The sequence below is a fragment of the Pinus tabuliformis genome, chromosome 2_1 (assembly GCF_031772625.1).
Source record: "Pinus tabuliformis cultivar Carrire ecotype Pingquan chromosome 2_1, CPIR1, whole genome shotgun sequence".
Lineage (NCBI taxonomy): Eukaryota > Viridiplantae > Streptophyta > Pinopsida > Pinales > Pinaceae > Pinus > Pinus tabuliformis.
In genome coordinates, this window is record NC_142299.1 from 204,745,405 (window position 1) to 204,817,493 (window position 72,089).

Here is a 72,089-nt window from a genome sequence, read left to right on the forward strand (position 1 = left end):
TCTTCTGGTGTTTCCTTGGCGACTCACGCACCGGCTGTGTTTCTTTCTGCTTATCCTTCTTCATGTTGGGACCTTCTTTGGGCGGCATAGGCCTCGGCCTGGGTGACCTCGACGATTTGGGTACTTCTGTAGGTACCTCTACACTCGCTGCCTCAGGGGCAGCTCCCTCAGTTGCCATCGCTTCTCTAGCACTTGTAGTCTCCACAGGTGTTGACATAATGCCAGTTAAAAGCTCCCGAGTTTCCTTCGGCAACTTCTCAAACACTGAACTTGCTACCAAAGCCTTGAAGCAATCAAGGTTCATGCACTCCTGATATCTCAACACCTCAATTCTTAAAATGTCAAGTGTCTTTCGTTGGTCGGCCATCTGTAATTTATAGGCAATTTCGAATTTAAATCCGACCATTCCCCCCAAATTTTGTTCATAAATGCTAGAGTGGCGACAGATTTTCAAAGATCTTGCTCTTAAATTCTGACTTAATTCGCACCCCTCCGCTCCATTTAGCCGTTTTCCCACTGTCAAGTCATGAAAAGTGAACATGACGGTCACTTTCAAGCTTCCCTGCGGGGTCTCTCCTTTGATAACGCAGCTCCCCTCGCGCTTCTGCTGACATTGTGACAATCCTCCTTTGCGCACAGTACCCGAACTGTGCAGCTTTACATCCTGTGTAGTGTAGTTTATAGTCTCGTGCCTCCTTTCAACTACCTGGAGTGCTAAGACTGTGCTTCTACCATATAGTCATCTGGCCGGATCCCCGGTGTATGGCTTCAATTTGTTACCATTCACCCTCCCTCGGAATGGATCTCCATTCAACTTTACCAACTGAACTGCTCCACCATCGATAAACTCCTTGATGACATAGGGCCCCAGCCAATGCATCTGAAATTTTCCTTGAAATTTATCAAAATTGTTGTCATATAATAACACTAAATCATTCACCTTGAAGGTGCACAGTTTGTTGTGTTGATCATGCCATGCCTTTTCGTGTTCCTTTTGAACTTACTGATGGAATCCAGCCAGAAACCTCTCTTATTCCAGTTTTATTAGTTGTGCGAGCCTTTCTTCCATGGCTATGTGATCTGCCATTCCTGTGAATGCCGCTATGTGCAGACTAGGTACAATGTATTCCATTGGCATCACAACTTCAATGCCATAAACCAACCTGAAAGGCATTTGTCTAGTCAACTTCTTACAAGTTGTTCTGCAAGCCCATAACACCGCGGGTATGCGCACATCCCAGTCATTTCTTTGTGTATTGCAAACTTTCGTCTGTGCGTTCTCCAATATCTTATTAAATTCTTCTACTGTGCCATTAGCCTGCGGGTGATATGGCGTGCTCTTCTGATGGTAACCCTGAAATTCCTCCATCAATGCGCTGATCATTTCATTAAGAAAACATGTACCACGATCGCTCATTAAAATTTTTGGAAAACCAAACCTTGTCAGAATGTACTCAAAGATGAATTTTTCTATTGTCATGCTTGTACAATCCTTCACAAGTTGCGCCTCCGCCCATCTGGTTAAATACTCAGTCACGGTGACAATGTACCACGCACCTGTCTTCTTTCTTGGAGGCTGAATTGGTCCCAAAAATTCAATCGCCCACTTCTCGAAGGGCTGTAATGATATCTGTGGATTCAACGGCAGCTCATCCCTCCACGATGGTCTACTAGTCCTTTGGCATGCATCACATACCCTACAATATGCTTTTGAATCCTTATGCAGTGTTGGCCACCACAACTGAGTGCGTAGAATCTTCTGCGCTGTTGCTTTTCCCGCATAATTTCCTCCTGCAACTACTCCATGAGCCTCAACGAGGATGCTGTTTCGTTCAAATTCTGGCACATAATGTCACAATATTTCCTCTGATCCCATTTTATACAAATTTCCCACAATGACAGGAAAGTCTATTGTGTGGACCACAAATTCCTTCTTTTGTTGGCCAGTATATCATTCTGGAGCCGTTCCCGTCATCAGGAAGTGTATAATATCTTCAAAGTGACTTTCCGCAACATGCACCACAAAGAGTTGCGCGCCAGGTAGTCCTTCCTCCAAATTAGTAGGATCCTCTCCTGTTTCAATGCGCGACAAATGATCTGGTCCAACATTCAATCGTCTTGGTTTCACAATAACTTCAAAATCATATTCTTGAAACAACAACAACCATCTACATATCCCCCCCCCAACACAGGCTTGTTCACCAAGTACTTTAATGTAGAATGGTTTGTATACATCTTAAAGTGTCCACCTAGCAAGTAGTGTCTAAACTTCTGGAGCGCATATACCATAGCTAGACCTTTACGCTCTGTCGTTGAATAGTTCTTCTCAGATTTATATATCTTTCTACATGTGAATGCTATGGGATGATCCAATTCTCCCTCACCATCCCATGTCAGTACTGCTTTGTGTGTAATACATGACGCGTCCACATGCACATGAAATTCCTTCTTCGAATCTTGGAACACTAGGATCAACGCGGTGACCATTTTCTCTTTGAGCACATCCAAGCTCTTCTGACATTCCTCATTCCAATAGAATGTAGCATCCTTTTTTAACAGTTTCTCCATCAGCGTGGTGATCTGGGCATAGATTTTGATGAACTTTCTATAGTACCCTGTATGCCCCAACATTGCACGCAGTTGTTTCACACTTCTTGGTGCCTCCAAATTGATTATAATTGCGATCTTTGCAGGGTCTACCATCAAGCCTTGTCTGCATACCACGTGACCCAACAAGATCCAAAAAGGGACGCAGAACAAATATTTCTTCAGATTGAGTGTGATCCGGTACCTCCGGCATGTATCTAGCATCAAGCACAGACTTTCTATGTGGCACTTTACCAGTCCAAACACTATCCAATCGTTAAAGTATACCTCCAAGAATTTGTGAATGAAATATTTGAACACTGTGATGACTATGCGTGAGAAGATCACCAACACGTTCTTCAGCCCAAAAGGCATCATCGTATACTGGAAGAATCCCCATTCAGTTCGAAGGTCGTCTTACTCCTATCTTACTGCGCAATCTTGATATGATGGTATCCTGAGAACCCATCAGTAAACGAATATTCTTCTTGGCTGCCAACATTATCCAGCACCTCATCGGTGAATGGAGTTGGGAAGGGATCATGCACACAGGCGTCATTCAACTTCCTGAGATCTACACATATTCGTATCTCATCCTTCTGTTTTTTGTCTTGAACTACCATTGGGCTTACCCAATCAGACTCTTCTATTGGTTCAATGATGCCTGCTGCAAGCATTTTATCCAACTCCAAATGGACCCTTTCTTTATACTTCGGATTGAGGTGGTAAGGTCTTTGCTTAACTGGCTTCGCGTCCAGTTTTAGAGTGATCTTCATGACACCCAAGTCTCCTATTATCCCTTTCAGATCTGAAAAATTTGTGGGGAAAAAATCCTGATATTCGCGGAGTAATTCGACAGCCTCATCTACTGTCGCGTCGTCCGAGTAGTCCCCAATCTTTGCAAACTTCGGCTCTGCTTATGTGCCAATGTTCACCTGTCTAGTTTTGAGCGGTCTGGTGATGTATGGATTCTCTAGTCGTGGTCCTTCAACTTCGCGGTGCCCTTCAGTCTCTGGAATATTAATCTTTCCCGGGTCTGTTTCTTCTTGTTCTGCTGTTACATTGTAGAACTCCAACGCGTGGTTCAGCTGGGTAGTCTAATTAGGTTGAATCAAATCTATAGGATCCTGCGGTATCTTGAAGATTGCTGCCTTAACCTCCTGCAATGCTTCGTTGATACATTCAAACCCATCCTCAAAGCTAAACTTCATAAAAAATTCTTGGCGTAGAACATCCCATTCTTCAGTGTCATGGCGGAGTTCTGTCTCCAAGTACCAATTCATCGATATAACATCCAAGGTATGAAAAAACAGATGTATCCACTCTGGATGAGGCTTCACTCCATACACTTTGGTCCATTTGGCCAAATGGTCATGTAGATCATTCCTCCCATCATACTTTTCTATTAACCACACTTGTGGGTGCCCAAATCGCACTTTCATCATTTTTCTGTATACGCACCAATCATCAAAACTATCCTTGTGTGTGCCCCACCACCTCGCAGCCATAGTGCACAACACCTAGTCCAGGGCCTGGAAGCGATGTGTCTTTGGCACTTCTCTCTCAAATGCATCCAAAAATTAAGCAACACCAGTTAAACCATCATAGTAATGTAGATTTCTTACCTTTGATGATACATAACACAATGACGTGGTCATCATATTACAACGCAATGTAGATACTTTATGCATTCGATTCCTCCAGTGCTCTAGTTCTTCATCTAAATCTTATGTGCAGGTGTTATAGACATATTTGGGCTCATCAACCCCAGGCTTATATGTCGATGAATTAGGGCTTATCAACCCCTAAAAGAGTTGTTTCATACCCTAAAGAAACCAAGTCATCCAAATACATCATTCCTCAAAAGTTCCACCTTAGAAATCATCCAAAAAGAGCCTAAACTGGACCATACTGACTGCTCCGCTGATAAATTGCGATGCATACTGACTGGTACACTGTCAAAGTTCGATTCATACTATTTAGGCCTTCTATAGGGTGTGATGGGCGAGGTTGGACAAGTTTTCGAGACAGTTTGTGAGTTGGTTACTCATAGAATCTTCTAGAAAGTTCTCCTGTGACACTTGCCTCTCTGAGTTCACCCAAGGATGACCAAGGGAATTAGGAAACCATCTCCAATTCCCTTCTCTCGTGGAACTAATTTAACAAGTGGAATGACACTCATAAAATCCCATGGATGACTCACACCCTTGCAAACATCTATAAAAGGATCTCCCATCCAAGAGATCTAGAGGCTAAATTGTTGTGAATTGTAAGGAAGTGTTGTTGCTATTTGTATTGAGGAGAGAGCATTGTATGATTGTTGGGGTGTTCTTTCTAATTCATGAGGTGAAAGAGGATAGAAGCTAGAAGGATGACACTGAATTAGGTGATTGTTGTTGGATTGTAATCTTTCCTTCTACTTAATAAAGTTATTTGAGATTTTTCCCAATTGGTTGTATTGATCATATATGCTTTCAGTTGTGCATTGTATACCTGATTCTATAATGTTTATGTTGTAATAGATCACGATGCTTTGACTGTTTTCTGTTTCTGTCATTGTGCAGTTACTCTTCAAGCGTGTTAAGTACGGGGAGGAGCTACAAGATCAACCAAAGGAGAAGGAGATAACACCAGGGATCAAGCGAAAGACAGAGGTTGGTCTACTATCATCTCATTCTTATCTATTACTCATAGGAGATCTCTCGAATTTCTTTAACTGTTGTTTCTAGGTTAGCTGCCAATCCTAGAGGGCTAGTTGTTCGAAAAGACACTAGTTTTTCCATAAACAAACTGGCGACTCCACTAGGGAGACCAGATGTTTATTTGTTGTTTGTTGTTCTGTTATATAAACTATAGACAGGGTCTGAAGCTAGCCAGGAAGCCTTCGAACCGCTCTTTCCATGCAATTGCATAGTGGATGTTATGCTAAAAAATGTCACCCTGACATTCTGCTAACTGTATGAGCTCATTGACACTCATACTTACCTCCTCTGCAAGTCTTACAACCTTTTTTCCTCATTCCAAGCCTTGAAAATCAGAGAAAAGTTCCTAAAAATATCCTAAACTTTGGTGTCACAGTTTATCTATATCTTGCCTGCGGTCCCGCACCTAATGTTCAACTATCCTGCGTACCTAAAACGAACTTTCTCTGTGTTATAAGTGCGGACTCCTGTAAAACTCAAAAAGTAGAGAAATTAAAGTGAAAAAGTTGAATTTTGGTCAATTCTAGAAGGTTCTAGATGAGATTTTTTGGGGATGAGTACGCTTTAGTAAGGTGCATGTATCCCACACCTTAAGGAAGTAATCCCTTGATGTGAGGAGTCTATCCCTTTGAAGGAGGATTCTATCCCTTCAAAGGTGGAACCCTAACCTCCTCATCTAATCTATAAAAGGAGGTATTGGGTAGCCTCAAAGGGTTAGATGAGATTTTGGTGAAGATTTTGGAGATTGCGAATTAGAGTTCAAGCTTTATGTGTGATTGAGTTGAAGTGTTGTTGAGATTTAGACTTCTTTTTGCTAAGCTTTTGAGAGGAAAGATCAGATACCTCTTTATTCTCCTGGAGGAAGAGTGCAAGACTTATCAAAGTAGAGGAGATTCCTGCTTCGGACCCCCGGGAAGGCCTTTCAAACAGCAAGGCTAAGGTTGTAAGGTTCTTCTATTATTTTTAAGATTAATACAATCAAGTTTTGTTTTTCTCAATAAATTGTCGTTCGATTGTTTATTTCAATAAGCCGTCGTTTGATCATTTATTTCATAGATTCCTTGATCACTATGATAGGTATGTTTTATAATTATTTGTTATACAGGTGCTTTTTAATATTTGCTTGTTTGTGATTGCAGGTCGACCAAAGATGACACTTTGTTGCGACGGAAGGATTATTGATGCGACGGAAGCACTACGACCGCAAATAAGCATTTGGATCTAAGGTAGGATCGACACCTTCATAGTATTTATTTGTAAAACGAATATATTTACAGAAAGACAAACTTAGTTGTTCGTTTGTTGCTAGATTGTCTTTTGACACTAGGGAGTTCGGTCTTGTCCGCAAGAACGATTTATCCGACCAACGAATTGGCGACTCCACTGGGGAAAGAACTTGTTGTTTTTGGTTCTCTTTTATTTTGATTTGAGGAAAGTTTTTCCTGGTTTTTGATTGATTGATATCTGCCTGGGTAGCTTAGGTTTTCTCTTTTTTTGAAAGTTTTGAAGTCTTTTATGTTTTTCTTGAAGTTTTTAGGGGACCGCACTTTGTCTTCACACACAGTGCGGGCATCTCCACACTTGCCTGCAGACCCTGTTTAATTTCTTGAAAAACTTAGATTTCTTCTTTCAGTTTAGTTCAGATTTAATTTAGGATTCTTAGCATCTACCCAGATCTGTATTTTTCTGTCAAAAAGCCTTGTTTATGAGTTTCTTTCAGCAAATTCTTCATCTCATCAATCTCCATTAAGTTAATTGGGTGTTTTGAGTCTCTTTTTTGAGAAATTCTTAATTTGATTTCCTTTGGTCATTACTTGGAGGTTTGTCTCAGTCTTTTCACAATTTTGCATCTTTTTGCTTTTGTATGAGTGTTAATCGCCTTTGAGTGTTTTTATTTTTTGATCTTTGGAACTCTCACCCAATTTTATTGACTTGCACTTGATTGGTTCTTAGATTACATTAGAATCATCTTGTGTTTGAGAATTCTCTTGCATAGATCACATTTGCATAATTAGAATTCTCATTTTCAAAATATGAATGAAAAATATGCATAGATTACATTTGCATACTTTTCAAGTGAATTGTGCATAGATTACAATTTCATAGTTTACATTATGAAAAATCAATCGTAGATTTAGATCAGTTTTCTTTGATTTGAATTTACATATTTTTATGCTTGTTTTTAACACGCAAAAATAAAAATAAAAACTGTTTTGGAATTGATTTGCATTATTTTTTCTTGATGAAATTAGTGCATTAGAGAATTTGTTATATTTTCTCTTAGTGATCAATTTTTTGCATTGTTGGAAGTGAATGGAAACTCTCTCCTTACTTTAGTTAGGATTCATCGAATTGAAAAGATTACATTATCATATTCAATTGCATTCAGTTTTGGGTCGGGTCATAACACCATTGGTTTCATATCCATTTACCCTTTTGAGTAATAACAACCTAAATAACACAGCGCTTAATTAAAATTCATCTAGTAATTTTTACGTTTTTAGGGCTATTTCCACCAATTTAGCTTAGGCTAGTGTCTTGGAATAGGTTTTAGTTAACTCTCCAAGACAATAAAACAAACAAGTAGTCGATCTTGTGGTAGGAAAAATTCCAATTGTTGCATGTATGCTCTGGGAAGCTCCTCCTAAAGGAGTCAAGCACGAGATCATATCTGAACCAGTGAGGTAATCAATCCTTCCTCATTGGGAACGATAGCAGATATACACGTATTAAAAACGGTAAACCTCGGATTGACCATTGTCGAGGAGCCTGGGGTCACTTGTTGGTAAACCTTGGATTATGTCAAGGAGCCTTCAAGGGGATTGAGCTTTGTTACTCTGCCCTTGCATGTGTATCAGATCGTAGACTGTTCCCCCAGGTATATTTGTTTCTGTTGGTAACCTTAGTGGCCATAATCTATAGGATTCTTTCCTAAGGTGACGGTGGAAGGAAGATCCAACTGTACCTAGAGTAGACGTCGACTAGACTCACTTGGACTCTCTAGGGGGTTATCTTCACTCGAGATGGTTTTGTGAAGAAACTTGTGGCAGTCTATTTCATTAAGCAGGTTGTCGGGGTAACTGTTCCAACCGCCCTTTCTATATTAAATTTCTACTAAGTTGGATTTCATCACCAACTAGTGTTTTTAGTACGGGAAGTTACTGTTTGTGTGTGGTTTGACTCCTAGATTTGATAGCGCGTGTTAATTTGTTTGTTTTTACTTTTAGAGACCATAGGTGTGAATTGTGAATTGTTAATTTTAGTTTTAAATTGTTAATAAAATTCACTGAAGTTGAATATAATGGCAACTGTTCCGGAATTTACCAACCAAGGAACCCCTCTTAACGAGAATCCTAGTACTTTTCCTTGCTTTGGAAATGTTGGTCCTCCTTATATGGCTACTTTGTCATTACCTGGATTTACAATAGGTTTACCGATATGGTTATTTTCAACTTCGTTGGCCCCAAATACTCCAATTGTTCCACCTCAACCGAATGCTTCACCTCAACAAAGTTCACCATCTCAACATCACCAACCTTCTATTGACCCTTTACCTTCTTCGCCTAATATTTCTTCCTCCATTTCTTCCTCTTCGCTTGGTAAAAGCCTTGATGCTAGTAACCAGGCAGCTAAGAAGAAGAAGAAAGGGAAGAAGAAGAAGAAGAAGAAGCAAGATAAGAAAGAAGTCAACCAACCAACCATGGATGTAAGTGTTAGTTGTGTTGAGGAAACCTCCAACATGCATCGTAAACCCAAATACCCTTGCAGGCTTTGTAAGGGTGACCACTTCCTTATCAATTGTCCTGGTATTCCAAAGGTCTTGGAAGTATGGTTAGAAAAATCTCAACAACTTTCCATTGATCCATGAACCAGTGATAGTCAGGTTCCTGGGAAAAAGGGTAAAGTTAGGTTTCCTTGTAAGTTATGCAAAGGGAGTCATCAAACTCACATTTTCCCTCACATGGATGAAGCCTCAAAATTGTTGGAAAACCTTATTGTTCCACAACAATAATTTCCAACTGGTTACCGTAAACTTTCTCCCAACCTACCGTCAACTGACGGAGTGATTGATCTAATTTCAAGTACAGTCGATCCAACTCTTCCATTGGAGAGTGAAACTCATATCACTCAGGTTGATGATCCATTAGTTGATCAAGTGGTCGATTCAATTTCACATTCGGTCGATCTCACTCTCCCTTTAGAGAGTGAACTTCAGACCGCTCAGGTTCTTCTTGTTACATTAGATTCTTCTATGCCGGGGGGCATTTCACCTGTTTCTACAGAACCCCCTCCAAGTACTCAGGTCTTTTGCTTTGATTGGAATAGACTGACAAAACCTCATCTTCCTTCCTCCATCCCTTTCCAAATCATTGTCAAGGCTAGTGGTAGGGACATACACCGCACACAGGTAGATGAAGGTGCTTATGTTAGTATTTTATCCTCAACTGCTTGGAAAGCTTTGGGTTCCCCTCAGCTTGTGCCTATTATGTAGAATCTGAAAGCTTTTAACATAACCATTAATGAACCTTTAGGGATCCTTCCTAAGTTTTCTATTACCTTGGAAGGTAAAACTGTCTGTATTGATCTTATGGTAGTTCGAGGTCCCTTGGATTTCAATTTACTCCTTGGGTGAGACTATGTTTATGCAATGAAAGTTGTCGTATCGACACTCTTTCATGTGATGTATTTCCCTCACAATGGAAATATTGTGACTGTAGACCAGCTTTCGTTCCCTAGTCTTGTTTCAACTACCAATAATATGACACCCCTAAATGTTCCTAATTCTAAAGTGGTATCTACTCCACCACGGGTTAATTATGTGGCAACTGGTCCCATGTTTTCAGTTACCGATGTAAGTGAGCCTCTCACTGTTTGCTCATCTTCCTTTGATTTAGATCCGGTAATTGACATGGAAAACTCTATGGGATTACTTGAACGTGATGTTCTTATCCCTTTTGAGTCCCTTGACATGTGTTCCTTCCAGAGAACTATTCTTCCTTCTGATGAAGACCTCTTGGAAGCCATGATCAAGGTGTGTCCATTGACATGTCTTTCTTCCAGTTGGAAGCCATAATTAGTGAGTTCGAGGAAAGTTCCTTTTACTGTGTTGACCTCGTTAAAAAATGAATCAAGTATGAGGATAGTTCTTTTACTGTGTCAACCTCGTTAAAAAATGAAACATTTAGACGAGGATAGTTCTTGTTACTGAGTCAACCTCGTTAAAAAATGAATCAGGTATGAGGACAGTTCTTTTCCTGTGTCAACCTCGTTAAAAAATGAATTAGTTGGTCTGAGGATAGTTCCTGTTACTGAGTCAACCTCGTTAAAAAATGAATCAGGTATGAGGACAGTTCTTTTCCTGTGTCAACCTCATTAAAAAAAAAAATGAATCAGTAGGTTATATAGGTAGATTGTAGAGAGTAGACGCGAGGATAGTTTTGTTCCTGTGTCAACCTCATTAAAAAATGAAACAGGGTATTGCGAGGATAGTTTTGCTCCTGTGTCAACCTCGTTAAAAAATGAAACATGATGTTGCGAGGATAGTTTGTTCCCGTCTCAACCTCGTTAAAAAATGAAACTGGATGTCAAGAGCATAGTTCCTTGTGTCAAGCTTGTTAAAAAATGAATCAAGGAGTCTTGAGCATAGTTCCTTGTCTTGTGTCAAGCTCGTTAAAAAATGAATCAAGGATTTTAGAGCATAGTTCCTTGTCTTGTGTCAAGCTCGTTTGAAAAATGAAACAAGGGTTTTGAGGATAGTTCTTTTCCTGTGTCAACCTCATTAAAAAATGAAACAACTCCCTTTTCAAGTCGAGTCTTTTCAAGATCTTGAAAGTAAACCTTCATTTCATCCACCTGGTTGAATGCAATGAAGCTTGGGGGGCATGTACCTCAATTTGTGTCATTATGCTGGGGGAATGCGAACTTATAACAAGCATAGTTTTTCATTTCAAGCTTGTGTAAACATGAAATTGAATACAAGCAGAGCCCTCTATGGTTCAAGCTTGTGTAAAACTAAACCCATACCCAATTTACATCTCGTGATTGCCATTTTTATCCGCTAATTTCTGCTAGATGAGCCTTGGTTGCTTTCATCCCATCACCACCATCTCTTTGGCCGATCATATGCTTTCACTTGGTTGTTTTCCTTTCCTGAGGGACCGCAGTTATGAGTGGTTTTATTAGCCAGCCTCTTAACCATTAAATGTTTTGAGCAGTTCCACCATTACCGGAACCAGTTGCTACCTTTGATCGCTTTTTTACTTTATACCACTCGTTCCTCTAGGACGAGTCTTCTTTAAGCTCTTTTCTGACTCGTAAAATATGAAAAGATTGCCAAGTTTTCCCTTTTTAAACTCGTTAAAACGGAACTAAAAATACGGTCCACTTACAGCTCTTTTCTGACCGTATAAACATGAAAATATTGTCGTATTTTTGTTGTTTCAAGTTTGATATTGGTTATAAAACGACGTGTCTTTGATCGCTTTTTTACTTTTTCAGATCAGGGCCACTAATTATGAAAAGTATCCTTGATCGTAATGGTTAAGCAGTTCTCTCAAGTATTATTTTATACTTTTTCGGGCTTGGGAGACACAAATTTAAGAAAAAGGACACCCATGGAGTTTTCTTAAGTTTTTCTTCTGACTCCCTAAAATTGAAAAACACCAAGTTTCTCCTATACTGGACTCGTTAAAATTTAACAATAGAGGACCTGTTTGATTTTTAAACAAGAACGAACCACTCCTTCTTAGGGTTCGAATTTTAAACTAAGTTGGACTCATCCGAAGGATGAGCTTATAAACAAGCAAATGTTATCCTCCTCAATCTTGTCAAAAATAAAGAGGTACTTGCCAGAAATGGTGGGGGAAAAGAGAGAAAAACGAACCTGTTTGTTACATTTTGATTATTCAGAAAATTGTTAACCACTCTTGAACATGACACTTTTGTTCACTTGGGTTGGGAAATCCTTTGCCTAACAGTTAATCAAGCCATATTGAAAGTCTTCAGCTGGTTTCTGGGTATTAGCTTTGGGTCAATTGTCACCAAGCCATCTGCAGTGTCGTTATGTGTTCAAGGGGACAATTCAAATAAACCATTCATCTGCAAAATATATGTCATCCATTTTGACCATCCCTGAGTCAGTCCTTGCCAATATATTTCTTCAAAACTTGATCTATGATTTCGTGTTGTGGGTTTGCCTACAATGGATCACTTTCTATCGACGACAGCTCATTATCTAGGAAGTTGATCCAGAAATCGTCAGTAACTTGAAATCTGCATGCCTCAATGGTAGGTTTCTCACCTTCGACGACAGGTTGCATCATTGACCTTCGATCAAATGATTCGATGACATGTTCGACTTCAGCTCATTCATTCACATTTCATGGATTGTACTGAGTACTTTGAGAGCCATTGTCATTACTGGTGGTTACTCTCACACTTGTTAACAGTCCACATCATTCACTGGGAATCAAGTGGTTTCTACCATGTTCGACTTCAACAAATTTATTCACATGGATAGAATCGTATTGGTTCGAGAAGCGGAAATCAAGACCTTGGATCTAGTTTCCACCATCCAGGCTGCGAGGAATTTTTTTTATTCATTTATACAGTGGACTATTCATAAAAATATGGCTGCGTCCATATTGTGTTTACATATGTCTATACTGTTGATGTATTGAAAATCATTCCTGTATCAAAACAGTTTAAATTAGTTTTCTAGTTAGTTTTGATCTAAGTATGGGAATGCCTACCTCAGCGATGATATGATTACATATATATATTTTGAATTGAATGATTTTACAGGTTCTGACTGGGGTGTCCACAGGATGATCCTTGAAATGATAAAGTACTTCACTCTTCATATATGACAGACTTCATCTTCATCTTTTCTAGACTTCGCACTTTAGGGGGCAATCTGTTACACTAAAAAATGTCACCCTAACATTTTGCTAACTGTATGAGCTCATTGTCACTCATACTTACCTCCTCTGCAAGTCTTACAACCTTTTTTCCTCATTCCAAGCCTTGAAAATCAGAGAAAAGTTCCTAAAAATCTCCTAAACTTTGGTGTCGCACTTTATCTATATCTTGCCTGCGGTCCCGCACCTAATGTTCAGCTATCCTGCGTACCTAAAATGCACTTTCTCTGTGTTATAAGTGCGGACTCCTGTAAAACTCAAAGAGGCGAGAAGTTAAAGTGAAAAAGTTGAATTTTGGTCAATTCTAGAAGGTTCTAGATGAGATTTTTTGGGGATGAGTACGCTTTAGTAAGGTGAATGTATCCCACACCTTAAGGAAGTAATGCCTTGATGTGAGGAGTCTATCCCTTTGAAGGAGGATTCTATCCCTTCAAAGGTGGAACCCTAACCTCCTCATCTGCTCTATAAAAGGAGGTATTGGGTAGCCTCAAAGGGTTAGATGAGATTTTGGTGAAGATTTTGGAGATTGAGAATTAGAGTTCAAGCTTTATGTGTGATTGAGTTGAAGTGCTGTTGAGATTTAGACTTCCTTTTGCTGAGCTTTTGAGAGGAAAGATCACATACCTCTTTATGCTCCTGGAGGAAGAGTGCAAGACTTATCAAAGTAGAGGAGACTCTTGCTTCGAACCCCTGGGAAGGCCTTTCAAACATCAAGGCTAAGGTTGTAAGGTTCTTCTGTTATTTTTAAGATTAATACAATCAAGTTTTGTTTTTCTCAATAAATTGTCGTTCGATTGTTTATTTCAATAAGCTATCGTTTGATCATTTATTTCATAGATTCCTTGATCACTATGATAGGTATGTTTTATAATTATTTGTTATACAGGTGCTATTTAATATTTTCTTATTTGTGATTGCAGGTCGACAAAAGATGACACTTTGTTGCGACGTAAGGATTATTGATGCGATGGAAGCACTACGACCGAAAATAAGCATTTGGATCTAAGGTAGGATCGACACCTTCATAGTATTTATTTGTAAAACGAATATATTTATAGAAAGACAAACTTAGTTGTTCGTTTGTTGCTAGATTGTCTTCTGACACTAGGGAGATCAGTATTGTTTGCAAGAACGATCTCTAGTTTAGTTTATGTATTGAACATATGATTTGCAAGTGCATCTAGAAGCCCTTTTGGTAGCTTAGTAACCTCTCAAGACATTCCATCATACTTTTCTTACCATTCCTCCTCAAAACTAACCTTAATCCATTGAAAATTGTTGTGAATTTGAACCAAAATCATCCTTAGAAGCGCTCCTTGGACCATCGCACTGTCTCCCATTGGCAGTTAGTATGCATAGCACCTCCCGAAAGGCCAAAGTGCGATGCATATTAATTTCTATGAAGCCCAGGGGCGATGATTGACTGAGTTCAATATTCCCATCTAGGAATTAAAGATTTGTGGCTAGTTTCCAGCTTTGGTTGGTTAGTTGCTGAATGTGAATTATGTTTTTTCACTGTGGCCTGCCTATATCAGTTTAGATCAGCCTCATTTAGGATTAGTGAATGTTTTTGGTATTTGTTTCCCATTTGCAATCCTTTGTTGAAAAGTACTTTTAGTCGATTTGTCGTTGCTTTGTGTTGAAAAAGGAAAGTGTCGTAGATTCTTCCTTAAGATTGTTGCTGGGTTGTAATCTTTCCTTCTACTTAATAAAGTTATTTGAGATTTTTCCTAATTGGTTTAAGATTATTTACATTCAAGAAGTGTCGAAAACATGTTTCTTCCATATTGAAAGTGTTGTATGAGTCTTCCTTTCTCCCTTGAAGAAAAAGTTGTTGAAAATGATCTTTTTTGAATGAAATATTTTGAATCGTTGTGCATTTAGTTTCCTTTTCTGAATCATTCACACTAAAGGGAACAAAAGCAAATACTTGCATTTGCATTTGTAGCATCTTGGTTTGTGTGTAAAAGAGGATAATGCATTAGTGAGTTCTCTTTGTTCTTTGTTGAAAAAGTACTTTTAGGTTCTTTCCCTACTAGTTAGGATTTTCATTGAATTAAGCAAACGAAAGATTGTTTATCATCTTAGTTGCATATTTAGGAATTTCAAAATTACATCACGTGGTGAACCATTGAAAGGCAAACTCCTAAGAAAGATCAACTTTAAAATGAGCTTCAATGAATCTAACAACGCTTTGGAATTTAACGCAACACACTTAGAGGTCTAGGCTAGAGATGTGGTCCAGCGCCGTTAAACCTAGTGGCTATCATTTTCATTGAAGGTTGGGTGATTCCTCCTCTTTGATATGACAAGTGCTAGTATGGACTTGTGCTCCATGTACGTTGCGTATATATTGGGAGACCCCACTAGGCTTAAATCTTATATCCATAGGAAACCGAGTCTGCCGCCTTATCGATCGTAATGCACTAAACACAACATTCAGGAAGATTGACTGTTGTACGTCAAGTCCTTGAAAATTTCTCTTTAATTTATCATCAAGGTGTATATTGTAGTTTTATGATTGATCTGGTAAACCTTTCTGTCTAGATTCTCTAGAGTAGTCACTTTTGTTCCTTTTCGACTCCTTAAAAGAAAAGGTCCATCTGAGCACTTGTCCTTTCAGGCTCATTAAAAATTGAAGGAGTCTAGAGTCATATTTAGCTTTTTCTCGACTCTTTAGAACTGAAAAAGCGAAGTTGTGTCCAAAGTGTTGTTAAAATTAACTGACCATGAATAACATCCCTATTCCTTAGTTGATCTTAGGTTGGAACATATGGCAATGAATCCAAAGTCCATCGATCAAGGAATCCCTTTTGATGGAAATCCTAGTCCTTTTCCTTCTTTCGGAAATATTGGTGCTCCTTATATGGCTACATTGTCCCTTTCGGGATTTACCATTGGCCTACCAGTATGGCTGTTTTCAACCTCTTTGGTTCAAAATGTCGTGATTTCTCCACAATCGAGTACACCTCCAACTAGACAAAATCAACCTCTAGTTGATCCTAGAGTTGACCCTTTGCCTTCTTCCTCGGTTGTTTCTTCCTCCCCTTCTTCCTCTTCACCTGATGAAAGTATTGGTACTAGTAACCAGGTGGCTAAGAAGAAGAAGAAAGGGAAGAAGAAGAAGAAGAAGCAAATTCAGCAGAGGGGCAACCAAGCAGTCATTGCTTTGAATGCAACCACTGATGAGAAACCATCTGTTAAGCCACACAAAGTTTGATATCCATGCATAATTTGTGCGGGAGACCATCTTCATCGAAATTGTCCTTACATTCCTCGGATCTTGGAAGAATGGTCTTCCCATTCACACCATCCCGTGTCATCAACCTCTGGAGATCATGTTGGTAACACACCATCAACTAGTGATAGTAAAGTTCATGGACAGAAGGGAAAGGTCAAGTTTCCATGTAGGTTATGTGAAGGGAATCACCCCATTCACCTTTGTCCCTATCTGGATGAAGCCAAGAAAGTGTTGGATAACCATCCTGCTTCACTGCAACGACTTCCATCTGGTTACAGGAAACTCTCCCTAAATCCTTCACTAGTTGATAAACCGACTAACCAAAATCAACCGTCGGTCAAAACCACTCTCTCTGAAAGTGAATCCAATGAGTCTATACCCGACCCAAATCAACAGGTCGAGGCAAAAGTTGACCTGATTTCACCTTCAGCAAATCATACCTTTTCCGAAGAGAGTGAAAATGATACCGCTCAAGTTCTTTTTGTTACTTCGGATTCTAACGAGCTTGGGGGCAATCCGCCTGTTCCATCAAGACAGGAGGAAAATCCTCCAGTTCTCGTAACTCAAGGGGTTAATTCTTCCATTTCTACAATACCCCCTCCAAGTAGTCTAGTCACTTCCTTTGATTGGAATCGACTAGCAGGATCCCGCCTTCCTTCTTATGTGCCTTTCCAGATCATAGTACAACTTTGTAAAATGATTGTATCTGACACTATTATAGATGAAGGTGCATCAGCAAGTATCCTTTGCTCAACTGCTTGGAAAGCACTCGGTTCGCCACCGCTTGTGCCTGTTACACAGAATCTGTTGGGATTTAACAAAGGAACTAGTCGACCATTAGGGATCCTTCCTCAGTTACCTATCACTTTGGGAGGAAAAACCATTTATCTGAATGTGATGGTAGTCCCAGGACCTTTAGATTACAATTTACTTCTTGGGCATGACTATGTTTATCACATGGGAGCTATTGTTTCAACACTCTTTCGAGTGATTTGTTTCCCGCATGAAGGCAGGATTGTCACCGTTGACCAGCTTTCATTTCCCAGTCCAAATATGGCTCCTAGTCAACCATCTTCCCTAAATGGTCCTTTTGTACCAATGGTATCATCCCCGCCACGGGTTAATTATGTGGCAACCTATTCCATACCTACATCGACTGATGATCAATTCAGTGATGTTGTACATTATGTACTGGGGGCATTAGAACTAGATCTCTCCTTCATGACCACTTATCAGTTCTAAACAAGGAGCATGAGGATAGTTCTTTTACTGTGTCAACCTCGTTTAAAAAAAAAATGAAACAGGTCCATGAGGATAATTCCTGGTCTTGTGTCAACCTCATTAAAAAATGAAACAAGGGTGTTTGAGGAGAGTTCCTTGTCTTGTGTCAACCTCGTTAAAAAATGAAACTAAGGGTATGAGCATAGTTCCTTGTCTTGTGTCAAGCTCATTAAAAAATGAAACAAGGTACCCTAAAGCAAACTTCCAAGTCGAGTCTTTGATTAGATCTCGTAAAATCCCAGTCGAGTCTTTCACTTGATCTCGTAAAAGAACCTTCATTCCACCCACCTGATAGCCATGAGTAGTCTACTTAGGTGAATGTAATGAAGCTTGGGGGGCATGCACCTAGTGGTAAAGTTAAATTTCCCTGTAGGTTATGTGAAGGGAATCACCCCATTCACCTTTGTCTATCTGGACGAAGCCAAATAGGTGTTGGATAACCGTCCTACTTCACTGCAGTGACTTCCATCTGGTTACAAGAGACTCTCCCTTTCATCATGCTGGGGGCATGCAAACCATTTTCAAGCATAATTTTTTCATTTCGAGCTTGTGTAAAAATGAAACCGAATCTAAGCATAGTTTTTCTTTTCAAGATTGTGTAAAATGAAACTGAATCCAAGCATAGTTTCCTATGGTTCAAGCTTGCCTAAAAATGAACCCATTTTCAATTTTTAACCCTCATGATTGCCATTCTATCAGATGAGCCTTGGTTGTTTTCATCCCATCGCCACCATCTCTTTGGCCAATCATACGCTTTCACTTGGTTGTTTTACCCTTTTTTGAGGAACAATTGCAATGAGTGGTCTTATTAGCCAGCCTCTTCACATAAATCAACATGTTTTGAGAAGTTCCAACATCACCGGAACTAGTTTCTACCCTAGACACCACTCGTTCCTCAAAATAGAGTCCTCTTTAAACTCTTTTTAGACTCTCTAAACATGAAAAGATAGTTGAGCGCTTGTCTCTTCCGGCTCGTTAAAGTATTGGAAATGACATCCCTCTTGTATTATTTTATCCTTTTTCAGACTTGAGGGATTACTTTACGAAAAAGTGCTTATGGAGTTTTCTTTCTATTCCTTTTCAAACTCTCTAAACATGAAAAGGACCGAGTTAACCTCGTCGTTAAACTCGTTAAAATAATAGTGAAAAACTTGTCCATCTAGACAAGACCGAGTTTCACCGTCGCTAGACTCATTAAAACATCAAATAGTGATGGGTTTGCCCGAAGGGCGAATTATAGAACAAGCATATGTTATCCTCCTCAAGCTTGATAAAAGATAAAGAGGTGCCGGTCAGCAATGACTAGGGAAAAAATGGAAAAATTCTTGAAGAACTTATGGTGGCAAGTCGCTCTTGAACATGACACTTTCACTTCATCTTCGTGATTGAGTTGGGTTGGGTCATTCCATTTACTGGTCACGATACCATCCATCTTTTGGGGTTTATGCTACCAATTCATCCTAGTGTCGCCGATATGTTCAAGAGAAGTCATCCAGTTTAAATCTCATACACTGCAATACTTCCAACCTTCATTTTTTTTCATGACTGCCATTCCTGAACCATCTGTCGTTAGTTCATTTTCACCTCAAAAAAGCATCTGCTTCGTTTCGTTTCGTAGATGTGGGATACATCAAGGCCCTCCTATGACAAGTCGCTTCTTGTCGACATCAACTTATTATCCAAGAAGTTGACTTAGAAACAACCTTCCAGTGCTTTGGAGCTTGCATATATCAATGGCAAGTTTCTCTCTTCCGGCGACAGGTTTACATCAATGACCTTCGACCGAAAGATTTTGCGTGGTGTTCAACATCGAATCATCTATTCACACCGCGTGAAATGTACTGTGGTACCTTGAGGATCATCACCATCATCGATGATCCCTCTCATGCCTGTTAACATCTTACATCATTGGTTGGTAATCAGACGATGTCTTTCCATGTTCGACTTCAGAACATCTTTTCACATGGTTTGACTTGTACATCGAGTGAAGATTGAATGATTTTGAAGACCTCGGATCTAGTTTCATCCATCTGGGCTGCGATATATTCAAGGATACAAAAAATATCAAATGTACGAAGACATCACACAAACAGTCATCCTAATCATGGATCACGACTCTATATCTATAGAATCATGAGTCTGTATCTACAGACGACTATTTGGTCTATGTACATAGAATTTACAAAGTTGAGCATGGGAATGCCTCCCTTAGCTAGCTCATGAAAAATCATATTATTATCATGTATTGTATTGTAATTGATGCAGGTCGCCTTCCACTTCGAAGCTTCTGATCCTCATGATAAAGCATTTCACCTGACATGAATATTTACGACCTCATGCTTTAGGGGGAAACTATTAAAGACATATTTGGTCTCATCAACCCCAGGCTTATATGTTGATGAATTAGGGCTCATCAACCCCTAAAAGACTTGTTTCATACCCTAAAGAAACCAAGTCATCCAAATACATAATTCCTCAGAAGTTCCACCTCAGAAATCATCCGGAAAGAGCCTAAACTAGACCATATTGACTGCTCCACTGATAAACTGTGATGCATACTGACTGTTACACTGTCAAAGTGCAATGCATAATGTTTGGGCCTTCTATAGGGTGCGATGGGCGAGGTTGGACAAGTTTCTGGAATAGTTTGTGAGTTGGTTACTCATAGAATCTTCTAGAAAGTTCTCCTGTGACGCCTCTCTGAGTTCGCCCAAGGATGACCAAGGGAATTAGGAAACCATCTCCAATTCCCTTCTCTTTTGGAACTAATTTAACAAGTGGAATGACACTCATCAATTCCCATGGATGACTCACACCATTGCAAACATCTATAAAAGGATCTCCCATCCAAGAGATCTGGAGGCTGAATTGTTGTGAATTGTAAGGAAGTACTGTTGCTATTTGTATTGAGGAGAGAGCATTGTATGATTGTTGGGGTGTTATTGCTAATTCATGAGGTGAAAGAGGATAGAAGCTGGAAGGATGACACTGAATCAGGTGATTGTTGCTGGGTTGTAATCTTTCCTTCTACTTAATAAAGTTATTTGATATTTTTCCCAACTGGTTGTATTGATCATATATGCTTTCAATTGTGCATTGTATATCAGATTCTATAATGTTTATGTTGTAATAGATCACGATGCTTTGATTTTTTTTTGTTTATGTCATTATGCAGTTACTCTTCAAGAGTGTTAAGTATGGGGAGGAGCTACAAGATTAGCCAAAGGAGAAGGAGATAACACCAGGGATCAAGTGAAAGACAGAGGTTGGTCTACTATCATCTCATTCTTATCTATTACTCATAGGAGATCTCTTGAATCGCTTTAACTGTTGTTTCTAGGTTAGCTGCCAAGCCTAGAGGGCTAGTCGTTCGAAAAGACACTAGTTTTCCCAAAAATAGTAGGAAATTTCGCGGTCCCATGCAATATGTCCTTCTGCTGTCGAATTCACACAATCCCGATCTCACGTTGTTATCTTGTAAAACTGGTCTAAGTCATCACTTTCATAATCGCGTACCGGTTCAATATAGCGTGGTCCTTCTGCAGGGTCCAGGGGCACTGCTATGTGGAGCAATTTCTTTCCAAATATCATCTTCCGGTTCTTCAAATTAATTACCCCATTCATGTCAGTGATCTGTTAGCTCTTCTATTCAGCGTTGACTTTCTAAGGGCAGAAGGAAGCATGGTCCATTTGGTTGTGTCCAAAGGGGGCTCAGATTTGGTCATTGTTCCCTTTCTTCCTTCACCCCGTTCACCTCTAAATCCTTCCCATTCCATGAATAATCCTTTTGAAACTTGACAAAGTAACCCCCTTTGACTTTAGCCCCAAGCGCAAAACCCCAAACCAACCATAAAACCCTACCATATGTCTTCGCACGTTTGTAACTCGCCATGCCAGATCCTCGTCGTTGATCACCCCCCGCCGATCCAACGGCCCACATCACACCCAATAAAGGTGACCAGCTCGACCATTTTCCACCGTCAGATGCATCTCCACCCGATCTGACGGTCTTCGCATTCATCGCGCTAGCAAATTGATCAAGCGATAGCGCGCGATGAGAGCGGTTTTTCTCTCTCATCTGCTGCTATGTGTTGATCGTTGAATGGAATCGCTCGGCCTCGGGCTTTTACCACTTAGCACCTGAAAGTGGTGCGATGAAAACCGTTACCGCCCAACCAAACTGCCCACACCCGTTAAACGCCCGTGCAACTCCGTTTCTCGATGACCATCCGATCTGTTCGCTGAAGATCCAATGGCCCTAACACACCCCGCTCTCATCTTGACCGATAGCCTCCACCGAGCCATCTCCGCCGTTCATTTCCCCGATCCGATGGTCATTCTTCTCGCTCACCCAAATCGTCCACCTACCCATGCATTCCATGTCCTATGACCATTTCGTTGCCCGAAGAAGGAGATGACCAGCTCTTCCATCATCATTCACAGTCAGACCCCCAAAAACCATATTAAACAAAAAGCATGGCCAAAGGTAGAAAAGGACACAACATGACTCTATAACTGAATTTATCAGTCATGGACTCCATTGGTACGAGCATTCCAACTGCCTAAAAGGACAGCACAGCACTTGAACATATCGAATTCACCCGCTGAAACAAGAAATTCCCATTCAAAGACTCCATCAGGCAGTTAAATACAATTGGTGGTCAATTATGACCCTTCCATACCTAAACAGCCAAGTGCCATAGTATTGTAAACTTATAAATATCTAGAAGTAAGATGTAGTCAAGGTTGGAATTTGATGTAAGGTTCAACTTCTAGAGACTGTAGACATTTTGTCACTTGCAGTGTCTCATCTTCATTTTCAGCTAATACAAGCTTCTTTTGTTGTTAATTGTTCACTATCCATTTTCCTCTGTTCTTAGCTTGTGCATGAGATGTTGTGTTCTTGATCTTTGATGTTTAGCACTAGATAACTGTCATCTTATCTCTGTGTTTAAATGTTGAATGTATCACTGAATAGGTTACTCAGGTTTCTTTCTATCTAATTCAGGAGAGCTGTCATCCTGTCTTTGCATTAATAGATTAGATTTACAGGTTTCTTTACTAGTTGCAGCCGACCATCACATGGTCTTGTGTATCTGGTAGTGTGGTTAGTATTCTCCATTTTCACCTAATAACTAAAACTGTGAGCATTGGTGATCTAATGCCTTGTAGTCTCAGGGTGTTCGTGCATGTCTAGAGTGAAACAAAGTAGAAGTGGTTATCTGGCTTGAACTAATCTTATGTATCTCATGTATCTCTATAATAAAGGCTTGTAACTGAGCATGCACATGTTGAAAATATAGAGCCTAGCACTATCAGTGAAGAAATACTCTCAGAGATTCATAAAGCTCCTTGTTCAATAAGTTCCCCTTTGGATCTCAGTCCAAAGAAAACCTCCCTTCCAGTCCATCATATTCCTTTAGCCCTGTCAGTCATTTCTCAACTCCCTACCTTACAGATTGCCAGTACCCTTCCGTCTACCCCAGTCATGGCAGACCCACAAGCACCCACCAAATGGAAAGAATCATAGCTGCTAGGTATGGACCCTTGGTCCTACCTACTCCTTTGAATGCCATGGCCGCAGGAGAATATCAGAAATACATGCCTAAGTTCACTGGTACAGAGGGAGTAACAACTGAATAACACCTTGAGTCTTTTTATAACTATGCTGATAACCTAGTTACCAGTGAAGATGATGTGTGGATGAGAGTATTTGTCCAAAGCCTTGATGGAGAGGCTAGAAAGTGGTTCACAGAGCTAACCCGTAGGTCTATAGCAGACATTGAAGCATTAGATGATGTGTTTTTAAAGCATTGGGGAGATAAGAAAGACCTGCTATACTACCATACTGAGTTTGGCAACCTGAAAAGGGAAAATTGGGAGTCACTATCTGATTTTAATAAAAGATTTAATCGTATGTATAGCAAGATACTAGCTGAAGTGAGGCCTACCCCCACCTCTGCCAAATTCACCTATGCCAATGCCTTTGATTCTGATTTCTGTATGCTATTAAGAGAGAGGAGATGTGCTTCTCTAGTTGAAATGCAAGATGCAGCCTTAGAGGTGGAATCCAATATCATGGCTGTAGAGAAACTCAAAGGACATGCTGATAGAAGGAGGCAGAGAGGTGAGGCTTCCTCTTCTTCTTCATCTTCAAAACCCAAAATAGACAAAATGACTAAAATGATAGAGTCATTGGCTGCTGAAATATCCAAACTGAAGGTTGAGCAGAGTTCTGGGAAAGCAAGGCTTCCTAATACATTTGCTCCTAGAAATCCAAATCTATTCAGAAGAGCAAATGAACAATTGTAGATCATTTAGAGGGGCAAAGAGGCCAGTGAAGAACAAAGGGTTAAGACTCCTTTCCAGGATGCAGTCTTGGAGGAGGAACAATTTGATGAAGAGGATGAGATTTACTGCATGGAAGACAAGGGCAGTGCTGCCTTTTTGAAATTATCTACCTACGAGGAGTCATTGCTCAGGGACCAGACCAATCAAGAGTGGGACCGAGAAGCTGTTCTACAGACTGAAGACCAACAAAGATATAACTTGAGGTCAAGAATGAGTAATGTCAAAGAGAATCCTACCCAAAGAGCTGATGTCCCCACAGAACAGCAGATCAGCAAGCAGAAGTGGCCGGCAGCTGATCCTACCATCCTCAGGGCACCGGCTCAAGAGGTAAGAGGCCCTGACAAGTCCCCTTCCCCTTTCAGTTTCGAATCAGAAGTCCAGAAGTTAAAAATATATGTACCTCTGATAGAACTTGTAAAGAGTGAGGTCTTTAAAAAGCCCATCCTTGATGCCCTTGAGCTGAAAGCCACACAAGCATCCCATGATTATGTGAATTTACAAGATGATAAACCTGTAGTTGTGCTTAGCCCCATGATTGAACCTGTTGATGACAATTCTCCATCATTTTATGTCTCCTTGACCATTCATGACAAAATCCTCCATAACTATCTGCTGGACATAGGTTCCAGCCATAATCTGATGCCCAAAGCTGTCATGGAAGAGTTAGGCCTTGATATTACTAGACCTTATCATGACTTGTTCTCCTTTGATTCGAGGAAGGTGAAATGTCTGGGGTTAATTAAAGACTTAGCTATCACCCTAACTCAGCTGCCCATGAAGAGCATGATGATGGATATTGTGGTAGCAAATGTCCCCCCTAAGTTTGGTATGCTACTTTCCAGAGGGTGGATTAAGAGGTTGGGTGGGACATTTCAAAATGACTTGTCTTATGCCACTGTCCTAGTTTTTGGAGGAGAAACCAGAAGACTATACAGGTAAGCCTAGCTGGCCTATATCATCAGTGATGAGAAGAATCCCACTGATCATCCCATTATGCCGTGGACACTGATTTTGGAGCATGTATTCTCCAAATTGAAGAATCCCATAAGGCCTCGGTGTAGCTCAAGAAACCAGTATGCCAAGCCATGGAAGAGGAAGGGACACAGGCTTGGGATATGTTCTTTGATGGAGCCTATTCAAAGGAAACTGCAGGAGTAGGGGTGGTGTTGGTGTCTCCAAAACAAGAAAGCACACATTTGTCTTTTAAGCTGACTTTTCAGGTCACCAACAATATAGCAGTGTTTGAAGCTCTGATATTGGGCTTAAACACTACCAAAGACATGGGAATCAGAGACATCAAGGTGTTTGGAGATGTTGATCTCATCATTCAACAGGTGAAAAAAACGTTCCAAGCAAGGCACCCAAGGCTGAAAGTGTACAGAGATGACGTATGGAGACTCAAAGACTCCTTTGACAACTTTTGTATCTCATATATTCCTAGAGTTAAAAATCAACTTGCTGATTCCCTTGCTGTGTCTGCTAGCATATTCATCCCTCCCATGCCCCCTAAATTGGTTTATGAAGTCCAGATAAAATATAGACCATCCTTGCCTGATAATGTTCAGCACTGGAAGGTTTTTGAGGATGATGATGAAGTAAATAGGTTTCTGCAATTCATTGATGAATTCTCTAAAATGCAAATTGATCAAGAGAATGAAACCTTGGAGGAATGTCCCTAGCCCTAGCTAAAGAGTAGAATTGGCCAAGGCAGCATTGTTCAATTGCCTAGCAATCATATACCTAAAGGGCTAGTGCCTCTAGAGAAGTTGTTTGACCATAACGATGTGCCTCATAAGATTTCCCAAAAAGAAAATCAGTTTGCAGTCCATAGGCATAACATAGGGAGTCCAGATCATCCAAAGTATATAAATCTGTCCACCCATTTGTCTGCCGCCGAAAGTTCTGATTACTGCACCTTAATGAAGCAATTTACTGATATCTTTGCCTGGGAATACAGTGACCTTAAAACTTATGACAAAAATATCATCCAGCATAAGATCCCATTGGAGAAAGACACCATTCCTTTCAAACAGAAGTTGAGACCCATAAATCCTTTGCTCCTCCCTCTGATTGAAAAGGAAATCAAGAAGTTGTTGGCTGCCAAAATCATAGTTCCTCTGAGGTATTCAAAGTGGGTAGCCAATCTGGTAGTGGTGAGGAAGAAAAGTGGAGAAATCAGGCTGTGTGTTGATTTCAGGAACCTGAACAAATGTTCCAGAAAGGACAACTATCCCCTGCCAAAGATGGAACATTTGCTACAAAAAGTCTCAGGAGCCAAAGTTATGTCTTTCTTGGATGGATTTTCAGGGTATAACCAAGTTGTTGTACATCCAGATGACCAAGAAAAGACTGTTTTCACCACTCCCTGGGGCACTTTTATGTATTCCAAGATGCCCTTTGGGGTGATGAATGTTGGGGCTACCTTTGAGAGAGCCATGGGTATAGTGTTCGTGGGAGAGAAGGATAAATTTGTCCTTGTCTACCTGGATGATATAACAGTGTACTCCAACAGCCATCAAGATCATTTGCAGCATTTAAAGAAAGTGTTTCTAAAGCGTAGAAGGTTTGGGATATCAGTGAATCCTAAGAAGTCACAATTTTCTTTAGAAGAGGGCAAGCTTTTAGGACACATTGTTTCTGCTGCATGTGTCAAAATTGACCCAGAAAGAGTGAAAGCAATACAGGCCTTGTCTGTCCCAAGATCAAAAAAGGACATCCAATCCTTTTTGGGCAAAATAAATTTTGTAAGGAGGTTTATTCCTAATTTTGCAGAATTGGTAAAACACATCACCTCCATGCTGAAAAAGGGATCAGAGATCAAGTGGACTGACGCAGCAAGAAGATATTTTGAAGCCATCAAAAGAACTATTATGGAATCCCCCACTTTTATCAGCCTAGATTATAGCAAGGAGTTCCATATCTTCTCGTTTGCTTCCGGTGACACCTTTGCAGTAGTCTTATTGCAGAAGGATGATCAGGATTTAGAGCATCCAGTGGCATTTTTCAGCAAAACCTTAAGGGACGCTGAACTAAGGTATGATATAATCGAAAAACAGGCCTATGCTCTTATCAAATCTTTAAAAGCTTTCCGAATATACATTTTTCACTCCAAGGTAATTGCATATGTGCCCTTCGCCTCAGTAAAGGATGTCCTAATGCAGCCAGATGTTGATGGAAGAAGGGATAAATGGATTGCAAAGCTTATTGAATTCAACATAGAATTAAAGCCCACTAGGCTTGTTAAGGGCCAGGGCCTTGCTCAGCTGATGGTTGAAGAAAATTACAAAATGCTTGACATAAACTGCATGGGTACAAATTCAGAGGATGGACAGACAGAAGAAGCAACAGTAGGACATGACCAGTTGTTGGCTGAAAATCTAGCTTCTTGTGAATGGTATTCTACAATAGCTCAATTTTTGCTGAAGCTAGAAGTTCCTCCAGGTCTAAGTTCAAGCCTGACTTTGACATTCTGGGAGAATTACAAAATCTGTACATAAAAATCCCATTCCTCCAAGCCATTCAAGACATTCCTATATACGCAAAAACTATCAAAGAATTGTGCATCAAGAAACCAAGGAGGAATATAACAACTAATCCAAGAGTCCAAGTAGTCGGTACTCTATCTGATTTACTATCCGGGAAAGAAACACCCATTAAATATGAAGACCGAGGAAATCCAATTGTAACTGTTCAAATTTATGGTCAGACCCTGTCTAATGCCTTAGTTGATCTAGGAGCTGCAATTAATATTTTAACAACCACTACTTGCCAAAAGCTCGGCATTACATCTATAGAACCCACCTCTACTTTGTTAGAATTGGCTGACCGATCTGTGGTTAGACCAGAGGGTACTCTACATGATGTCATGGTCTCTGTAGATTCCTGGGAATATCCAACCGATTTCCTGATAATTAATCCAAAAACCCGACTTGATGGACACCCGCTAATTCTAGGTAGACCTTGGCTTGCCACTGCCGATGCTTACATTGGCTGCCGGCAGGGAAATATGACCATAACCAGAGGACCGAATATCAAAAATTTAGTTTTATATCCTCCAGCACAGCCAAGTGTCACAATAATCAAAACTAATAAGCACCCTGTATCATACCTTACTGATAACATTAGATCTCCATTGACTATACAAGAGGCACTTGATTTTAAAGATCAAACAGAAGATGATGCCATTAATAATTTCATTAGTCAAACTGAATTTAGATCCCGCACACAGTGTCACATGATAGAAGCAGCATTTGATAATGAATTAGAGGAAGATCCTCTGAAAGATACACATGATCAAACGATACCCGTTACTTCTGTTGCAAATAGTAAAATTGTGGAAATTGAACCGGGAAAACTTTAAATATCAATGCCAATCTCACACCTGAACAAGAAATGAAGCTCATCCATCTGTTAACAAAATATAAAGAAGAATTTGCATGGGATTACCCTGATATGAAAGGAATCGATCCCCAATTATGTACACACCACATTTATATAGAAAAAGATGCCAGACCTGTTCGTCAACCGCAAAGAAGACTTAATCCTCATCTAAAGGATGTGGTAAAAGGTAAACTTCAGAAACTTTTAGATGTCAATTTTATCTATCCTATTTCTGATAGTAAATGGGTCTCTCCGCTTGTGGTGGTACCAAAAAAGAATGGAAAATGGAGAATCTGTGTGGATTATAGGGAACTAAATAAAGCAACACAAAAAGATCACTTTCCTCTCCCATTCATAGACCAAGTATTAGATACTTTAGTAGGAAAGAAATTCTTTTCTTTCCTGGATGGCTTCAGTGGATACAATTAGATTCAGATTTCCCCTGAAGACCAGGATAAAACTACTTTTACTTGTCCTTGGGGAACATTTGCCTATCGAGTTCTACCTTTTGGCCTATGTAATGCTCTTGCTACATTCCAAAGGGCTATCCTTAGCATTTTTGCAGATTTAATAAATGATGGACTTGAAGTATACATGGATGACTTTACACCATATGGAGATGATTTTGATCCAGCACTAGTCACCCTAGAAAAAGTCCTACAACGCTGCATTGCTACCAGGCTTTGCTTAAGCCACGAAAAATGTTATATGATGATGACTGAAGGACTTATCCTAGGACACTATGTTTCAGCAGCCGACATTCAGGTAGACCCGGCCAAAATCCAAATACTTTTGCTCATTCCCACTCCTACTACTCAAACAGAGGTATGCATCTTTCTTGGATTTTCTGGTTATTATAGACGATTTATAACATTATTCGCACGTTGCTGCACCTTTATACGCACTAACTGGTAATGTTGATTTTCTTTGGACAGAAAAATGTGACCGTGCTTTCGAAGATTTAAAGAAGCTCGTATCCACAGCCCCAGTCCTTCGAGGACCAAACTGGGATTTACCATTCCAGATATCATCTGATGCCTGAGATACAGCCATTGGCGCAGTCCTTGGGCAGGAAGAGGATAAAAAACCATATGTTATCTATTACATCAGCAAAAATCTATCCCCTGCTGAATTAAACTACACTGTTACTGAAAAAGAATTCCTAGCTGTAATACATGCTGTCAATAAGTTTAGACATTATATTACAGGCTATCCTGTTATCTTGTATACAGATCATTCTGCCATAAAATATTTAGCAAATAAGCCTATCACAAATGCCAGAGTAACTAGATGGTTGATTTTATTGCAGGAATTCGATATCACAATCAAGGATCGGCCTGGCAAAGAAAACCCTGTAGCCGATTTTCTCTCAAGAATACCAAAGCCAATCGATGCAGCAGCAGTTGAAGATCAATTTCCGGATGAGCACCTGTTTGCTGTTGCTGTTCAAACACCCTGGTATGCTGATGTTGCCAATTACCTCGCAGTAGGTAAGCTACCAAAACACTTAACCCCTAATGAGCGCAAACAGATTGTTCAGAAGAGTGCTCGATTCTCGTGGATTGGGGGCTATTTGTTTCACACAGGGGCAAACATGCATATCAGGAGATGTGTTCGAGAAGATGAAATCTTTGACATCCTAAAAGCCTGTCATGATGGACCGTGTGGTGGACACTTCGCTGAGCGTAGAACTGGACATAAAGTATTGCAGATAGGATATTACTGGCCCACGATTTTCAGGGACGCAAAGAAATTCGTCCAAGCCTGTGACAGCTGCCAGCGAGCAGGATGACCTGGTCAAGTCGACGAGATGCCTCTGAAACCACAGTTAGTCATTGAACCATTCAAGCGATGGGCTCTTGATTTCGTTGGAACCATCAACCCATCATCAAATCAGAAGACATATATCTTGGTGGCAACAGAATATGTCACCAAATGGGTTGAGGCAGAAGCATTGCCAAGAGCCACAGAGGACTTTGTCATACAGTTCCTGTTCCATCTATTTGTACGTTATGGCCTTCCAAGGGAAATAATTACAGATGGAGGACCACAATTTGCTGGGAATAGATTAGCTGCAACACTCAACAATTATCACGTCCAACATAAAATCACTACTCCATATCACCCACAGGTGAATGGGCAGGTAGAAAGCAGCAATAAGATAATAGAATCAATCCTAACGAAAACCATTGCGTCACATAGGCGTGATTGGGCTGCCAGACTACCTGAAGCACTCTGGGCCTATAGAACAACATGGAGAAGCACCACTGGTTACTCACCTTATCAATTAGTGTTTGGAAAACAACCTATTTTTCCCATAGAATTCGAAATCCAAACATTACGAACAGCACAGGAAGTTGGCTTAGATCTAAGCGAGGCACAAATCAATCGACTACAGCAGATCAATGAATTGGACGAAATTAGGCTCTCTGCACTACAAAATACAACACTGATTCAACAGCAGCGAGCTAAATGGCATGATGCGCTCATCAAAAACAAAGTCTTCCACGAGGGAGACTGGGCTCTATTATACGACTCTCGGTTTTAGGACTTCCCTGGGAAACTCCAGACTCGTTGGTTGGGACCATACGAAATCCAGAAGGTACATGACAATGGGACCCTTACTCTAATCACCATTGACGGTTCTGGATATGCATTCAAAGTAAATGGCCACCGAGTTCATCTCTATCGCAAACCACTCACTCGGGAATCCTTTTGCCAACAGCTACGCCGAGACATTGATATGGAGATTTTAGGAGAGGAAGAGAAATCTTCCTCACCTGTAATTCATTAAGCAATTCATTTCTTTTTACAATCTGTACATAAGTTATTTTCTTCGAGTTGTTCTTGTACATATGTTTGAACTAAATGTTTTCTTGTCATTTTTGCTGTTCTTTTTCTTTCTCAAAATTTCGATTTTTGCCGTTCCGTTTCTAAAAGAATGGCATTTGCGTGTTTTGTTGTTCCTTTTCAAAAGGAACAACATTCTTGATTTTTCTGTTGTTCCTTTTCAAAAGGAACAGCATGCTTGATTTTCTACTGTTCCTTTTCAAAAGGAACAACATTCTTGATTTTTGTTGTTCCTTTTCAAAAGGAACAGCATTCTTGATTTTTGTTGTTCCTTTTCCAAAGGAACAACATCTTTGATTTTCTGCTGTTCCTTTTTCAAAAGGAACGGCTTTGCTTGTTCTGCTGTTCCTTTTCTAAAGGAACAACATTTTGGATTTTTGTTGTTCCTTTTTCAAAAGGAACGGCACTGCGGTGTGTTTGCTGTCCCTTTTCCAAAGGCGCAACATATTTTGATTTCTGCTGTTCCTTTTCCAAAGGAACGACATTTTTGCGTCTTTTGCTGTTCCTTTTCCAAAGGAACAACACTTTTGGTTGCTGTTGTTCCTTTTTCAAAGGAACAACATTTTTGGTTGCTGCTGTTCCTTTTTCAAAGGAACGGCATTTTGAGTGTTTTTGCATAGCATTTTTTATTTTTTTTTGCTGTTCCTTTTTCAAAGGAACGACATTTGCATTTTTGCAATCTATGGTCCTTTGTTGTTTCTTTTTCCAAAAGGAACACCACTAGCATGCTTTTGCTCTCCTTGTGAAACAGCTTATTCCTTTTGCTGATCTAAATTGAGGATGCTTCTTGCCCATGTTCTTTCAAGTCTTTAAGATACAGCTATGCACTTATGCAATGAATATAAAATCACAACATACCGAAATCCGCAAATCATAAATCGCCATATTTATAAGGCTCCGCATTGGTAAGAGGAAAAAGGAAGGACACACTTATTTCTTATCTTTTGTTGTCATTGTTTTACTAATTTTACTCTGATTGGTTATTTTTACCATGACGATCCCTTTAATCCTCTTTGATTATTACTTAGGAATAAGAGCAAAGGGTTTATATCTTCCTATTGAGATGATAAGACTTCTTCCACTATTCCTACTCTTAAGGAGTGTTGAACCACCCTTTTGTGTATAAATAAGGAAAAGTGCTTTATGTAAAAGAAAAAAAAAGTAAACATGAATTATAAGTTGTCAAATGCAAGATAGGGGGTATCATCAAGAGCTAGCCTACCATGATCATGAGGATGGAAGTGAAGTGGCATTCCCACTATGGCCACCACACCAGGGATATGGTCCAAAAGGTATATCAAATAAACAAACCTTGGAACAGGAGGTCTCATCACCAGCCGGCCTGGCCACTTTTCGCTCCTTCCTTGTGAATGGCATTATGGTTAACTGGTTACCAAGCCAACATAATGGCCTACACTTTGACATTACATTCCTTAAAATACACATAAAGGATCATGGTTCCAGGGGTGAAATAAACAACTCTTCCAAGGTTATGAACGCTTGTCGGCAGCAGAGCACTGTTAATGGTATTGAAGTCACATTGATTACACCAATAGGTAGGATACTAATACTCTTTTGTTTCTTATATCCTAGGCACTAATCATACATTATTTCCTGACTTATATATCACATGGATATTTATTACCACCAATCATGGCAAAGGAGGTGACAATGACCACTTGAGATTTGGCAAGTAAGACATATGTCCTATCCCCCGGCCTCGCATCATATCTCAGCAGCCTCTTACGTAATACGCGATCAACTTTACGCCTCGATTTCGGTAAATCGTTGTCTTTCTAAACATGGCATATTTTCATACGCTGTTCCTTTATGACTCGGTTGCAGATCGGGTGCTACTCCTTTATTTGATGGCTGGGACAGCCTATCACTTTGCGGGGGGGAGGTTAACCTCATTATTCCCCGGATTACGTGTCAGCTCACTATTCGGGAAAGATAGCGTACCAGGGTATGGCACGGTTTAACGACATGATATTTCTATTTTTACACAGGTTGCTGTTCATAAGTCATTCCTGTTGCATACTCTGTGTTTTTTTTCGAAATCTTGCGATTATTACCCTCTCTGTGTTTCAAACAGCACAAGCAGTTGCTGTTCCATTGAGAATCCGCAGTGAAACCATGGGAGGCAGGGCAATTCGAAGCGAACCTCAGGAGTTGACAGTCTCCACTGCTGCCCGGGAGATCATGGAAAGAGCAGGATGGCTGACTTATCTCGTTTGCAGGAGTCTAATGAAACAGTGGCGATGGAATTTCTGCAGAACCTGCAGGAGGATCACTCCACAGTAAGGGGGAAGCGGATAGCGGTCACCGACGATATAATTGCGGAAGTCTCGGGACTACCAGCCGCCGGACCTGTATAGACACTAAAGAAGGAAAGATTACAGAAGATCATGGAAATTTTCCAGGACGAAGGCCAAAGCTTGACAATTAAGGGGAAGGGAGTTCTGCCAGCAACGCTAGGAGAACCCTGGATGGAATTAGCAAGAACAGTGCAGAGCTACATCACCTGCGAGGGGAGGAAAGACGTGGTAAGACCACGACATCTTAAACTCTTAGCTGTTTTAAAGCAGAAATGCTCTGTAAATCTACCTGCACTTCTGAATTCATTACTTCATGACGTTGCACGAAGCCTAAAAAAGGCACAACATGTAGAGTCAGTTGTCAGCCACCATGGATTAATTCGATTAATAGTTAGCCATAGTCTTACCCAGCAGCAAAGCGGCTGGGAAGAGCTAATTGCAATAATTGATGGGAGGGCGACAGCACCATCCTCAAAACGTAAACATACTACAAGCACACCAGATCGTCCGGAAAAACACAGAGAATTAGTTGCTAGTACATCTGAACGACCAGAAACACACCAGGAATCGGCAAAGCGTAAGCATGACATTGATACACCGGAATAGCCAGAGAAATGCAGAAAATTAGTCCGGTTAGCCTGGATAAGAGAAAGGCTGGAAAAGCTCTAGGAAAGCACCAGCCAGCCAGTGGTAATTGAGGACGAGCAATCCTCACGACTAGAAGTAGAAGAAGAACAAGCTGAAGGAGAAAAGAAAGGAGAGGCCGAGGAAGCCGAGAAATACGAAGAGGAAAATGAGGAAGCAGCTCAGCATTCGGAAACAGAATTTGAGCATTTCGAGGCAGAAACTGAGCAATCCAAGCAGGAGGAGGAAATGGGACAACAGGTAGGTATCCCACCACAGGACCCAGTGGGAGAAGATGAATTGGCCGCAGTTTTGGCCAATATGGGTGAGTATGGCCAACCTTCCAGTCCAGCAGACCTCCACGACAAACCCCAAGAAGAAAACACATCTGAAAAATCACATGCAATAGAGGCAGAAGAAGGAAATCTGCCTGTTCATGATGAAACGAAAATAAGAGATACTGAACGGGAACAATCTGTTCCCAAGACACCAGAGGAAATTCTGGAGGGAGTAGGAGCAGAAAAAGAAGTTGCCCAGGAAGAGACGGAACCAGCTAAGGTTCCTACCCCAGAACAGCCAGAGCAGAACAACGAAAAAACAACCCAGGGGAAAGATCCAGGGACTAGTCATGATCCAAACCGCAGCAGACAACCTGTTGTTCCTTCTAACGAAACACTGGAAATTAAGAAATTGTGAAAGGAACAGTAGGGATTATTGAATACAATAGCCCAGCTCCGACAGCAAATTAGAATTCTGAAAGCGAACCAGAGGGTAAGAAAGACCGCAGGGAAGAAAAAGGTGGCCACTGCAGTAAAACCCCGCAAGGCAAAAAGGCGAAGGACCAACAATCGCCCTGCTGTTCAAAACCCTGCTGAAAATCCAGCTGCTGTTCCAAATGATGCTGAGGAACAGACTGTTGTTCCATTTGAAAAGGAACAACAACAGACTGATATTCGCGTTAAAATAGAAAATTCAGACGGAGGTACCACCCTTAGGGGTAATAAGGGTTCTGAACTCCAAACAGCGTAATAAGAAAGTTAAGGTAAATCTCCCGGCCTCCACTGACCTATGGAAAAGAGATCCGAAGACAAGAACCTTGCATAAGATGATGAAGCAAGCCGAGCAAGAAGCTGAACAACTTAGAGAGCAAACGGTCCCCCATGAGAAATATGAGGAGTTACAGCAGCAACTAAGGAACGTCAATCAATCCGAAAGCCAGGCCTTTGAAGGATGGCGAAAGGAACAAGAGAAAGTTGCAAAGGTAACCCGTAGGCTAGATACTGTTATCAAGCAGATGGATACCTTGTGTTCTTTATACAATGACATTCTAACCTGTAGGGCCCCTGCTAAAAACTATGCTTTGTTTTTACTAGAACGATATTTACAATTAAAAATAAAAGTTGTTAAAGCAGGCGCTCCTATACAAATTAACACTGCCAATGACTTTATAGACTACTGTAAACATTATGGGGTGAAGGTCCAGAGGTTGCTGTGTGAATTTTATTTACATAACCTCGTGCTAGATCAAGAAACTGAGTTGAACCCTGGCCCTTTTGTTGGAGACATCCAATTGCAAGCATTCATCTCATTCGGGGTTAATCATATTAAATGGCTCAAAGCCTATAATACTTTCCAGAGGCAGGAAAATGGCCAAGATTTATGGGTAAGGGCAGCCTAGGAACCCAGTGCAGTTGTGGAAAGCACATAGAAACCTCATGAGGACTCCGGGTGTCATTGAAACGTTAGGACCTATGCATGAGGTACTCATTTGACAGAGTTTAGAATATTTTCTTTCCATCAAAGACCTCGCCATTGATGTAGCCAAATTTCGGTACCGAATCTCTAATCCAAACATCCAGCTCAGGGAACCATTTAAGTATGAGAATTTTGAATTAGCTGCCAACTGTTTGAACCTCTATGGCGAGAGCATTTTGAAAGCAGGGCCATCTTGGTTAGGATATAGATTCCGCAGTCCAATTATTTGGCACCCTGCACCCGGATATTAAGCCCTGTATGAGATGCCTGAGGGTCAAACAGGTCAGTTCTTTGACTACCTAGTCACTCACCACGGCTGTAGGCCTCCGCATGAGATTCCTTCTCCAGCCTATTCTCTCACTGCTTTGCATGTCAACTACAACGTTTTCATGAGGGCATGAAACAGGGTAAGCAGGGGGGTGTGTGGAGTACTAAAAAGGTATGCTTTTGATGATCATTTCAGTGGCTTTTCAGTAGAATTTGTAAACCTTTTTGCATCATGAATTTGGAAAACAATAAAGAATTATAACAAAACATGTGAGAATTAATATGCAAGACTTAATCGCTGATAATTGTTATTCTTCTGTGCAGGAAAGGGTGAAAACGAGGAGTTGCCATTCCGAAGGAAAAGACAAAGACGAGATAACTGTTGTCCCTTTGAAGGGAAACCGAATGCAAACAAGGCTAAGCAGATCAAAGCAAATCGGCCCGGAAAAGGAGGAGAAGACACCAGCTCGGCGGAGAAGAAAAGAAAAGATGAAGGATTAACAGTTTGGCGAATCCCTCAGGATCCTTGATCCTGAGGGATCGCTGCTTTATTTATCTTGTTACTTGGACATCTCCGCCGTCACCTTTATATAAAGGGACAACACTGTTAGCTTAAGGGGATGATGTTTTTATGTAATTTTCTGTTAAAGATCAACTTTGATCATCGAGTCTCGTTGAGAACTGGTTCATTGTACTTTTGTTTTATGCATTAATATAAACTTGGTGATTATCTCATCTCTGCGTCTGGATTAACTTAAGGCGGTGTACCCTTGGAGGCTAAGGGCCCGGCCCTGGAGGACACTTGCTTCTGTATCACTACGATTTGATTTCTGTGTGGTTTGCTTATCGTTGTTATTTGGTAATCTGATATGCTTTATAAGTTGCTATTACATGCTCTGTTAAGATTAATCCATTAAGGTTTTTACAGATAGAATTGTGTATTGACTCTGCATTATATTACTGATCCTTTCAGAGTTGATTGCATGTTATTAGTCTTAACCGAATATTATTACTGTTCTGTTACAGAGCTCTTGTACTGTACATTCATGTTACAGAATTCATCTAAGATTTGTGTTTTTTGCGATTGTTGGATTCAGAAGTAATGCTGTTCTATTTGGAAACACAGTCGTATTCTTGTTAATTAACATTGATCAGATTACTATTCCAGTGTGTTGCGTGTGTATATGATTTACTGGCGCTGTTCCATAATTTATCAATAGTTAGTGCTGTTCCATTAGTGTGTTCTGCTTGATTTGCCTTAAGAGTGAAAGATTGTTATTTGATTGCGAAGAGTGCATTTGGGTTAGTAGATTAAGTTTGGTTACTGCTCGCGAGACTTAGTTGTTCGATTGCTGTTCCATTTTATCATTGCTGTTCCATTCCAGATTTGTTGTTCAATTTCTTATTTGCTGTTCCATTTTGCTATCTGCCGTTCCATTTACTTGCATTTGTTATTTTGGTGTGAGAGACGATCTAAGGCTGTAGTGAGCCTCGACATTCACTGTCTAGCTCCCAGACCCATGGTCCATGCTCTAATTTCCTTTCCATCAGTTTCCAAAGGGATGGGTTATCGCTGCCGAACCCTTGACTGATAAATTGCCTAGTTTTCTGAATGTGTGATTTTTTCTTTTGAAGTAACTTAGTTATAGACAAGCATCCGTTTACTCTTGTATTTCTGAATGATGTACTACTAACATTACTCTGACAAGTGATAGCCTCAGACCGAGACACTCTTTGAAATAACAAAACGCTCCCGGATTGACATATTAATGTGAGGTAATTAGAGGTGACAGAGACTCTTTTTATAGCTCTACACTAGTGGCCCTTTCCAGCAGTGGGGTTTGGATCTCATAGGGGAAATTAATCCACACTCTAGCGGCCAGCACAGATGGATCTTAGTGGCCACTGACTACTTCACTAAATGGGTTGAGGCCATCCCTACTAGGGAAGTTGATCATCATGTTGTCATGAAGTTCTTAATAGAAAACATTTTCACCAGGTTTGGCTGTCCACACAAATTGGTTATAGACAATGCAGCAGCCTTCAGGGCAAAATACTTGGTGGACATGTGTGACTCAATGGGCATTAAGCTATTGCATTCCACCTCATATTACCCTCAAGGTAATGGTCTAGCAGAATCATCCAATAAGAGCCTGATAAGGATAATAAAAAAGCTACTGGAAGACAAAAAAAGGAACTGGGATTCCAAACTGAAATTTTCATAGTGGGCTGATAGGGTGACCACCAAGAAATCCACAAGGAATTCTCCGTTCAAGCTGGTATATGGCACTGAGGCTGTTTTCCCAATCCATTTGACCCTCATTGTGGCCAAGTTCTTGCAGGAAGAGCAGGATGAGGAAAATGACATGGAGAAGAGGATTAGCAACTTGGCTGAAGTACATTAAGTCAGAGATCAATTGATTGAAAAGTTTGCAGCACATCAAAAGAGAATCAAAGAAGCCTTTAACAGAAAGGCAAAGATGGAAAAGTTTCAAGTTGGAGACTTGGTTCTTAAATGGGATGCACTAAAGGAAAAGAAGGGCAATCATGGGAAGTTCGATGCTCTGTGGACTAGACCTTTTGTCATTGCTTAGGTCTAGGGGAACAACACTTTCATGCTGCAAAGTATGGAAGGGGAAACAATTTTTGATGGCCCAGTCAATGGGTGGTTTTTGAAAGTTTATGTTAATTAAGGCCTTCAAGCCTCAGCATTGTAAATATGTCCTTTTCACAAAGTTTTAGTGTAGGCTTAATTAGATTCCATGCCCAATGGAACACTAGGAAATATTGCTGATCTTGTTTTTGTATGAAAGGCAGTGGTCTACAGTTCTTGAAACCTCACAAAGAGGCTTTCATCCCCAGAAGGAGCCAGTGTTATCTCTACTATGTAGCGCTGACTTTCTAAGGGCAGAAGGAAGCACGGTCCGTTTGGTTGTGTCCGAAGGGGGCTCACATTTGGTCATTGTTCCCTTTCTTTCTTCACCCTGTTCACCTCTAAACCCTTCCCATTCCCTGAATAAGCCTTCTGAAACCCGACAAAGTAACCCCCTTTGACTTCAGCCCCAAGCGCAAAACCCCAAACCAACCATAAAACCCTACCATATGTCTTCACGCGTTCATAACTCGCCATGCCGCATCCCCGCCATTGATCACCCCCTGCCGATCCAATGGCCCACATCACACCCGATAAAGGTGACCCGCTCAACCATTTTCCACCGTCAGATGCATCTCCGCCCGATCTGACTGTCTTTGCATTCATCGTGCTGGCAAATTGATCGAGCAATAGTGCGTGATGAGAGCGGTTTTTCTCTGTCATCCGCTGCTACGTGTCGATTGTTGAATGGAATCGCTCGACCTCGGGCTCTTACCACTTAGCACCCGAAAGTGGTGCGATGAAAACCGTTACAGCCCAACCAAACTGCGCTCGCCCGTTAAATGCCCGTGCAACTCCGTTTCCCGATGACTTCCCGATCTATCCGTTGAAGAGCCAACGACCCTAACACACCCCGCTCTCATCTCGACCGATAGCCTCCACCGAGCCATCTTCGATATCAACTGTTACCCCTTGCAACCTCCCCATTGGGATGATTTTTTGCTAATTAACCATCCTTAACTGAATCAGAGACCACTGTAGCGCAGGTATCCCCATTCTCTCCCATGTTTGTTTTGGCAAAACATTCGCGTCCGACCCCAAATCTAAAATAACTTGATCCATATCATATTCTCCTATCTGTGCAGTAAGGCTCATCTCACGCCCTGTTCTCGTCTTATGTCTGCCAATCTTTCTAACTACGTGTAGTCCATCAGTAGTGTTTTCCTTCCCAGTGCACCTGTTAATCAGCTCTTGCAGTCCCTTCACAACCTTACAATCATGTAGCAGTTTCATGCAAGTTTCCAAGAACATGGTAATCATGGACGGGTCCATTTCTTCAGCCAGATTCTCCTGACTCCCTGAGGTAGAGGCCTCAATGAAGCTTTTCTTCGCTTCCATAAACGTTTCTTTATGTGTTCTAGATCAAACCCAGTCTCCTTTTTTGGCGCTTTGCGGACCCACTCACCTTCTTCAAGTTACTTCCCCTTATCTTCACTAGTCGTCGCTCCACTCCACAACACAATATTTACCTTAAGATCTTCCTCGCGAGGCTCAGCCCTCATCATCTGTAGGTTCTGAGTTGGCTGCTGAGGCTGTGCCCCCTTTTCACATATCTTAGCTAACAATATAGGGCAATCCTCCATCACATGGTCAAACTGAGTACAATAGTGGCATGAAAGACGCGTCGAATTTGGGCAGTCTCACGTGTAGTGTCCTGGTCCCCCACAGTTGTAACAAATGACCTGCCCTCGACCTCTACTAAGTCCTCCTCCACCTTGGCCTCGTACGCCCCCCTGATACTCGCCTCGTGCTCCTCCAGCGCCTTGGTCTGGAGACCGGGTTTTTTCTTGCACCCTGTATGCAGGTGTTCTATCCATCACTAATTCATAACTACAGTAATTGTGCTAATCATGACTCACTTATTGAAATAAGTTGCAGAAGAGTTGTTGCGGTGTTTATATGAATTTCTGTAGCAAATAGCAATTGTCTGTCACATGTTTCCAGCTACTTGACAGATATCACACCATAGCACCGGCCATATACTTGGTCTTGTTGGAGCTTTTGGCCTTAGAGGCATTGGTCCCCCTGCTGCAACATAATTTGCAAAAACCGGACAGTGATCTTTGTCATGCCCCTGGTTTTTGCACTTCAGGCACCAAATTTCTTCGCTTGCCTCAGGCCGAGCCATTCTATCTTTCTTCAGAGTCTGCATTTCCAGGCAAGGGTTCTGCAATTGCGCATGAATCTGCTGAACCCCTAGATTAGCATCTTGCATTGGCGTCTCATGCAATCTCATCACAATTTCAAGAGGTTCTGCCTGGGTCCCAATCTTTTGTTGTGATAGTGTAATGCTTAGATGAGGCAGGAGAGAAGCCACAAACCATTCACGGTGCTGCCCATTAGTCAGATTCATGTTAGCCTCATGGATCATATGCTTCAATCTCCTATCCAGATCCCAGGGTGTCTCACCAAGCTTCATTATGATCTCTTTGAATCCCATAATTGATTGTGCCTTAGACTTAGGTCTACTAAACTCCTTATTCAGTGTAGTCTGGATATCTGCCAACGTGGACATCAGATTATCAGTGAAATACTTAATGTACCACGTTAGCGCGTGGTCCTACAAATCACTAACCAATGTTGCTTTCTTCATTTGATCATCTGTGATACCGTGAGCTTCCCATATAGCATTCGCGACGAACCAAAACTGGTCTGGATCTTCATTTCCCACACCCTTGAACACAGGTAGCTTTACGGAGTTCACCATATTGAATGGTGGTGGAGGTGGCGGTGGTGTAGGCGAAGGCGTATGCGGTGGAGGTGAAGATGGAGGCGGTGTGGGTGGATGGGGTATTCACGAGAACCCTTGCTTTATCAACTGAACAATGCTTTGTGGAGATGCCTATGTTGCTTCCTCATCATGACTAAGAAGGGTTTCAATTAGCGGTTGATATTCAGGGCCTGTTCTTCCCTTGTTCCTGAATGTCCTTCCACATCACGTAGCCCCAAACATCAAGGTAGCTGCATAACCCTCTTTTCACGCAGGAGCATCTTAATCCAAGTATTTAATGATTTTAAATACTTACCTCGTGACCCCTTGTAGAAGTGGCACTTTGCTTCACTGTAACTAATCAATTATCGACCGCGAACTATGTCATGAACCCTCCTATGATACGATTGAGCCAATGATCAACAATGCACATGATCTTATCTTCAGAGGCTTCTAATATCCGCACTAACTCAAGGGTCCAGACTATTGGACTGTCAAGCCTCCACATTTCTTGTCCATCTGCTAGTTTCGCGATCTACTTGTACAACTCGAGCGGGAAGGAACATAAAAATATCTAGTGTATTTATGTGTAGAGGTATCTATCCAACCAATGTTCTTTTGTCAATCGTGGATTCCTGTTCTCTTGTGTTGCGAATTCGTGGATCTTTCAATCCAACTAGTCTTTGATCTCCTTCTTAGTTGGATTCGAATGATGCAACATCACACATCTTGTTATGCATATCCCTGTCCTGGAAATGGAACCATTTGTTGGATTAATGGGCCCTGACCCAGGTTCAGCGTTGATTATCCAAATAAATCCCTACATTACTGGCCCTTTCGGCATCAATCCGCGGAGCACGGACTGAAGTCTCACCCGAAGTAGTAAGGGGGGATGCAAGAACCAAGTTTTTGTACCCTGAGATAGTTGTGATGTCATTTTTATACCCTATCCCTTCCTTCATGCAGACTTATAAGCCCTTTAGGGCTTACCAATGTACTTATCTTATCTGATTTTGAAACCTTCGCGAAGGTCTCCGAACATCCTTCGCGGACCCTAAATGGTCAATTCAGACACTTATGTGCTTTTGTAATTACTCTTACTTCTGTGTCTACCCCGATTAGCTTAAGTAGTGGTTACTTTCAACATGAATTATGATTATCTTTGCGTAAACAAATATTATTACTTGCATTCATATGAAAAAGTAAAATACATAGTTTCGCGCATCAATATAGCATTAAATCATAAATCCAATATTCAACAGAACATAATCACAAACATTCATAACATAAGTAAAATAGCTCATACACAAATTTATCCAGAATAATTATCTTTATTGATGGTTCAAATCTCCAGTACAGAGTCTAACTGTCCTGTGCACTCAGCTGCAAGGGTCCGTGCACTCAGCTGCAAGGGTCCGTGCACTCAGCTGAGGACTTATACCCTAGGTCTCTGTGCACTCAGCTGTAGATCCTCTTCCGATGCTATGAATCTTCGCTCTTAGCTCTCACAGATCCATTACATTGGTTAATTACCCAAAAAATTCCTAAGAACTTCACTAAAACTGCCTTGGACTCTTCTAAGACTCCCTTTTTATACATTCCCATGACCCATGGACCAAGGGAAGATCTCATCAAGCTGACACAAGCTACCTAAACTAAGGGTGAAAACCCTTTTTGACTGTTTACACCTTCGCGCTCCGCGACCACAAAATGCGGAGACTTTTCATTCTTTATACAAAAATTGGGCCTTTAGCCCCAAAACTTGGGCTTTTAACCCCAAAATGGACCCTAGGGGACCCATTCCCAACACACACACACACACTCTCTCTCTCTCTCTCTCTCTCTTTATATATATATATATATATATATATATATAGATATATATATATGTATGTATGTATGTATATACACACTTGCATGTAGGCTTGATATGACGATGATTATTATTCAGAGGTTGATTGGACTCCAGTTTGGAGAAACCATTTGGTGAGCCTTAAGCTTGGGTTCTAGACCAGTTGGGAGTTGTACCGGTTGGTGGCCTAAAGGGTGCATAGACCTATGGAGAAGCACAGTTATTGGGTTGTCACCTTGGCAGTTGATGTTGGCCTAGAGGTTTCCTGGAGCCTTGAAGCAGCATGGTTGTTGGGTTGTAATCTTGGAAGTTAGTTTGGAGGGCGCCTTAAGCCTTGGAGCAACATGACTATTGGGTTAGCACCTTGGCTGTAGAGATATGATTATTATTGGTTATTGTTTCTTGTGGAGTTGTAACCCTGGCTCAGGGGTGTCCCATGGTTGAAATCCATGAAACATGTGGTCTATGGTAGGGGGGAATGTGGATAGCCTTATTCAATCAGTTATTTTCGCCAAATAAGTATCCCATCTTATGTGGCATATTGTTTATATGATTTTTTTTGTTAAAACCCTAGCTTTATGGTTTGTGTGCAAATTCTTATAATATGAATAGCTCCATTGTGCATTTTCATTTATCAGCCTCATTTTCTATATATGAATATTTACTTGTGTATATTGAGGCGCTTTATGTTAGTATTGCTTTGTCATAAGCCATAATTTAAGGTTCTGCTCTAATATGTTCAATTTTTCCAATTAATTGATATTTCTGTTGTGTAATTTTACAATTCTGATTCGAATGTGTTAAATTTGGCATTATAAAACATTTTGTATTTGCAATCATAAAAGCCCAAAACTTCCAGGCGTAGAAATGGTTGTATAACGATTAGTGTTTTTCATTCTTGTGGAGTGAATTGTGAATTTTAAGTGTAGGAAAGGTATTAGTGTTGCCCCGTAGGAGGTTGGTGTTGAGAAATGTAGCAAGAAAGGCTGAATTTGGCATAGACTTGGTCAAATTGCTTGATGACAATGGATTGCTAGATTATGTCAAGGAAAACATTCCAAAACCAGGATTAGATGATGCCTAAAACCTATCCTAATGGAAGAAAGATTAGCGAAGGCGAGGAGAATAATCCTAGAGGGACCAAGAGACCCCATTGTCTTGAATTTCCATGGCAAAGAGATGAAATTTTCCATGTGGAAGGCACTGACTAAGATATTTGAAAATAGTAGTAACAATAGAAAATTGGCCCTGAAATACAAAATTTGAAACATTAAGATGCAGAAAAACGATACTATTCCACAGTATCTCACCATATTTACACAAGTTCAGGATGAGCTTCAAGGGGTTGGTGTGAATGTTGCAGAAGATCACTTGGTGATCCTAGCTCTTCTAGGCCTCCCAAAATATCGGCATAGCTACTAGGACTTAGTGAACAAGATGGAGAAATTACCAAATTGGGAACGCTTATGGTCTGATTTAGTACAAGAAGAGATCAGGCGAAATACCAGAGATGGAGGTTCATCCAAATGAGAGGATGAAGAGAATTTTTCATTGGTTGGAAAGGAAAAGAAGGGAAAAGGGAAGAAATATCAAACCAAACCAAAATCCAGTCAAGGGGGAAAGAAGAAAGTCTTGTCCAAAATAAAATGCTTCAATTGTCATGAATTTCAGCACTATGCTAAAAAGTGTGCACACAAAAAGTCTAGCAATAAGAACTCAAGAGGAGAAGCAGGTGAATCATTGGCTTCAGAATTCGAGTTAGAATTCACCCTGATCACATGCATGGCCAACACTGTGATGGGGAGTGTGTGGTAATTGGACTCAGGTGCCTCATTCCACATAACAGGATGTAAAGAGTTTTTCAGTGACTTGGAGGAGAAATATGTCCAGATTCATATTGATTTTGGAGACGACAGAAGGTACAGTGCTATCAGGATTGGTACAATAACCTTTAAAGGGAGTCAAGATCCTCTCTTCACCTCAAATATGTTATGTTTGTACCATGCTTGAAGAAGAACCTCATCTCTGTAGTAGTTTTGGAAGAATGCAGTTATGATGTGATCTTCAGTAAAGGGAAAGCCTTTCCAAGACACATATCTACTGGACAGGTGAAGAAGATCAGGATTCATGTGAAGAACATGTATTAAATTGATGTGGAAGTCTATACTACATTAAGCAGTAAGGAAGAGAAAGTGCAGAGTCGAGATGTTGGTGAGCTTTGGAATGAAAGACTTGGTCATTTGCACCATGGCGCCTTTAAAATTATGCAACAAATAACCACTGGTCTCCCTAGAGGACCACTTGAGCAGTAGGATGTCTATAGGGGTTGTACCTTGGGGAATTATGGAAAATCTACATTCCATGATCGAGACAACAAAGCAAATGCAGTCTTGGGGACAATTCACTTTGATGTTTGTGGACCCTTCTCGAGAACATCCACTACCAGACACAAATACTATGTTATTTTGATTGATGATTTATCAAGAAAGTGTTGGATCTTATTCTTGTTCAAGAAGGATGAGACATTCTTAATTTTTTTATAATTCAAGACACTAGTTGAGAAAGAGACTAGAAAGAATATGAAGGCTCTCACGAGCGACAGTCATGGTGAGTATGTTTTGAATGTGATCTAGATTTAAACAGGAACGTAACAAATTACAAAAATAACCATAAATATAGAGATGCATAAAAACTAATACTTCATTTCATTAATGTAAAATACTGAAATATGCTTACAAACAGAAATGGAAATAAACCAGCTAGGGCGATGGTAGCTTATCTCTGAGAAGAGATGTGGCAGATACATGCCTCTGAACTGTCTTACAATGAGGCTTAAAGGCCTATTTATTGTTGAGAAACAATGGAAAACCCTAAACATCCAAAAACCTAATCCTAGGAGATGAAACTCCAAACTATGGGCCTTGTTTTGGGTAAATTGGTACATCAACTTCCCAGTGCCGTAACTTTGGCATACGATCTTCGTTTGATGCACACAATACCTTGTTAGAAAGATCTATCTGAGGAATACAACTTTGGGATGAGAAACATCAGTCCATGGACCCATGTTGCTCCCAATTTTCAAAAAAAAAACTTTGTTTAGGGCCTCAAAATAGCTCAGAAGTTTAGGACCCGAAAAACTGCTAAAAATAGTATATTGTGCTACACATAAGGAAATCGAAAAAAAATGAAAGAGACAGTTTTGGGGGTCCAAGTGGGATAGGTGGGTCGCCACCAACATCCACCTAGATCATAATCAATTCAAGTACTTTTTTTCCAAAGAAGGAATTCAAAGAGAATTGACAACTCCCCACAATCCACAACATAATGGGGTAGCTGAGTGAGAGAACCGGAGCATTGTGGAAGTTGTGAGAGCTATGCTACATGACCAAGGCCTACCACTGCCTTTGTGGGATGAGGCATGTAACAAAGCAATATACTTGCAGAATTGGAGTCCTCATAGGATTATTGGTATGATTACAGCGGAGGAGGATTTCTTGGGGAGAAAGTTAAATGTGTCTCAATTTAGAATTTTTGGAGCCTTTGTTTATTGCCATGTCTCTAAAGATTCGAGGAAGAAAATTGAGCCAACAACAAAGTTGGGAGTTTTTGTGGGTTACACGAAAACTCCATAGAATTAATGGGTGTACTTATCTTCCCTTAGAATTACAATTGTTCGAAGGGATGTGAAGTTTGATGAGGAGAAAGGAATGAGATGCTCTCTTGAGAGGGAGCTTCAAATCCCGCTAGAAGAGGATCTTTTAGCTCCAAAGGAGGAGCCTCAGGAAGAGTCTCAAGAAGTTGTGGAGAGGCCACAAATGGAGGAGAAAATAGGAGGCAAAGTGGAGAAATCCACTCAAGCTTAACCATCCAGAGAATATAGAAAAATAACCAGGGAAGCTGAAAGGCTGGTGCAGGATGCGAGGGAGAATGTGGGAGCTCCTTCAAACTTGCGTAGGAAAAGGAGGTCACCTGCAAGGTACATGGGCTACATGGCTCTAATGACTGAGCTTGTAGAGATTGAGCCATCCTATTTTGAGGAAGCAGTTGAGCAACCAGTTTGGGTTGATGCAATGGTGGAAGAATACAAATCCATCATGAATAATAGTGTTTGGGAAGTGGTTCCAAGATCGGAAGAAAAATCAGTTGTGGGTTTGAAATGGATCTTCAAAGTTAATCATGTAGTAGACGCAAGCATATAGAAGTATAAGGATATATTTGTGGCCAAAGGATTCTCTCAAGTTTAGGGAATTGACTATGAGGAAACCTTTGCTCCTATAGCAAGGTATTCATCCATTAGATCAATTCTTGCACTAGTTGTGCAGATGGAGTGGAAGATCTACCAAATGGACGTAAAAAAATCATTTCTCAATGGTGTTATTGAGGAAGAAGTGTACATAGAGCAACCATAAGGTTTTGAGACATTTTATTAGGAGTCTCCTGTGTGCAAACTCAGGCGAGCATTGTATGGTTTCAAAAAAGCACCCTAATCTTGGTACACTCAAATTGATAGTTATCTCACTGGATTGGGATTCACCAAAAGTGAAGTAGATGAAAACCTCTATCATATTTTGGTAGAAGGTAAATTTCTTGTCATTGTTTTATATATTGATGATTTAATATTGATAGGTGATGAGCAGTTGATCAGCTCTTACAAGGAGGATCTTGCAAGGGAATTTGAGATGAAATACATGGGTCTCATGCACTACTTCCTCGAGTTGGAAGTATGGAAAGGTGACAGGGAATTTTTTGTGTATCAAGGAAAGTATGCCACTGAGATATAGTGGTGATTTTGCATGGAAAGTTGTAAGCCCATGGAGACACCTCTAGCAACCAACTGCAGGAGGGAGAATGCCACTTCAGGTGAAGAGGTTGATGCTACCATTTACCAACTGCTAGTGGGTTCACTGATGTATCTTGTGAACAAACAATTAGATATGTGTTATGCAGTCAACCAGTTGAGCCAAGCTATGGTTAGGGTGACAAAATTGTATTGGAAGGTAGAAATGCATGTTTTGCAGTAGCTTAGAGGCACTACCCAGTATGGATTATGGTACAAACAGATAAAGGGAGTGAAGTTGTGTGGCTTCACAGATGAAAATTGGGTAGGGAGTCTTTCAGGTGAAATTTTTAGTGTTGGGTCTACAACAATTTCTTGGTACAACAAGAAGCAAAGGCCTTTGGTGCTTAGCTCAGCAAAAGCTAAATACACGGTTGCAAGTTAAGAGGCATGTAAGGCAATATGGATGAGAAAGACATGTGTGGTACTTTTTGGTCAGGAGATGGATCCAACTGTGATCAATTGTGATAAACATAGTTGCATTAATTTGTCTTATAATCGAGTATTTCACAATTGATCCAAGCATATAAATATTTACAGGACTGTGTGCAGAGGAGGATAATGTTGCTACAATACATGTTGATTGAGGAACGAGATGTTGACATCTTGATAAGGAATTTTCCACAGGGAAGTTTTAATTTTGCAAGTGTGGGATAAGGGTGGTTGATAATCCCTTTCTTGCTAAGAGAGAGTGTTGAGAAGTGTAGCAAGAAAAGTTCAATTTGGCTTAGCCTTGGTCAATTCGAGAAAATTCTAAATTTCCACATGAATAGACAACTTGGAGACAGTTACTTGAGGTGATATAGCCCTTTTCACTCAGTTATCTCAGTAAATTCGAGTCAGTGGGCTTGGATTTCAGTTATTCATGTGTGATTTCTAATTTATAGCAATCCAATTCAGTTATTTCATTATGTATTGAGTTAAACTAGTTCTAACAATTAATAGAACTAGTTGGAGGCCAGTTATGCAGTGGGACAATAGTCTAACTTAGAGATCATCTAGTTAAATGATTAATCAACCAAAATTATCTCATGCATGCAAGGAATTATAATTTCTCCGATTTTGTGGAGATTCCAAGGCAATGCAACATTAGTTGTAAACTAGTGTTGAGTGTATAGGTGTTGCATGAAATCAATGATAAATCCTTGAGAATTGCACAATCATTTTGGAGGAAATTCCTAAAGAATAGGGGCCAATTCCTCAGGATTTGAACAAGGAAATAGGGGCCTTGGTGAGAAAATATTTGGATAATTGTTGGTCAAAGCTTGTTCATTAAGCAGGAGAACAATTATTCTTTTATAGGTTGAGCTCAAAGATGGAGCTAGCAATTGTAATAGTTTCTCAATTCATTGATTAATGAAAACAATCTTGAGGGGTTTTTCCTAGTTGGGTTCCCCTAGAAATCACTTTGTATTTGTGGTTTTTCTTATTGCATGTCTATTCATGTTGTTTTAAATTGTGAATTAATTTCCACAGAGCAATAGAGTAGAATTATGTCTCTTGATTTAGATTAAATTTCTTGAGAAATTGCAATTCTATCACCATATTTCTACAATTGGGGATGTTACAAAGTGGTATCAGAGAAAGGTTACAATAATAGGCTTGATTCGGAAATAATCAAAAATGAAAAGAGGATTTTCACTAACTATTTGACAAAAGTCATAGTGGTGGTTGCTCACCATCTGTTTGACAAAAAATAAAACATGAAAGTGATTAAAATATCTGGTAAAGAGCGTATGTGCTAAGGAAGGATTCAAGAGGTAAATCATTGTGAGTGAGAAAATTCAAGGAAAATAGGTAAATTTTAGCCTTAGAAGACTGAAGTTATGCAAGTCATTTAATTTGTATGCATCAGAGGGGAATACACACACACACACACACATAGTCTTATGTAATACGAGTTACATGTTTTATATATGAAGAGTCAACTTTGGAGAAATTGTTTACATATTGTTTCATATAATATTTTATGTTTTATAGTTATGTTCCATATTGTAGACTTCCATATTACATATTTTTATGTGGTTGAATTTAAGAGGTGATATATGGTTTTATGCAAAATATTTTGGATACACAAGTCGAATATGGGGAGTGTCATAAGGTATATATCAATATTATGTCAAAATGATATCTATATATATATATATATATATATATATATATATATATATATATATATATATATATATATATAAAATCAAATACGTATAAAAATTTATGTCAAAGGTCACAGGTGGGGGGCCTAGTCGCGTGTTGGAAAACAACTAGACCAATAAGATGAGTCTAGGCAAGCTCAAAAAACTAAGTTTTTTTTTAATAAATGAGGTGTTGGAAGTGCAATACAAGTTAAGAGTGATGACCAACAATATTTTTATGCGGGAAGGAAGTCATGCAAGAGTCACAGGCATAAATTTATGTCAAAGGTCATCGGTAGTAGGCCTAGTCATGTTGTGGACAACAACTAGACTAGCAATATGAGTTTAGGAAAGCTTGAAAATTTGAGAAAAAGTTTAATGAATGAGGTTTTGGAAGTTTGATACAAGTTAAGAGTGATGGCCATGAATATTTGTATGCAAGAAGGAAGTCATGCAAGAGAGATTATACCACCTCAAAAATTGACAATATCCCTAGTGTATTACCTGTGAGGAGATCCAGCAAGAGAAGGTCTCACATGGACAACTTGTAGGCGAAGTTGAACAAGAATGAAGATCTCACTTTTAATGAAGAGCAAAAAAAGGGAAAACAAGTTGAGGCCTATTTATTGGACAAGTAGAGGTATTTGTAGTTGTTTGATTACTCTTCAAATATGGAAGTTTGAATTTCTATATACTAGTTGAAGGGTAAGGCTCACACAAAGTGGAAACAACTTAAGGAAGTCAATCATGTGGACAGAAAGAGGCTAACATGGAAAAAAATTAAGGAATAATTTCAAAGGAAACATTTATCTCAACACTATTATGAGAAGAAGATGCAAGAATTCTTTAAGCTAAAATTGGGTAATATCACCATGGCGGAATGTGGTTAGAAATTCATGAAGCTGCTAAGGTATTGTTATCGTATGGAACTTGTACACTCATTTATATGCATTAAGAGACACTCAAATTCAATTACCAACACATTGAGGGGTGACATTTTCAGTTGGAAACCCCATGAAGACAAAAATTAAAATCTTTCCTAAGGTTCATGGATCACGTGGGTGCACCATTACTATAAATTAGTGGTCGCGTGGATGTTTCTTCGATAGCCATGCGGCCGTGGAAACATCCAGTCAACACATCATGTCGTGAACTTCCTTGAGCAACACTCACAATCTTGATATGATGGGTTGACAAATTCGAGCCTTGAGCCCCAAGAAGCCTTAAAGGAAAGGAATTGGTAGCTCGCATCTCATTTATGAGGTGAACCACCACATTAATGAACCAAGGGGAGGAGGAGTGACCAAGAACCTCTATAAATTCAAGTTCTAGGACAGCTAATAACAAGAAGAACAAAAGCATTAATATGCTGCCAAAATTGCTCCCTAGCAATCAAGCATTTCATTGAGAAGAGGATTTCATCATTGAGAGAGTCTTCATACTTCTTTGAGAGAGAGAGGAAGCTTGCAAAGAGATTGAGGAAAGGAACCTCCTTGTTGAGGATTTTTGAGCACCATTTCTTAAACAATTCTCTCCAAGTGTCTTTGATTGATCTATTGTATTTCTTCTACATTCAGCAGTCAATAAAGGGAACCCTTTTCCATTACTTTGTTTCTGTATGTTTTCTCCATTTAGAATTGTTTGTGTTTATTTCTTATTTTTTAGTTTAAAGTTGATATATAAATTATTTTTCACTACATACAGTGCTTAGTTTATCCATGTTTTTCCACTAACAACGACCAATTGCTTGTATTTTCCTTGTAGGAAACAAAAATAACTCCAAGGAAGGTGTATTTGGTACTCCATAGCAACAAAACACTACTATAAGATGGCGACTCCACTAGTTGCATTTATTTGATCTAAGGGTTGTTTTGCAGGACCTTCTCTCTACATTTTCATTCTATAGTGCTTCTATCACCTCTTTGGAATTTTTGCACGACCTATTGGACTTATTCTTGGTTGAGAAACTTGTATGTTCAATTTTTTTAGCCGATTGTGCAACCTTTGTTGTAGAAAGACGTGTAGTTTGCGCGCCTGTGCATGGGAAAACCCGTGCGGTTTACAGAGGGCACACCAAACCATTGTAATTTTTCTTTCTTAGGAGTTTGGAAACCTTTAGTGAATTTCCTTCACATTTACATATTTTTGTCCACTTAGTTCATCTTGCCTAGTTGCTTTACTAATCATTATTAGTATATTAATTACATAATATTTGGTTTTCATTTGCATTTATCACATCGCTTAATTAAGGGAAAAAGTAAGTGGCCACATTCCACACATCGTTTTCAATTTATTTTGCTATTCTTCATAGGTCACATAGCTTAATTAGTAAACGAGTAAGTGGCCCATCATCCACATACCTCGTTTACTAACCAAAGCATTTTTATTTAATTTGTTTTTGGGACTAGGACTAAGTGTTACTAAAGAAAGTAAATATCCCCTACTTTTCTTGCGTCTTTTAGACTATCTTGGGCTTGCATATGAAAGCTTTCTTAAAGAACTTAGTTTTCCATCTCCCTTTAGGCACACATAGTGTAACATGAAGGAAGGAAGTGGCCCATTATCCACATATGATTTTTTTTTTCATGCAAGGAACAGTCAAAACTTAGTGTAATTAGATGATATTGTAAAGGATCATTGAATATCCACATCTTCTCACACTTTTCATGTTTAGTTTACCACTTGCATACACATTACACATCACATGCTAAGATTCTATAAGATTTGTACAAAGGGCATCCAGTTTCTAAAGATTTTGTAATTAGTTTATTCTGGCTTAAATTTTCACACCATGAGTGAAGCAAGACTCCTAAAAGCAACCATAACTTCAAACAACTAAATTTCCCCATAGGGGCCATAATTGTTTTTATAGTTCAGGTTAAGATCATTAGGGTTAGGCATCCCATAAGTTTCCATGGTCATTCTAAATTTTTGAAACATGGATGTTGACTTTTAGGGTCCTTCAAATCCTTTATCATCCCAGGGAAAAGACTACCCGAGCATGTAAGAGATTTGATGCAGAGGGGGTTCGGGTTAAGTCCAGTGCATCTGGTACTATATGGGGCTACCCCACCTGTATAGTGCTAGGTACTAGTAAATGATTACCAATAAGCTAAAGGCTTGACTTCTCACGTGGGACAAAGACATATTAGTGACTAATATTAGGGCATCATTTCCCTATATGTGGAGGTGCAGGAATCACTAAAGCCTCATTCATTACATTGGTTGATTGTTTTGGCTGCTGGAAGCTTAATGAGTTCTTTCGGGACATGGCCCTAGTACCCGTTATAAAATATATCTCCACAAGGCCTAGTTACTTTAAGAGTAGTCAGGATGACCAGTTCTTCACAGATTTATTTTATCATATGCAAAAACAAACAAAAAACCATTTTTCTTGTTTGATTTATCACATAGCATAGCTTAAAGGGAAAGTAACCATTTATTTTTTGCTTTGTTTTATGCATGTGATTTTTCTTTGATATATATCCCCTTCCATAATCACCAAAAGTGACACACACTTGACACCATAGGGGACCCCATGGTTCCCCGTCACTCTAGGCATTTTCAAAACCTCCCCCCATTACCGGGAGGTGTGCCTGGTCTCTTGCCATTTAGGTGTAGAAGACATCACACAACCACCATTATAGGATCATCCTTTATCGGTGCAAATTTGATTGGGAACCCTCCCCCTCAAAGTACTCCTTTCACCACCCCTCAGGGGACTCCACACACTACCCCTTTGGGGAGCCCACACACCACACCTCCAGAGAGTCCACGCGGTTCCCACTAGGGTAACCCCTCTCATACTTCCCCGCAAGGAACTCCTTTACACATTTTTGTTCAAAATCATTTCACAATGGAAAATAAAACCAAGTCCCATTTCTAGCTTCCTTAAATCTTCTATATTTAAGCGAGTTAACCAATGACCCCATTGCACATGGTTAGAATTGGCCACCCATGCCTACAAAGTTACCTTTGGATATTCCAAAATTTGAAGGGAAACAAGGGGAAGACTTGGGAAACCATGTTATGACTTTTCACCTTTGGTGCTCATCCAACAACATCACTAATGACTCTATTCACCTACGACTATTTCAACGCACCCTCATAGGGCCAACAACGAAATGGTACATAGGAGAGACCTCAGGTTCCCATGCAACCTTTGACTCTCTTTCCATGGCATTTATCACATTTTTCCAACTCCCAATCCACCAAGACTCGGGATTGGAGCTTCTCACCCATTTCAAACAAATGTCAGCCATGCATATTTGACCATATCCAGGAATGGTGGAAACATTGTCATTTTTGCAAGGCTCATATAGAAGCAAGACTACTCCTCGACTTATTTTTGAGATCCCTCACCTCAGAAATCTCAAAAGATGTCACTTCCACATGGCCTAAAAATGAGGAAGAGGTTATCTGCAAATCTCAACAATTTGAGCTCATATACACACAGTCAGTATACCTTTACCATGTCCTCCTAGATGCTCCTTGTCTCCCATATTTTAGACTAGAGGTACTAGGAGCATCAAATGTTGCAGATGGGTTGATCAGAGCCATAACTCAAAATCAACCTAGAAACACTTACCAACAACCTAGAAATGTGTACAGTGGCCAAACCTCTTACCAACCATATGGTCCCACACCTACAACACAACCATCATCCAACACGGGATATTACCCTACTCAACCTGCACCTATGTAGAATCTCGCTATGCACATCAACCAATACCCTCCCACGGAAGGTGGCCAATACCTTCCCATGCAGGGTTGTCAATACCCTCCCGCACAAAGAGGCCAACACTCTCCTAGGTCTGAGGAAGTGGTTTCCACTTCCCATAACACATATGCCAACCAAGGACATGGGGAATCCTTATTTTCCCTTTCCAACACCCCAACAGAATAACCCACTAGTTCAACCTAATACTGGGGTTAATTTTTTGTAATCTTCTTTCCCCAACAATAGTTGTCATTCGAACATCTGAATCTGACAAATCCACATAATAAAACTAAGAAGAAAAGAAAGAACAAGTAGAAAGGGGAACTTGGACAGGGGGGCAAACACCAGCAACAACCTCCATGGGCACAGACTAGGGACAACCCCAACCGTAATCAAAACCAGGGTTAGAACAATAATAATCCAAAATAGAAAAACAAGAACACTAGTCTACGAACCAACCATGATTTTGTTATTTGCGAGGAATATGGCCATTATACGCATCATTTCCATCAACTCTGAGAGTTGAAGAGGACGAAGAATACCAGGGCGCAAGGGGTTAAAAACCAAAAACTTCCTGTAATGCATAATCCTTTCCCCAATTAAGGAGTGATAAATACCCAACATGAACCCTCCCAACAACAATATCAGAATCCTCTTGGAGGAAGTTTGCAAAATAGCTCAAATCACGACATTTACATGGCAGGGGAAGAAATTCTCCTACAAACGTGAAACTGAGATTATGGAACTCCACTAGAAAGCAACCCATCCACCATGACTACTGCAACACCTACAACCCCTTTGATGATCTCTCGACCCCTTGTAGAAACCATCCCACACATGGTCAAAGGGCCTCTATGTTGAATAGGGCATAACCAAGAGGCTTCTCAAAGCTACAACATAGTTGATGACTTAGCTCAATCTCCATCCACTATGTCAGCATTGGAAGTTTTACAAACATGCCCAACTCAACGGAAATTCATACTTTCCGCGTTAAGCGCAATCCACCCGATCGATTCTTGTTTGATGGCTTTTGAATTAGATAATACCATCTCACATCTTCCATCGATAGTCACCTTTCAAATTCTAGTCACAATTCAGAACATCAACATCCATCATTGCATAGTTGATGAGGGACCATCCACATGTTATGTCCAAAACAGTTCGAAAAAAAACTAGGATCTTTCGAGCTAAAACCATCAAATATTAATCTCAGAGCATATGGTAGGTGACCTTCTGCTCTCGTTGGGCTATTTTATGATGTTCTAGTGTATCTCACTGGCAAAAATATACTCATAGACAAAGAAGTCTTGGATGCCTAGTTGGATTACAAGATCCTTCTTTTCTGTAGCTACATGTACGCAGTGACTGCAGTTGCATCTTTAATATTTAGGATTATGATGTTTACTCATTTTGGGAAGATCATTACAGTTGACCAACTCACGTACTACGAGAAAAAACATCCAACACCCATGATGATGTGTTACCTTTTGTATGATATTCATCAGAGTTGATCACAACTTTTACTGAACACAGACCAGGGCTATTTAAACAATCAACACTCCTTAGTAATTACCCTCGAGACCAACATTTTCTAGAGGTCGTCCTTATAGCCCCAACAACCCTGGAGTGCATGATGAGTTCATCACACATCCCTCAAAATCAAGAACCAATTCCAGACACCCCCCCGATGTTGCAATAACTGATTCTACGTTCCTACCATATGCCATCACTCAGACACCCTTCTTATATCCCCCACCTAGTTTCATCTTGCACCAATTCATGGCAAAACTCAGGTTGTCGAATATGGCTTTCATGATAACTATCTGGTATCAAGCCCCACAAGGCACGTCAAACAGCTCTGGTATTACCTCAACAGGCTTCATTCCCATAACCACTTCTCAAGAAACCACCCCAAAACAAGTTGTGCTTGTGTTGACACCAACAAGTACCAACAAGAGGGATTAGGAAAAGGAAAGAAGGTGTAAGCATCAAAATATTCCTCATCCAAGGCACCTCCACCCTATGCTTTTTGTGAAGTAGTCGGGAACCCTGCCAACATGTGTCCCAAATTAGAGGAATTAAAGGCTCTTCTGCATGCCCAAAAAATCCCAGCAACCCCACCTCCACCTACAGGAGAGAAGACCACACCAGCATGTAATAAGGCACTATGCACTAACCATGCATGCACCATATGCACAAAGTGCAATCATTACACCCATCACTGCCCTAAAATCCCTAGGTATCGAGATGCATTAGGTGCATTCTCACAAGTCAATATCATGAAACCATCACTTTCCATCACATCAGTGGTGGATGATGGATCCAAAACCATATTTTTTTTGTTCAAGGAAGAAGCACTGTGCAAGATCCATCTGTGTTCTCGTAGCCATTCTACCTCCTACCTACGGCCATCCTCTAGAATTATGATGAAATAGCCTCAGGAAATATCACCAAAACCTCCCCAAACATGCACCCTATCCGACAAACTTGGTCATCTAATTAATCAATGTTAGGAATTGAGAAAGATTAGAGAGGTATTTCTCTTATTGGTCCACATCCCTATACCCACTCCCTCAAGTCAAGCTAGATGCCTATGTAATCCTTGTCACATTTTTTCCCAAACACATCATACGTGGAAGTGCCAATACCTTCCATGTTTTTTAGCAACATTGCGGTAAACTGACATCGAGGGCACACATCGTTCTACCAGTGTCAATGTTAAGATCCATAGGTGGCCTACACCCATAAGTGCCCCATCTCATGACATTAACCTAGCGTCATCATCTTGTGTTGTGAGAGATGCGGATACCCATACCATTTATTACGTCAACACTAATCATGCGTGTAATATTTGTACCAACAACTCTCATAGTTTCGAGGCATGTCTGATGTTACAAAAATTCGGACAAATTAGGATACAACATCCACAAGTTCAAAAAATCCCTGAACACCATCCTCCCATCGAAGAGGATACATTGGCTCCTAGGATGCCAACGTTATCGCAGGAACCTCCTCCCACTCACCATCAACCCACCATTACAGAGATTCTCCTACCACCTAGTGTTGTTGACACGTAACATCATATACAAGTGATTTCCTCTATCATATGAACCTTGATTCGCGTTGTCTGCTCAAAATTTTTAAGTGTCAAGACAACTAAACCCACAACAATGGTGGTACCACCACCAACTGTACAGACTCATTCAATCTATACATTGTCAAATTCGCTCTGTTCTACCATATCAACCTCTGAATAATTTTCTTGTTTGTCTACCAGCACAGTTAGGTCTCAACCATATCCTCACGACCTCGCACAACCCATTTCACCATTAGATAATATTTTTCATTCAGATGAAGATATTCTAGAAGCCATGATGGAATTAGAATGTCCATGGGATGCCATGCATCACCGTTCTTTCTTTTTACTTGAAAAATTGTTTTCACCTATTGATGCACCAAGTCATGATATTTGCACAATAGAATCAAAATACTTCCTGCCATCAGGACAGGTAGATTGGTTTAAAAATCCCATCCCAACATCAAATGCATTTGAGGAAGGGAATATGTCTAATATCTCACCTACAGTCAAGGTATATATTTCCACCAAGCTTGGCATAGTTGAAGAAATCTCACTGGGGGAAGCATGCTCCCCAGATTAAGTGGCCTCATACAAAGCCATTTTTCAAGAATATAGGGACATATTTTCATAGTCCTACTCAGAGATTCCAGGCATTAGTCTTGTTATAGTGGAGCACCATATTGACACATGGTCTGATGCCTACCCCATTAGGAAAAAGAATTGTTAGTTCGATCCTTTTAAGGTAGAAGCGATCAAACAAGAAATCGAAAAGATCCATAGAGTTGGTTTCATTTACCCTATCACTTAAATGTATTGGATTTCTAACCCTATACCCATCATGAAAAAGGAGGGCACCATGCGAGTCTTTATTGATTTCAGAGATCTAAACAAAGAATGTCCCAAATAAAATTACCCTACACCCTTCATTGACTAGATCATCGATGCATTTTTAAGTCACGAGGCTCTATCCTTCATGGATGGATTCTTAGGGTATAGCTAGAATAAGATACACTGTATTGATCAATATAAAACCGCTTTCACAACCCCATGGGGCATATTTCATATCGAGTCATGCCCTTTAGCCTTAAAAATGTTGGTGCCACTTTTCAGTGGCCATGAACTATATCTTCCATGATCTGACTCATCTCATACTAGCCTATTTGGATGACCTTACAGTATGATCCAAAAAGCGCTCAAACCATTTGGAAGATCTTTGCCTAGTATTCTAGAGATGTCAATATTACAACCTATGCTTGAACCCTCTCAAGTGTGTCTTTTACATTAACATAAGAAGACTACTGGGATTCATTGTTTCCCAACAAGGTATTAGAGTCGACCCTCTGAAGGTTCAGGCCATTCGAAAAATACCACCTCCAAAAAATTGAAGCAGTTAAAAAGCTTACAGGGTAAGGCCAATTTCTTACGTCACTTTGTTCCTTATTATGCCACCTGTGTCTAGGGATTCTTGCACCTTCTTTGTTAAGACATTAGGCCCAAAAATAATTTGAAGCCCTAAAAGATGCATTATCTCAAGCTCCATTGATTAGCCCTCCTGACCACACTAAGGATTATACCCTCTACCTATCAACATCTGAAGTAGCCATTGTAGGGGTATTAGTCCAAGAAGGACCAAATAATAGAGAACACGTTATCTATTACATCAGCAAGAACCTCTCCAGGCCTGCCTTGAAGTATGAGCCAACAAAAAGATAGCCTTAGCCCTTGTACACTCCATACAAAAGCTTCGGCATTATATCATCTTACAGACCACCACAGTAATAGAAAATATTAACCCCATGAGATATTTTCTCACTTGTCATATTATGAACCACAAATACACCTGATGGGTAGTTATCCTGCAAGAATTCGACTTATAATTTTCTTCCCCCAAAAGAAATAAGGCTCTTATCCTTGGAGAGTTCATCACAGATATCCCTACAGAGTCCCAAAGGTCCCTAGTTAATGATTCTTTCCTTGATGAAAATTTGTTCCTCATATCTATGGACAACCCTTGGTACGATGACATCCTCCTCTTTCTTCGAATGGAGAAGTTCAACCATCAACTTACTCGTGACAATCAAAGGTGCATTCATTATCAAGTCCTCTATTACCTTCTTGTGGGAGATGTCCTCTATCATCGAGTCATCGACATGATTCTTTGTCGATGTATTACTCTAGAGAAACCTGAATAGGTATTAAATGAATTCCATAGCGGAGCCTGCAGTGGACACCTATTTGGGATGGCCACTACCCAAAAGACCCTTTGTTCCTATTACTTTTGGCCCACCCTATTTTGCGACTGTATTCAAGTAATCAAGCGATGTGAGTGTTGCCAGCGATACACTCACAAGGTGCGAATTCCACCAGCTCCCCTACACCTGGTCATTACAGCATGCCCTTTTTTCAAATGGGGGATACCTTTCATGACCTACAACCCTCATTCTTCAGGTAGCCATAAGTACATTGTGGTCATCATCGAATACTTTACAAAATGGGCAAAAGCCATGCCAACTTATAATAACATAACATAAATCATCGCCCGATTTTCTTTAACAATATCATAACACGGTTTTGTGTTCCCAAGGAGTTGGTTTCGGATCATGAAAAACACTTCGAGAATGAGATATTTCAAGAACTATCCCAACACCTTATTTTTTCTCATGAGTTTTCTTCCCCATACTATCCCCAGTCCAATGGACAGGTAGAAGTTATTAACAAAGTACTCAAAACAATGTTACAATGTATGGTGAAAAAACACCAAACCAACTGGCACCACATGGTCTTCTTAGCCTTATGGGTGTACCGCACATCTGTCAAAGCATCCATAGGATTCAAAACCTTTCAACTAGTATATGGAGTTGAAGTTGTTCTCCCCGTTGAGTATTATATCCCTACATTACACTCAACCATCCAACTCCTCCCAAATACCACACCTTTAGAGAAGAGGTTAGTACAGTTGGAACATGTTGATGCAAGTCGATGAGAATCACTCCAACATAGAGAAGCCCAAAAAAAGAGGACTAAATCCTCCTTTGACCACAATGTCATCCCTCGATCATTTATTGAAGGGGATTTAGTCCTTCGCTATGATTTTTCCAATGAATATTTAGGACTAGGGAAGCTTGAAACATTATGGAACCTTACATTGTTAAATATTGTCTCCTCAAGGGGGTATACATGTTAGTAGAGTCTGATGGGACTTGCCTCAAGAATCCTGTCAATAGGCTCTACCTCAAAAAATTATATCCATAACAACCAAAACAACCCTAGAATGTAAATGTATGCACCATGACTTATTTTTATGATGATAACCTCATCATGGATGTACGCAAAAATTTCTCTCTCATCATGTATCGTAGATGGATCATTCACCAATCTATCATCTCGGGTTCACTAACGGTGTGTCTTCATGGTTGCAAAGCATTATTGCAGTAGCCTAGGCCATATACTCCCCTGACCTGACACCCTTCCACCAGAATGGGCCTTACATTGGGTTAACCACCAATAATCAAGCTAAATGTGATGTCTTCATATGCCTCTTGACCGATGCCTCCCACCTAGGTATCAATCACTTGCATGTATTCCTTGAATCCTAACTTGTTGTATCATAATTGAACAAAACCTTCAGGTTCCATAACCCTTTCCTTTTTCGAAAATCCCTACATGCACAAAGGTTAGCTCGTGGTTTTGATCATATCACATTTTCACATATACCAATACATCAAAATCATGTAGTAGACCGCATTGCTAATCAAATCCTAGACTGGCATATATCACATATACATCATCATCGAGACACATAAATCATGAACATCATATCCATCAAATAAATGCAAAAAGTACATCACATGTATAAAATCATATCATATATGACACATCATGGAGAGCCACAAAAATCATCATCTCGTATATATATCTATCTATATATATTATATATATATATATATATATATATAGATATATATACGAGATGATGATTTTTGCATCTCTCCATGATGTGTCATATATGATATGATTGTATACATGTGATGTACTTTTTGCATTTATTTTATGGATATGATGTTCATGATTTATCTGTATTGATGATGATGTATATGTGATATATATATATATATATATAACACCCCTTGCACGATTTCCACACCACATTCATTTTTGGGCCCATCTCATGTTTCATAGTACCTATCAGGTGCGACTTTCCATATTGTTTGATTCATCTTTTTTAGCATATTTCAATTTACATATGATTTTATCAAGATGTTTTCATTTGGGGAATTGGTTGTCGAAGTTGCAGGTCTCCCAACAATTTCTCAGCAAAATAAGTTCCCCGGTGAACATCACTAGTTAAGGTATCATTCTCCACTCAGCATGATAGAATTCCTACAAATCTTTTCATATCCTGACATTATTTCTTTGAAATTCACCATAGGGTCCATCATATCGACCACGTTTACCACCACCTTCCCTTCGACTTGGTAAATTCCCATGTCGATTGATAGTATCTCCCCTTACATGGATCACCCCATTTTATAGATCACCACACACTATCGAGATCCATGGCCATTCACTCGGTCTCGGGAGACATATCATTCGTTTGTCTTGAATATCAACCCCATTCTCCTCTTCTCTACTTATTTCTTACCAACCCCACTCCCAAGCCACCCCATTTATTTTTCTTTGTCAGATTAAGTTGAATGCACCCCCGCATTCTACATTTGGCCTACCATCCCTCCATAAGGCGTATCCCATTTTGTGTCACTTCATTCGCCTCATCAACCTAGCACCGAGACCAACCAATGGGGCTCCCATCCTTAGCAAAAGACCCTACCTGCATCAACATGCAGGTCATCATTTTATTGGGGCACCTGTCTTTGTGTCTGTACATCCCAAACCATTTTTTACATTCTTTTGGCAAGTGTACAAATTTTCTTTAGTAAAAGGTTTCCCACCCATATTTTCGTGTCTTGTACCCGGGGGTAGTTCCTAGTCGCCCTTGGTTGGAGCTCTCTTATCACCACATCATAATCCACATTCATTTATCATTCATTTTTCCATTCAAAACATGATCATACCTACCCTGGATTCCCTACTAGCTCCAGGGACATTTCTCGAAGAAGAATTATTTTGACTGTCATCACTTGCATTACAACTCCAACCTCAGGAAATTTTCTGTATCCACCTATATTTTTAGCTCTCGTTATCATGCCTTTATGACCCATCATGTTACAATCATCTTTATTCAACACCTATCTTCTAGGATCAAAGTTATAACTTGGCTTTTCCCCCCCTTATGGGACAACCTTGGGTGGTACATTGGGAATCATTATTGCCCATTGATGTCATCGGTCTCCCTGAAATTCGACACTAGCACCATTTTTTCATCTCAGGGTAGTATGGTATGTTGTGACCATGCATTTCTCCCATTTAGAAGAAGACCCATGTATCCCTTAGCACCTCATTCAACAATGGATACATTTTAGTGCATGGGAGGTTCCCAAAGTTGAAGATTGATGTATCCCTAAGCACCTCATTCAATAGTGCTTCACCTTTGATACATGGGGGCACCTAGTTCTATTTAATTGTCAAAAACACCCATGAGGTTGTAAGTAGTGGTCATCATTAGCCATCAGCATGTCAGCCACATCAATGTTGACTTGCCATTACCATTTTCTATGTGATTTTAATAGTTAGTTATTAGCCATCATAATGAGCATGGGACATGCCCACCTCGTATAGACACTTTTTATCTCAAAATTCCATCGAGTCATGGTTATCTTTAATTCTTATTCAAATATTTTCCATACTCATCTCCACAGTAAGTTACTCAATCTCTCAAGAAGTTGGTAAGGCTCTTAGTCAGATCAACAAAATGTGATATATTTCAGCTATACACTTGATCCTAACCTCATACATAAGGGGGAAATTGTTATCATATGGAAATCATACACTCATTTGTATGCATTAAGAGACACTCAAAGTCAATGATCAACACATACAGGGGTGAAATTTTTAGCTGGAAACACCATGAAGACCAAAAACTAAAATATTTCCTAAGGTTCAAGTTAAAAAATTGGACCATGTGGGTGCACCATTACCGAAAATTAGCGGTCATGCAGTTGTTTCTTCGATAGTCGCGCGGTCATGGAAACGTCCAGTTAGCACCTCGGGCCACGAACTTGCTTGAGAAACACTCCAAATATTGATATGATGGGCTGACAAATTCGAGCCTTGAGCCCCAAGAAGCCTTAAAGGAAAGGAATTGGTAGCTCTCATCTCATTTATGAGGTGAACCACCACATTAATGAACCAAGGGGAGGAGGAGTGACCAAGTAACCCTATAAATAAAATATATAGGAGAGATAATAACAAGAAGAAGCAAAGCATTGTTATGCTGCCAAAATTTCTCCCTAGAAATCAAGCATTTCATTGAGAAGAGGATTTCATCATTGAGAGAGACTTCATACTGGAGCTTGCCAAGATATTGAGGAAAGGAACCTCCTTGTTGATAATTGTTTAGCACCATTTCTCAAACAACTATCTCCAAGTGTCTTTGATTGATCTATTGTATTTCTTCTACATTCAACAATCAATAAAGGGAACCCTTTTCCATTACTTTGTTGATATGTTTTCTCCATTGAGAATTGTTTATGTGTTTATTTCTTAGTTTTTAGTTTATATATACATTGTTTTTCACTACTTACAATGCCTAGATTATCTATGTTTGTCCATTAACAACAACCAATTTCTTGTATTTTCCTTGTAGGAAACAACTAACTCCAAGGAAGGTGTATTTGTTACTCTATAGAAACCAAAACACCACTACATGTATATCGATTTTATTAAATATGAGAAGGTTAAAATGTAGATATATGTTAGTGGTGTACCTTCAATTTATGTTGACAGGATCAAATTTGATGAGACGAAGACGTTGGGTGCAGCTATGAGGAAGGATGAACAACTATATGAGAAAAACTGGAGCAAATCAGCTATACAAAAATCATGCGACAATAAGAAGAAGAGTTTCATGGAGCAAAGAAAGAAGGGGTATAAACCCTCACCCTTAAGAAATTGGTCGTAAGTGAAACAAAAACTAGCTCCAGTTATTAGCGAGCCTAGGGGTTATTTCTTAGGCAAGAAACCCTTGGTCCAACTAATCAGATGTAGGAAATTGACATAGTGGAGCACATGGGCAAAAGCATGCCCAAGATTTATATTACACTAGATAACAAGTAGGTTGAACACCAGGTGCACATGATTGAGATCGAAGGTATGTTGCATAATCATCCTCTTACTATTTTGATTGATTCGAGAGCCATTCACAATTATGTTGATATGAGATTAGTAGAGAAATTTTAAATTAGAAAGGAGCAAGCATTGAAAGGCATGTCTAGTTCAATTAGCTACAAGAGTTAAGAGTATCATAACTAGTGAAAGAATGTTTGATTAATTTGAATGGATTAAGAACTAAGGTCGAGCTTAATATACTATCCATTGGATCATATGATTGCTTGCTCGATATGGATTGGCTGGAGAAACATCACACAATTATGGATTTTTATAATAAATCATTCTTGTGATGATGATGAAGGTTAGTAGAGGTAGATCTAAGGAATCCCTACACCGATGTCCATTCAAGACATATCAATGCTACAATTAAGAAAGAATTTCAGAAAATGTTGCGAGGTTCTGGCAGTTCATTTAGAGGAACCTAATAGGGATCAACAAGCCAAATTGGAATATTACACAATATTGAGAGAATATGCTAATGTATTTGCTGAAATCCTTGGATTACCTTTGAGGAGGGATATATATCTTTTAATTGATTTGATGTCTGGAGTTTCTCTCGTATCTAAGATACCTTACAAAATGAGCACTTCAAAGCTCCAAAGAACTACAAATGCAATTGGAGAATTTGTTGAAGGGGTATATCTGACCTAGTGTATTGGTATGGGGTGCTTCAATCCTATTTGTTAAGATGAAGGATGGAACCTTGCACTTATGTGTGGATTTTCAACAATTCAATAAAAATGAATATCAAGAAAAAGTATCCATTGCCAAGGATAGATGATCTATTTGATTGGCTTTGAGAAACTAAGGTGTTTTCCAAGATTGAATTAAGGTTAGGATATCACCAATTGTGAATTAAGGAGGAATATATCAGTGAAACAAATTTTTGAAATTGTTACATACATTATGAGTTCATGGTGGTACCTTTTGGATTAACCAATGCACTAGGTGTTTTCATGTGTTTGATGAACGATGTCTTCCAAGAATATTTGGATAAGTTCATTATTGTTTTTTATGGATGATATATTAGTGTATTCTAAATCAAAAGAGGAGCACAAGAAACACATGAGGTTAGTTTTATAGGTGCTATGAGAACACCAACTATATGCTAAGATTAGTAAGTGTTCTTTCTATCAGAAGCATATTCATTATTTAGGCCATATTATTTCAAAGGATGGGATAACTATAGACCCAGAAAATATTAAGGCCACTAAGGAATGCCCAGTACTAAAAAATGTTATAGAAGTTAGGTATTTTATGGGCCTAGCTGGTTATTACAAAATATTCATTGAAGGATTTTTTAAGATTTCCTATCACACCACTTCATTGCAGAGGAAGGGTGTTAAATTTGATTGGACCTATGAGTGTGAGGAATAATTTCAATGTTTGAAGGGTTTGTTAGCAAGCACTCCAGTACTAAAGGTAATGGATCCATATGAGGATTTTTTGGTATGCATTAATGCATGATGAGAGGGTTTAGGTGGAGTGATTATGTATAATGGACATGTGGTATGTTATGAGTCTCGAAAGTTGAATGACCATGAGAAAAAATATGTTGCAAATGATTTGGAATTGGCAACTATCATTCATGCTCTTAATATGTGGCGAAATTATCTTATGGACTAGATATTTGAATTACAAACATATCACTATGGTTTGAGGCACTTGTTTGAGGAACCAAATCTAAATGCTTGGAAAATCAAATGGCTTGAATTGTTAGTCAAATACGATTTCAAGACTAAGTACATTAAAGGAAAGGGGAACAAAGTAGAAAATGCACTTCATGGAAGATTGAATTTGATTCATGCTTCAACAATAAGTATATAAGTAAATAAAATATAATATCTTGGGTTAAAGAATTTGAATGAGCAATATTTGACCATTAGGAATAGTTTACAGCAGAAGGAGAAACAACCAAAGTATTTGGATTATGAGCTTGGATAAGATGAGGTTCTTCTTTATAAAGATTGTATATGTGTCCCAAATGTGCAAGAGGTGAAAGAGTTGGTTTTAAAGGAGATGCATATGGTGCGTTTTTCAGGACACCCAGGATATCAAAAAACTATTACAATGGTCAAGAAGTAGTATTTTTGGTTAGGATTAAAGAAGGATGTGGAAAATTACATAGCTAGTTATTTAGAGTGTCAAAGAGTTAAGGTTGAGCACAAGCACCCAACAGGATTATTGCATCCCATACCCATTCCTGAGTGGAAGTGGGATGTCGCGTCGATGGATTTTATTATAAAATTCTAGGACAAATAAAGGGCATGATAAGATTATGGTTGTGGTTTAAAATTTTACTTAAGCTTCTCCTTTTATACCAGTAAAATAGATGCATAAAGCAACTAATATAGTTGATATTTTTATGAAAAGAGATTTCCAGGTTGCATGGTGTGCTATGGCAATTATTTTGGATAGAAATATGAAGTTCACATCTAGCTTTTGGATGGGATTATTTAAAGGGTTGGGTACTAATTTGAATTTTAGTACTACATATCACCTTGAGTCTGATGAACAAATTGGGCATGTTAATCAGATGATTGAGGATGTCTTGTGAATGTATGTCATGGATAAACCATCCAAATGGGAGGACTGCATGCATCTCGTAGAGTTTGTGTATAAAAAAAATATCAGGCTTCATTTAAAATGAGTATGTTTGAAGCATTGTATGGAAGGAGGCATCATTCTCCTATGATTTGGATTAATCCAGTGGATAAAGTCTTGGTTGTGTTGAGAAATCTAGGGCATCATGTGTTATATTGATTTCTCTCTATTATGACATCATCTTATGATGTTTCACTTCTTTCAATTAGTTATTTTCTTGTTATTAAGATTAATGCCAATCCATGAATATCACAAAAAGAGGAGACACAAGATATAGGTGGATAGCTAGGGAAAAACCCCTAGGTAGGGGAAAACCCAGTCAAGAAGTCTTCCTTCAGTAGATTCATATGACAGTGAGACAACCAAGACCTTAACCTAAACTTCTCTCCATCCATAAAGTTAGCCTTTCAGTAGTCTTCTTCCAAAACTGATCTTCAAGAAAAAAAGATTCTTCTTCAAACATAAAACAACTTCAGCTCTTGCAATAGGAGGAATAAACTTCAATCCTGCAAATTGTAATGATAAATGTCGGCCTCTATAATTGTGAATAATTTTGGTCCTTAGTTAAGTTATGCTTCAGTACTGCGTTGTCATGTATGTGATCCAAGAACCATACCTTCTTGTACTTCCAACTTCACAGACCTTCTCACACTTCCAACTTCGTTGTTTTGTATCTAGACCTTCCTATACTTGCAACTTCACATATCTTCCTAGGCTTTCAATTTCGTTGTCTTGTATCCAAACATTTCTTCACTACCAACTTCATTGTCTTTAGTTTTAACCGAACTTATTCGTCTCTTCCTTAAACTCGATCGAATACACATGGTTATTTATAGTTGTTGTTGCCTGTAAATGAGCCGACATGAGTAGAAGATTAATTTGAGACCGACTTGCAAGGTGACAAAGGCCAACTTGATGGAGGAGAGGTGACACTTAAATATTATTTTCTATCATGAACCCAAGAAGGGTTTATTACATCAAATTTTGACTTTGACTCAATACAAAAATCCTAGAAACCTACAAAGGAGGCTTGACCTATGACTATTGAACCAAGCATGAAACCCGTGCTTTAATAAGTCAAATTAATAATAACAATAAATTTATTTTGACAAATATATTACATCATGGCTCACGTACAATTATGAAAACCGACACTAGTTACATTCTTCAACAGGTTGGTCTAGAATTTCTCATAGAAATGGAAGAGCAAGTTGTAAAAATTAGGAAAAATATTAAAGCTACCCAGGATAGGTAGAAAATTTATGCAGATATGCATAGAGTTCATAAAGAATTTAAATTCTAAGATCATGTGTTTTTAAAAGTTAGACTGCAAAAGAGCTCATTAAAGCTAGGTAGTTGTGCCAAATTAGCAACACATTATTATGGACCATTTGAGATCGTAGAGAATATTAGTTTAGCTTCATACAAAATTGCTTTGCATGCATCCATGTAGTTCATGATGTATTCCATGTATCTTTGATTAAAAAGTATATTCTTTCTACTAATCACGTGATTTATTGCCATATGATCTAAGTGGAACTAGAGGGTAATTTCCAGGTACAACCCATATAGATCTTGAACAGGATGGTCAAGGTGCTCCAGAATCGAGTCATAAGCATGGTAAAGGTACAATGGATTCTCCTTGATCTCGATGAGGCTACTTGGGAGCAAGAAGATGTGATGAGGGCATAATTTCCTCATAATTTTTATTGATGTAGTGTATTTACATGTATATATGTGGCTTTGAGGACATTGCATAAAATAAGGGGGTAGGAATGTAAAGATTATGCCAGGTTATGATGTAAAAATGTGTACCTTGATATTAGGCTAGTGAGCTGAGATGAATTTTGCGATCTTGTGTGCCTATGTACTTATGTTTTATATATTTTAAAGCCTACCTTGCTCATGCTTATTTATTGGTTTTAGTTATGTGGATGAAGGGACAAGATTGTAAATACAATGTAATTGATGTACATATTCTTATAATAAAATAATATAAAATAGGTTGGCTACAATCCCTTTCCATAGTAAGAGTATGGGGGGCATGCGACTCCACGGACATAGGGAAATGGTTTTGGTTGACAGGTAATGGTGATGTGGACACCTGGGGCCCATGTGGCTTCAAAAATGTGCCACATGGTAGAGAGGCCATGTAGTTATGGGCATTATATATATATATATATATATATATATATATATATATATATATATATATATATATATATATATATATATATATATATATATCAACCATTTGGTGAGCCATGAGCTTGGGTTCTGGACCAGCAGGGAGTTGTAACAGTTAGTGGCTTGGAGGGTGTCTAGAGCCCTGGAGTAGCATAGTTGTTGGGTTGGCACCTTGGTAGTGAATGTTGGCCTGGACGGTTCCTGGAGCCCTATAGCAGCATGGTTTAGGGTTGGAACCTTGGCAGTTAGCTTGGAGGGTGCTTGGAGCCCTGAACCAACATGATTGTTAGGTTGGCACCTTGGCCATGGAGATACAGTTATTATTGGTTACTGTTTCCTATGGAGTTTCATCCCCAGATCAGGGCAATCCATGGTTGAAATCCATGAACCACACGGTCTATGGCAGGGTGGAATGTGGAGAGCCTGTAGCTAGTTGGTTATTTTCGCCAAATAAGTATCCCATCTTATGTGTCGTATTGTTTATATGATTTTTTTTTTTGTTAAAACCCTAGCTTCGAGTTTTTTTGCAAATGCTTATGATATGAATAATTCCACTATGCATTTCATTTATGAGTATGATTTTATATATATGAATATGTACTTGTGTATATTGAGGCTCTTTATGTTAATAGTACTTTGTGGTTAGTCTTAATTGGGGGTTTTGTGCTAATATGTTCAATGTTGTCAATGAGTTGATATTTTTGTTGTGTAAGGTTATAATTATGGTTCAAATGTGTTAAAGTTGGAATTATAAAACATTTTGCAATTACAACCATTAAAACTTATAACCGCTAAGCTTAGAAATGGATGTATAAGGATTAGGGTTTTTCATTCCTACATAGAGAATTGCAAAGTTTAACTAGTGCAGTAAAGGTGGTAGTGTTTCCCAATAGGAGGTTAGGGACATTACACATATTTTCTTAGCAGCTCTAAACAACATCTATTATTACACGAAATACATAAGGAACCAGATTCCTAAAAACCAGACCACACAAGACCATATGCTCTAGCATAGTGTATCAAATCACACCAAGAACTCGACCATATCTTAACCTACCTCACACACAACTATATTAGTCTGATCACAAGCTAGATTACCATGATTGATCCTCACTTATGATTGATTTTATATAGATGTTGAATGCTCAAGTGCACCTTCCCCCAATTACATCACTACAACATAAATCGCTCAGACATTGTACACATTTGTACATTGTACCAGATAGATCGAGTCCCAAAACTCTTTATCAATCAACTCTACACACACACCTTCCAAATCACACTTTTCTTACACAGGCTGATGAAACAAGTTTTCTCTATACACAAGGCTTCAAAAGCAGTCCATACTATTCCCAGATCAAATATGTCTCTTCTCTCATTACCCAACACATTCAGTCCTTGTCCGTTACAAAAACAATTGCTCCATCATCCCTTGATGCCCATCACACCTTCATTGTTAAAACACTAGCACTCACTGTGATTGAACCATCACCATGAGCTTGCAAAATCCACACACTAGATGACTCAAGTTGGGCTCAACAACATCGATTACACCAATGCACTGTAACTATTAAATCAAACCAAATCAAGACAATTATCTTGGAATAGACCAAAATGATTTAACCTCATAGACCAGATCAATAATTGATGAGAATACCTCGAGCAATTTCTATGGGAAAAACCATGGGACATGCCTATGGTTTTCCATTTGCGCACACATGATCATGTGCGCGCTCTTCCCATGAGCTAAT